The sequence below is a fragment of the Anoplophora glabripennis genome, unplaced genomic scaffold (assembly GCF_000390285.2).
Source record: "Anoplophora glabripennis isolate ALB-LARVAE unplaced genomic scaffold, Agla_2.0 scaffold6, whole genome shotgun sequence".
NCBI classification, from domain to species: Eukaryota; Metazoa; Arthropoda; class Insecta; order Coleoptera; family Cerambycidae; genus Anoplophora; species Anoplophora glabripennis.
The window spans coordinates 2235016-2307104 of record NW_019416749.1 but is presented as its reverse complement, the minus strand read 5'-3'; the positions used below and the strand labels follow the sequence as shown (position 1 = coordinate 2307104).

Below are 72089 nucleotides of genomic sequence, written 5' to 3'. Positions count from 1 at the left end.
ATACCTTAGTTTTTCGAGTAAATCTCACAATACTTGACAGAACTAAAGCAACAATATATAATGAGGCATAAAAGCCAGAGATGTAACAAAGTACTCTTATCGAGTACATATTCAAGGTCAGGCATATCCTAATATTTTTTGTAAAGTATCTATAAAGAATTTTATACAAAAATACACAATATTCTCATACGTAGGTATACCAATTTCTGCCATAAACATAAAAATTGAGAAAATCATAGAAGACGATATTATTACATTTGACTGTAGTAAAGGTAACACAAAAAATTTACACTTGCAATCTTTAAAAGTAAAGGTTCAGTGAACAAACGGAGCCCGATCCATCCACGGATTGCTCCTCGTAAAACTCCCCCGAACGAATAATTTGAATAACGCTGATTAACGAAATATGGAGTGCGCTTAATAAATGTGAAGTCCTTGGCCCGACCGACCTTCGCCTTTACGATCGGGACGGGCTCTTCACTAACCTAGACCTATATGATTCGCGGACAGTTGCGTTCATTAAATTCGACACAGTTTGTACTGCTGGAAATGTTCGCCTTTTGCAGTAAATTTGGATACTTAACAAGTTTTCTATTAATCATCTCACTGATTTCAATAAATTCTTTTTTTTTTCCAGAGTCGTATTAAATGAAGTCAAATAATGTTCTTGGATACCAAAAATCTATACCTAGATTATCAGTCTAGATCAGTCTAGTACAATGTCTATATCCACCGTTGTACCCTATACTACAAGCGGCTGATCGAGTTCAGTTATATTTCATCAGTTATTAGTTTTAGCAGTTAACTTCGATGCTCCCATTATAAATTTTATATTCCATATTTACAACAAGAACTATAGTTCTTTTCTATCGCTATTGTTATAAAATTATGAATATTTATTTATGTATATATTTTTTTCACTTTCCTTCGTGTGGCAAATATTTGAAAAATACGTTTTCGAGTCAGTGTCGACTCGATGTTGGCATAGGGTTACCTTTCCAATTAAAGTTTCAAAACCTGTGAACGTCACTCTTAAAAAATCTCATCATTAATGTTCAACTCTCTTTACAGGATATTCCATTTTGAAAAATGTTCTCAAAATTCTTTTTAAATTCAGAAATATGCAGCCCCCAAAAAATCACTGTTGCCACTTCACTTTGGAGTATTTTGGAATTATTTGAAATACTGAAACCGAATGAACAATATTTTCTGGTTTCCGATCTTATAAACTTTCATTCATTAATCTTTGTTCGTATTTATGGGTTAATGTTTTGTTTTTTATCGAACATTTGTTTAAAAACGTTTATATGTAAACATTGTTTGTACAATCCCTACAGTTTGTTTGTACAGTAGAAACACACCGTCATTACTGCAAAACACAGTATGTATTGGAAGCTGCTAAGGTGAACGCCACGCCGCCAATGTCTTTGACTAATCGATAAGTCATGTTTTTTTCAAAAGCTTAAGTACTTTTTTATGCATTTTATAACATCTATGAATATTTCTTTTTAATCCACTAATTTGCTAATAAAATGACACAACCGTGACATGTTATATATCGCTGTATTCATAACTAAAAATTTGCAATGCAATTATACGAGACTAATAAAAAATAAGTACGAATGAAATTAATTTTCGATCAAATCGAAGTTGAACAAATGAATTACCGTCATTTTGTGGAAAAAATTGTATTTTTTTCTTCGATTTTTCTCCCGTATTTCGTTAAATTATGTGTAATTGTTTTTTTCTGAGAGTGTATATACAGGATGTAACTTTTCGAGTTATAATTTGTATTTTAAACTGCACTTAAATCAACTGTCTGAAACTAAAGTGGCCGAGAGAAACTGTAATGGAAAATATTTTGTAAAAACAGATTGCATTTGTATGACTTTGCGACATGTTATTTTACCTAAAGTAACCATATTTTTTTAAGTCAATGCAGGCAAAACGTCGAACAATAAAAAAAAATCTTCTACTTAATGTTTTAAAAAATAATATTTCATACCTACATGATTTTATTAAATATTAACTAATAGTATGTGCATACGTTGTTTTAATATAATTATTTTTGCTGCTTAAAAATACATAATAAGAAATAAATTAAAATACTAATCTAAGAAATTTAAAATAATTTATAAATAGTTTTTAACAAAAATATTTATAAATTAAACCACAGTGTTTTGTTTGCAAATCTCAATGTCAATGACCCCTGACATCAACCTAGTTCGCATGAATTATACTACCGTCACTTTATACAGGGTGTGTCGTGTACAATTTATAAAAATTAAACTACAGCTTCCTGACGGTATTTATAATAGAAAAAAAACGCAAAGATGGAACTTTTTCGTATATGAAATGGAATATGTAAGTTGACTTTACACCCTATATGTATGACAATAAGGGGATTTGTAATGTGACTTTCTGCTTAAAGTATATTGAAATAGGTTTTGTTTAATGCAGTACTGTGTTTTGTTTTGTTTTGAGAACTATGTGAAATTAGTTCTTAATCGACGCAGAACAGTATTCTGAATTGATTCAGAAAAACGAAAACGCCAGTCAATTTCCATAACAGCTCCTTTTGCCAGAACAGATGATAAAAACGCATCTGGAATTATTAAGAATCCCGAACTCCGAACTGGTACCTCTTTTGATGCAAGAACTGTTTGGACAGCTGTTACAAATAGATTCTAAAAAAAGAAGGAAAACATAAGATTTGATGAAAACTGGTTCTGAGCAAATTGTTATAGAATTCCTTAGAGTGAACCAAAACAAAGCTAAGACATAATGCTAAGACGTGTCGAGACGTGTCGAGACATGTCGAGATGTGTCGAGACTTGTTGAGACGTGTTTGGTCTGCAATGGAGGAAATTCTGAGCATATGCTGTAAAAATCAAGCTAGTAAACAGACTGTTATTAATTTTTATTTCATTAATCTTTATTCATTAATTATTGTTTGAGTTAGCTGTTAGATGCATTGTTCCGTTTTATAGTTTGCTTTATTTAAAAGAATTAAATGAAAGCAGTGCTCCAAAGAGCAGTATCTCAAGGGTGAATTAATTAATTTTGGAAATACTGGGAGAAAAAATTGGAGGGATGCGATTATAATATTTAATATCTAACTTTATTTACATAGATACACCCTATCACAAAAACATACAATAAATTAAATTTTGAATTTCACAACTTCACCACCAAGGGCCAATTTATTGGGAAACATTACATATAAAATAATTTATCAGCACTACACCTCAGACCCCGACAAACCTTTTCCATTTAGTCCCTAAAGGGGTTATCCCACAAACGAAAGTATAAAAAAAAGGTAGAAACCAGCCGCAGATTCACAAAAACGTCACTTAGGCCGGGATCTGACAGGAGGAATCGGCGCAGTTCACCCACGGATTCCAAGTGTACCGGAACAGTTTGGGTTGGGCCACTTCTATGTCGATGTCCGCATCGGCCTGGGGCACCAGACCCTTCCGATAGTCGACTAAAGCTCGTTTCATCCTTCTCACCACGCTGGGGAAGAACTTCGCCAGATCGTTCTCCTCGCAGGGGTCGCTGGGGATGTCGTACAGGCACACCGCCCCACCTGCAATATGAAATGCGAGAGTTATTACGAAAATATTAGAGATTTTTTTTATTGATCCTGTCTAATTGTTTCTATATATGTCAGTTCACGATCTTAAAAAGTAAATATACAGTTTTCTAAGCAATGAATCTACTGAAAATTAAAAAAAATATATTGTAACTTTCTCTTTGAAACATATTTTACAGGAAAAGTTATGCCTGAATTCTTTTGAAATGAAACTATATTAAATTTGAAAAAATTGTTAAACTGGAAAAATGTTATGGCAACATTTTTTATTTGATAGGAACTTTGGTAAATTTAAAAACTACTTTAAAGTTATGTATCTTTCACAAAATTACTATTTTGAAGTTTATTTATTCACTATTATATGCAAAACAGGTATAATAAATGTATCCTTGAATTAAAATAATTGATTATTTATGTACAGGAACCCATATCCTTATTTCTATAAATACGGTTTGTCCACCATTTCCAAACACTATGTATAAATTGCATACACACTACCGAATACAGAACTTTTAATTTGGCGATCGACTCGACCATGTTTTAAGAATATATTTGTTGCTACAAAGAATATTTTTCAGATGCTTAGTTTATTGCTCTCCCTCGCAGTGAAAATTAAGTAGCTTTTCATTCCTTTCTGCTAATTATTTGTGAACAATTTTATAGTCAGCTTGAGAGTCTTGTATATTCTTTTTTAATGTCTTCAGGTTATATTTCCCATTGAAGTTTAACGTTTCGAAACATTTTATTACAGTTCTTCACAGATTTTATTAGGTAAATCTCAGTAGGATGCACTATATTAATTCAGGATTTATAGTCCTTGAGTTGGGTACATTCTTTCGAAATGAAATTTAGGATTCTCTTGAACATCATTGTAACGAGAATTACTACCCAGGAATACGTGGTTTTACAACGCAATTGGTTAATATAAACGAAATACAGGGTGTTTCTTAAATTTCTTCATAGGCGTAATAGAGGATGTGAAAATAAACAGTTTCATTATGTAACTTGTGGTCATGTATTTCAGTACATTAATCAAGAATTATTACGCGAAATGTAGACCGACCCTGCCTCTCCTAACTTAATCAACTGTTTACAAAGCAGTAACTGGGTCAAGTTCAGTGTGATAATTCGCATAGCGCAGGCGTAGACATGTAGATTTTATATTGAGTGATGTTGTTTTATTTCAATATGCCTTACTCAAATCGAATAATTTTCAGTCTCCATGGCGTTATAACGCTTTCCAATTGACCAACCGCAAGTTGCTTAATGAAAATTATTTATATTCACCTACTCTATTACTCCTTTAAGGGAACGCGCTGGTTTCAGAAACACCCTGTAGATTAGAGGAAATTGTAGTTAGACACTACTTTGAATCGTTTGATCTGATTTCACCTGATCAGCGGTAATCTTGCACGAGGAAAAACTAACTAAAATTGTGTCCAAATTGGACTTAAGCGAAACCGAAATCTCGACGTTTTCAAGGTCTGTTGTTCACAGAAATAACTACATAATTGTTTTATACACCTGAAGCAGCATTTAATGTTGATAAAAGATTAAGGCAGTTAATGTTTTGGAACGAACCGGGTTTCCTTTTGGAACTAAATCGTTTCTCATCGAGCCATTGTTTTCTCTGAAACATTCGAAATGGTATCATAAATTAAAATTTGCATTAAAACGTACCAAAAAACCACGCAACGTTAAGAGAAGTAGAAAAGTTTATTATGACAAGCTTCATTGGTGACTCGTGGTAATATATATTGAGTCGCAAGACCATCTAGCATCGATGCAATATTTTTTATTTATAATATTTTTAATAGTAATGTTTATAATATAATTAATTTATCTTAAAATTTATATGTGACCAATAATACAGTTGTACTGGTTTTCGCTTAGTAATGTCATACAAGTACTTAAAATGAAATTGCAAACTAATATAAGAAACAAATTTTGCTTAACTAATTCCTTTCTCAAAAATTTAAAAAATATATACAGGCTGTTACAAATTCGCTTCTCACTACAAGGATCTCGGAAATGGTAAGAGGTACGAACTAGCTTAAATGAGGGCAAAGTAGTGTAATCAGGGGACCAACATTATGCCTCTAAAAAATCAAGGCTAACATGATTAGTTTTCGAAATATTTGAAAAAACCGAAATTTTGGAAATACGTTTTTGTTTCATTTCAGCCTTGTGATATTGAAAAAAGAAGAACACTTTCTCGTGGCCACTTTTTGCCCTTTATCGAATGGCATAATCAATTTTTATATGTAACGTTTCGTCTCTCCAGGACCATCATCAACTTTATTTTTTTAAATACGACCCTAGAAATTTTATTACATTTTTTGCCAGCCTTCATGACCCCCAATGCTGTACTGCCTCAGCTCAAACCAGATTCAGAAATAACTAGATGAATTTCACAGGGTCTAATTACACTTACAGTGTACGATAATTCAATAAACAAAGAATTCTAAATAAAAAATTTGATACATTTGGAACGAATACACTGAAGATGAATTTTTCGAGACAAAACGTCTGAATCTGGTTCGGGCTGAGGCAGTACAGCATTGGGGGTCAAGAAGACTTGCAAAATATGTAATAAAATTTCTAGGGTCGTATATAAAAAAAGTAAGTTGATGATGGACCTGAAGAGACGAAACGTTACATATAAAAATTGATTATGCCATTCGATAGAAGGCAAGAAGTGGCCATGAGAAAGTGTTCTTCTTTTTTCAATATCACCTCAAACAAAGTTGAAATGAAACAAAAACGGATTTCCAAATTTTCGTTTTTCTTTCAATTATTTCGAAAACTAATCATGTTAGCCTTGATTTTTTAGAGGCATAATGTTGGTCCCCTGATTACACAACTTGGCCCCCATTTAAGCTATTTCGTATCTCTTACCCTTTCCGAGGTTCGTGTAGTGTGAAGCGAATTTGTAACAGCCTGCATACATAATCAATTTCTTTGCAGTATTTTTTTGTATTTCCCTTTTCTCAGTTTTTAAACTTTTTGAATTTATTTAAAAATCATTTTCAGGAATTTTAAATTGAACATTGCGAAACTAATACTTATTTCCGGACCTATGTTCATAGAAATTTCTATCTTATTTTGGTAAGTTCTATCATCAGATAATATTTGGCTTGTGTAATTCTGTATAGTGGTTTTGTCAGTGGTCGGTAATTATTGGAATGCCAGAATGCGTTGAATCTCAAAACAACCAACCAGTGGGTATGTTAACTATTCTACGATTTCACATTCCCACAAACCTGAAAAGTTGCAAATCATTCCGATTGTACTAAATCGATCAGAAGTAAAATATTATCCCTTGGCACTTTAATTCGTCCAAATATTATTTTATTTTTTTTATTTTATTTTTTCACGATAAACAGTAATAAACAGTATATACAGGGTGTATCTAAATAACACCGAAAAAATTCAAGGGGCGATTCTCCGATGAAAATTAATAGGGGTCTTTGGTATAAAATTTTTTGAAAAAACCCTCCCCTGAAAAGTTACGCCCCTCCTAAAATTACAAAAAAAAATTGTTTTTCTTTTTTATCTTCCACGTACATCAAGCTAAAGAAACCAAACTTGGTGAACATTATCTGTCAATAAAACTACACTTTTTGAATTTTTTTCAACCCTGAACTATTTTTGTAAGGGGTTGAAATAATCAACCCCTATGACATTTTTTCTTATAATTTTTTTTTCGATAAAATTTTTTCCTTTTAAAAAATATGTCTAAAAAACCCCATTCATTTACTAACTTTTTGATCTCTTCAAGTTTCTTCGAAAAGTTAAGGATTTATGACAAAAAAAAATAAATGTATTGTAATGTATTTTTAAAAAGATGAGCTGTTTAACGCGAGTGTATTTTGCCGAAAGATCTAGTGGCCTGTTCTTTACAATGGAATCCGTAGAAACAAATGTCAATGTCATTTATTGTCATATTAAATAACATTTTATTAAAAAACACTCAACCAAATAGTTGACCTATGATTCTACTAGGCTAAGAAGTTTGGAACTTAGACTAAAAGTGAACAAATGATGAATAATGTTATAACAGTAACAAAAAATAAAAATCTGTCGGATATTGACAATACAATCTACAAAAAATGTTGAAAATGATTGCCTTCAGCTTCAATACAAGCATCTACTCTTGTTCTCATAGAATTGCGTATGCGTTCAAATATTCCTGGTGAATTTTTTATCGTTTCACACCCTGCTACAATGCGGTTTCGCAAATCATTGATATCTTCAACTGGCCTTGAGTAGATCAAAGATTTCAGATATCCCCATATGCAAAAATCCAAAGGATTAAGGTCAGGGGAGCGGGCTGGCCAATTTACATATCCTCCTCGACCTATCCATCGATTGGCATACACCTCATCCAAGTGACGTCTTGCACGTATACTAAAGTGGGCTGGTGCACCGTCGTGCATAAACCATAAACGTTGCCTAATTTGAATGGGAACTTCTTCAAGAATAATAGGTAATTCTTCGAGAAGATGACAATATGAGTCACCATCTAATCGTCGTGGAAGAAAATAGGGACCAATTAAATGATCGTCGATAATTCCGAGCCACACATTTAATGAAAATTGATACTGATGATTTCCTTCAAAAAAGTCATGAGGATTTTCCTCAGCCCAAATATGATTGTTACGAAAATTTCTAATACAGTCTCTTGAGAAATTCGCCTCGTCAGTAAATAAAATATTTCTTAAGAACTGCGGCGCTTGGCCGATCATATTAATAAGCCATTGACAAAAAACCACACGTGGTAAAAAATCTCGAATCAGTAACGACTGCACCCGTTGGAGATGATAGGGATATAACTGTTGTTCTTTTAAAATTCTAAAAACTACCGAATGGCTTACATTTAGGACACGAGCTATTTTCCTGGTACTAGTTTCTGGGGATTCCTCAATTAAATTAAGTACGGCTTCATCGACAGCTTCAGTTCTAACTTCTCGGCTACGGCCACAGTCATGACTTCTCTTTTCAAATTTTCCAAGTTCCCGCAAGCGTTGGTGAATATTTGTGAACGTAGTATGGTGGGGTAATCTACGCTCTGGGTACTGTTCAGCATAAAGTCTTTGCGCTTCCAATGCATTACCGTTAGCATACCCATATGTAAAATGCATATCTGCCATTTCTAAATTCGAATAGTTAACCATATTTTCGGTTTATTAACTAATATTTTCTACACAAAATCATGAAACTTGTGAAATAGTAAGAAACAGTAACAATAAATGACATTGACATTTGTTTCTACGGATTCCATTGTAAAGAACAGGCCACTAGATCTTTCGGCAAAATACACTCGCGTTAAACAGCTCATCTTTTTAAAAATACATTACAATACATTTATTTTTTTTTGTCATAAATCCTTAACTTTTCGAAGAAACTTGAAGAGATCAAAAAGTTAGTAAATGAATGGGGTTTTTTAGACATATTTTTTAAAAGGAAAAAATTTTATCGAAAAAAAAATTATAAGAAAAAATGTCATAGGGGTTGATTATTTCAACCCCTTACAAAAATAGTTCAGGGTTGAAAAAAATTCAAAAAGTGTAGTTTTATTGACAGATAATGTTCACCAAGTTTGGTTTCTTTAGCTTGATGTACGTGGAAGATAAAAAAGAAAAACAATTTTTTTTTGTAATTTTAGGAGGGGCGTAACTTTTCAGGGAAGGGTTTTTTCAAAAAATTTTATACCAAAGACCCCTATTAATTTTAATCGGAGAATCGCCCCTTTTTCGGTGTTATTTAGATACACCCTGTATAGTAGAAGTCGAAAATAAAAGTTAAATGTTTTGAAAAACGTATCTATTATATTTCATTTTCTACCAGCACTAGAACGTCAAATTCAAGCTAATTCGAAAGGTTCACAAATAAAAAAATTGATCAGTAACGTGCCCGTTGAATGTTAAGGTTAATGCAATGATATTAATTTAAAAAATTATTAGTAATAGGCCAGATTAGACAGATAAACATTGGAAAAGCATATATTGAATATTCATTACGATTAATGAAGGCCTTCCTGATTTGAGAACTGATATAAATGAATTATGCTCGGGGTCATTCGTTGTAATCTGACCATGAGATTAACTGAGATATTTTATCTAAAACGTTAATTTTGATTTATTGAATTGTTTTGAAATGTTTGCTTTGGTCGTCGAACTAGAAAATCTTCCACACAAAATAAATGAGAATAAAGGTTAGTCGCACTTCTACAAAATTTCGAGTAGGTGCAGGCAATTTATTTCGTCTAAATTTTCTGGGGTTTTCCGTATGTATTACTGCTAAATTCTTCCCGTCATTTTGTATGCCCAACGGCGACTGTGAATTTTTATCTTGTGATGTATGAGATGTTTAATATTACTCTTCTACATTTATAAGTATGTAACGTAGTTGCACCACCAGGAGAACGAGCCGAGTTTTATTAAAATTCCTGCAGTATAAAGCTAATTTATTATAGTTTTAATTCAATTCACGCCCAACATTGAGTTCGTAGGGACTAATTTAAATATTTTATATTCTCAGAATGAACCCGACCAAATTTGGTTAGATTCCTTGTTCGATAAGTCGAAAAAAACAATTTTTTTGGGAAGTAGTAGAAAATAGGAAGCCGCAAGCTCAATCAAACTTTAATATTTGCAATATTTTATTGAAAAAAAAAAAATAAGGAATGGCTGTTGAAATAGTAATATGGACCTTACATTTTTTAATTACAATTCTGAAGTCTGAAGTTTTTTAGAACAAAAAAAAGTTAGTACCTACAGACACATCTACACCCAGTTTATCCCATTACAAATTCCTCAGGAACCAATTTCCCTGTAAAAATAATTAAGGATAATGTACTCACTAGCAGGATCGCAGGGATTCTTCTTGGCCTTGGGTTCGAGGCACGTCAGGGTGGCCGCCCTCCTCACCGCTTCGTACTCCACCTCCGTCAGGGGGGTGTAGCTGGCCTTCCGCACACTTCGGCCCGCAGGACTGTCGAACACCGAAGCGGTGTCGTAGCTCCGGGGCTCTATGTCGCCCATGACGAGGTGTCCGTAGTAGTCGTTGTAGGTGCCGTTCAGGCTGGTCCCTGGAAGAGGTAACGTTTTTATTCCCATGTCGACTCGGGTTAATAACGCTGTTGATTAAATTTGTTCGGGGAGATAATTGTCTCGACCGCTTTGTATCGTTGTTAAACCCCAGAGAGCGGATAAAAGAAAGAAAAAAAAAGGAGGGAACTTTATTTATTTTGTTTTTCTTCAGTTGGTAGAATATACAGGGTGATTCGGTCATAATGTCATTAATTTTAACCACGTATTCGGAAGGCCTAATAATGACAGAAAATCGAAAAAAAAATTTTTACTCGATTTGAATTGTTGAATTTTAATCAGAGTGCACCGGATTACATCTTTATTAAGTTGTATGCACGAATGGATTTTTTTCAGAAGTACCTACTAGCATTTTGAATTGAATGCGAGTTTTTAATATTATATATTCGTTTTGTAGTACATAGTCTCTTACCTGTCGCTTCAGGAAAGGGTATAATACCTCAACTGCTCTAATTACCATCACTGATGATTTAATAAAAGCACAAGACAGGGGACTAGTTAGTGCTTTAGTTTTATTGGACTTCTCTAAAGCTTTTGACACAATTAATCATAAACTTCTTTGTTCTAAACTTAAGTACTATGGGTTTGATGAACCGACTTTAGATCTTATTAATTCTTATTTACATGGAAGATCTCAACAGGTATGTGTTAATAACATTTTATCTAATAGTTTAGAAATACGTTCTAATGTACCCCAGGGGTTAATTTTGGGTCCCTTGCTTCTTATAATTTACACTGCTTCCATTTTAGAATCAATTCAACAATGTAAAGTACAAGCTTATGCTGATGATACTCAACTATATTACCATTTTGATATTAATGATCTGGATCAAGCATGCAATATTGTCAGCTCTAATTGTAAGTTACAAACTGTAAGGCAATTATCTGATGAACATAATTTAAAATTAAATTCTAGCAAATAAAATATAATTTTTTTTGGTACTAAGAAAAAGGTAATAATAATTATAATATTAAGCCTCAACTTTAATATTATAATGAATGTTATTCCAATTCCTGTTACTGACAGTGTAAAAAATCTGGGAGTGACTCTTGACAACGATTCAATCAGCATGTGAAAACATTACTTCAAAAATCTTTTTCTTCGCTTATATCAATTTATAGTAGTCGTCATATTCTGAAAAAGATTTAAAATTACGTTATGTGAGTCACTTGCTCTCTCCTATTTTAATTACTGTGATTATGTCTATGGTCCATGCCTTAGTATACAAGAAAAAAATAGAATTCAAAAAGTTCAAAATTCATGTTGTCGACTTGTACACGGATTAAGAAAATTTGTTCATATTTCTCACAAAGTTGTAGAAATCAAGTGGCTCAACATGGAAAATCGTCGAAGTCACTATCTTGACAATCTTGTGCATAAAATTTTAACCATTCCTTCTTATCATTCATTAAAAACTAAATTTGTTAAACGTTCTAATGTCCATTCGAGGAATATCCGATTTAAAAATACTTTTACAATGCTACATCATCGTAGTGCCTTATTTAAAAGATGTTTTACTTATAATTCTATCACTATAAAAGACTGTAACTTGATTCAAAACTCGCTGAACTTGAGATAACTTTACAAATAATTAATAGACTAAGGATATTTTGGATTTAGTTAACAGGCACTGAATATTGGAGACAAATTGTTTCAAATAAGGGACAGGTAAGTTGTTTTTTTTAATTTCTATCAATCCAGGTTAAAAAATATGAATAGTCCTACTTTCGATGATTTAATCAATACGTTATTACACGATATACGATCTAGCCAATATTTTATTAGGTATACGATATTGTTTGTTTATGTGACTTCTAATATATTTAAATCCCCTAAATATTTCCTCAAATTTTGAATGTACCGCACGGAAACATAAAAATATATACAGGATGTCCCAGAAAAGTTGAGACACTATTCTAACTTAATATCCAAAGCGATAATTTTTAAAATCTAAAATTATTTTAGCCGGAATCTTCTTCAATATGTAAGTAAATAACATAAGGTGTTATTATTTTGGGCAACCCCCCCCCTCCTTGACTAACTTTTTTATGAGTACGACAATGACTATGAGAATGATATGGGGTGTTTAACAATTTGGAGATCCCAGAAAAATAACACCCCACTTATTATATCTGTTGTGTTCAAGAAATATATGTATTTCAAAAATAAAAAGTCTCTTCATGACTAAACAAGTTTTAGAGCTATATTTAAAAAAAATGTTTAGTGGTACCTCTATTTTTCAGTTGGCGCTGACTTGTGGTTGAGAGGTGTCTCAATATTTCTGGGCTACCATGTACATACATACATACAACTGTACTATAAAGAACCATTTATTCAGTTCGTACAATCAAGCCTGCTAAACTTGCTGCTATATTTAAAGGCCTTTTGTATTAATTAAAATGTATATGACTGAGTGAATTTCAGGCTGAAACAAGTTGGTAATTGCTAATTAAATTTACGGTAGGAGAAAAAAACGAACCGCTTTGTATCAGTGTTTGTTTATTGGGAAAAGAGGAAAATTGATATTTACGCACTTCGCTTTTTGTCTGGTAAATATAGCACCTCTCGTTAGTATTATTTATAGAATTCTTTAAAAAGTGGAAATTCGAAAATGCCATTGGTTTTTGCGTGGAACGTAAATTTGTTTGGTTTTCGGAGCTCTATGATTCTTTCCGAATAAACAAAAATATCTTTCGATGTATAAAGAAAGGGACAATATAAAATATCGTGACAAGTTACTTAATAATATTTCGAAAACGAGTTGAGTTTTTAAATTTACTTGAATTTGCTTGAATTGATCTAGGAAATTTATTTCAGAATTTTCAGTGATCAAATTTCATGATTCAGCAACTTTTCCGATTTTTTGTGAATGAGTTCGCCTGCCCATCTATAAAAAAATCGAGTTGGAAATGGGATACTTGGAAATGATACCCTTAGGATATGTAGAAGAAATTTATTTGAAGAAACTGCACAGCTCTGAAAATCTTTCAAAAAATTCAATATGTTCATCTTGCGTGAAAAATTTCATCAGAATCATGTATGTAGGTATTCGTAATTTCCATCTATGTGTATTTTTAATCCACTTGATACCTTATACGCTTACCAACATAGTTTATCATTTATAGTGATATTTTTATACAATCTTAAAAATTATTTAAAAAAAAAATACAACAAATTAAAAACAAGTCATCTGCTTTAAGGCAAGCATAAAACCGGTGCAAAATGTAAAATAATCTATGTAATTTCAAAGCTTGACATTTTAAACAAACAACAGGTTATAAATAATTAAGCGTCTTTAGTGCATTAAAAATATACAGGAGTCAACGTACACTACCTAAAGATTGATTCTACAGTTGTGTGTCATTGTCCTTGCTCTAAATGCGTTTTACTACAATGAAGTTAGTAGTTCTCAACACGTTTTTATTAAATAATCATGTACATTTAAAAAAATTAAGTAGATGTTCTATAGAGACATTGGAAGACACTAATTAAAAAGTATTTAACACGAAAAAATACATTCACGAATAAAAATTTGTCCCAAACATGTAGTGTGCAATGATTGATGTCGTTCACCGATTCAACGCGAATTACATTAAGCCAAATCTCCCACGTAAAAAATATATGCGAGGCCGTCGCGTTTTCAGTTGAGACTACCCCTATTTCCGAATCGTCACATATTTGCTAACTCACTGCAGACAAAGAAGCAAATGAAGCGCCAAGATTGTGTAATATTTGCTCGAGGAAAGCAAACACAAAAAATGTCCGGATTTATCAAACAAATAGGGAATCCTGCTTATCGCCGAATATCGATTATGGGGGATCATTCAGGAGGAATAGGTGTATTTTGCCTAAGTATATATAAAAAAGTTAATTTAAATTTTCCCTCGGAAAAGGACTTTTATAATGGGATTTGTGATGAATAGAAGGCAGTTGCAAAATGTGAAGTGGAAAAAAGCAGTAAGTAGGAATGTCTGTCTTTCGAAGTAAATGGTACACTTGATTGGACTAAATCTAAAAAATAATTATATGAACAGATATTTTCAATGGCATTACAGTTTACTTTGTATAACATATAATTCATAGTTTTAACAGAAAACTTGTTGAGAGCAGCTGACTTTGCAGTGTTGCTAGTGTCACACAGAATCCTCAGGGTTTTTCTATTTGCTTTTTGAAATATTTAGCAAATACCCAAGTATCACGATAAGTTATTTATTTATGAGAAAGTTTTTTGCAATTCTGCCTAGCAGGGCATTCGTTGAAGAATCTCAACATCTTGTTATTGGTAGTGTATTCCTGACTCTGAAACATGTTTTAGACATTCTAAATGCTGTCAAATTTCTAACACACTGTATGTAAATTCTGCACTGTTCTGTAAATAAAACACAGCAGGCAAATCATTCCCGCAAATCGACAGCTGCTTAAAATAGGATTTACGGCTCTCCCACGAGTTCCAGCATAAATACAGAAGGGAATAAATCCGAATCCGTCTACGGAATCGACATCTCCTTAAAAACTTTATTTAGTTATTCGTAAAACGTGAAGAAATCAGCGAACGAGCTGACAGCCAAACGAGGGATATTATAAATAGTGTACGTTCGGTGCTGGCGAACTAGTTTTCATCACTTACCGACAATCAATTTCCAGTTGTAGAAACGAAGGCCTGCGTTTCTCGTCTTCTCGTCGATGTTGATCAGGATGTCGTTCCTGGGCGAAGGTAAGTCGTACACCTGAAATCAATTCAACATGATCCTCAGGTGTGAATTATATCATACACACAGGGAGCTTGGATGACATATTGTAACTTGGGGATTTATCTTTAATGGGAGATAAAAGAATCCGCTCGCAAAAAATTGTTTAAAAGTTACCTAAAAATATATTTTAATAATACAAGTCACTGTCCGAGTGTCGGTAAGATATTTGGCCCAATATCCTAACTAATTTCATTCGTACTGTTTGTTTTTTTCTTATTTTATATCCATAATTCCATAATCCACACATCTTTTCTCTTAAGATACATAAATTGCACAAAATGTAAACATAATATGCCTCCAAATTATGTAAAAGTCCTACGGAATTAGAAAATGCACCTAGGAAAACCCTTAAACGTCAGTTGAAGAGGATACTTCTGGTGTTCAACAAGGTTCGCACCTTGGATCACTTCTTTTTTAATTTACACTTGACTGTTTTTCCTACTCTAAATGCTCTATTTACACTGATGACTTAAAATTTTGGTAACTGCTCGAGTATAAATTAATTGTTTCTTAACTGTCATCCTCGCTTGTAGTTAGTTTCTGTTGGTTTAAATAAATTTGTTTCAAATAAACTTATATATCATTGTTTGTAACAGGTTCTGGTGTGTCTCGAACAATTTACTGTTACTTACCAAGCTGGACCACTGATCTATTCCGTCCAGATCCGGATCGAGTAGCCCGATGTCTCCTCCAGCAGCACTGTACAAGGTAGGCAACCAGTCGGTAATGTGCATAAGGTCGGTGGACACCCTGCCCGACTGCACCAGCAGCGGACTGTATATGAAAGCTGCCCCGCGAATGCCACCTTCGAAGAGGGTCTGCTTGACGCCGCGTAAGGGGTAGTTGCTGCCCCAGTTGGCGTAGGCGGGGGCCACTGTGGCTGCGCCGTTGTCCGACAGGAAGACTACGATGGAGTTGGATAGCATATTCTTGTTCGCCAGAGCTTCTACGATGGTTCCCACGCTGTCGTCAAGCTTTGAAACCATTGCTGGAAGTAAAATAAATAGAAAAAGGAAGTGCTTAAACTTTAAACTTTAAAGGAGGCAATCTTCCAAGTACGTATAAACAAAAATAAACCTTGTTCTTGAAAAAAATTACTCTTAAATTAAATTAAATTAAAAGTTACATTTTTGTATTTTATTAGATACAACTCTAATGGTTAGACGTGTTGGATCGATTTGTTATTTTCACGGCCGGTGTTTTTCTTTTGCCTTTGAGGTTAATTAACTTTTTTAGTGAACTGTGATGCATCCAACTGAAGTCTGGTGGTTTTCACGAACAATGAAATTGTAGATATGTTTGGTTCGGATAAATTGGTTTATTTTAAGTTTTTCTTATTTTTTTCTCAAAATAACTGTTAATTGTATGTTCTACATTTGTACAGTTGCAAAGTGTTTCCGGAAACTAACTCCCCATTGACTTAAATAAAAGAAAAGCAGACTCCACGGAGATTTTACAAAAATCCAGTTTGTTCCCCCTTTTTCGTCGCACTTACCGGCGTATGTCCTTCTATTGGAATCCTCTACGTGCTTGAATTTGTTGATGGTCTCCTGGGGCGCCTCGAGCAGCTTCCCCACGTTGCCCGCGTGGGTCGCGGTGTGAGCCACCATGAGGAACAGCGGCTTGGTGCCGTCGTTCTCCTCGATGGTCTTGACGGCGTGCTCGGTAAAGGCGTCAGTGACGTATTTTCCCACTTCTTCGAATGCGGGCACCCCGTCCTTGCGTAGATCGAAGCCCGTATACTCCTTGTCGTTGAACTACGGCGTTTCTTAGTTATTATGACATCAGGATTCAAAGTAATTTTAATTTTCATAAAGTATTAATATCAGCAGTGCTATTCTGTAAAAAGGTGTCACGGGTAGGAAGGACATAAGTTTAGTTTATTTCTTTAAAACCTTTCAATTGCAGGCTAGGGCTATTTTACAAATAATTGTTTAAAATCGTCTTTTATTCTGTGCTTGTAGCTTGTAAACTTTTTAAGTATTTGGAGATAACGTATTATTTACACATTGCACATACTTTTTGCAAAACAAATGGTCTTAATTTTAAAGAACTTTCTAGCTAACTGTAATTGCGTACCAAATTGAAAATTCTTTTGTCAGACTTATACATTCATATGAAGTTAGCTTACAAAGATATGGAAAACTATTTTTTTAACAAGAAGTTGTTAATAATTTCTGATCTGTAACAATTTGTACAATTCGGAACATGGCAAAAAAATGTTTGCTTTAGCGATATTGCTTGTAGTTTATTTTGTGTCTTCCATAGACATGTGTAATTTTAAAGCTATAGCAAATAATTTTATTTATTTTAGATTAATTAAGCAATTTGTATAGTTTTTTCAATATTTTGTATAACAGTCATTAAAAAAATCAAAATTTTACAATACCGTCCAAGTTGACAAGTAATCATAATAGCTGATGAAGCCATTATAATAGCCAAAATGATGGTCGAAGCCTCTGAAAGTGGGTGTTTCGTTCCAGCTGGAATATCCCAGATGCCATTTTCCAATAAGATGAGTGCTGTAGCCCAGATCCTGAAAAATACATTGAGTGCCTTATATTTATTTTCTACTTTATCAACTTTTCTTATAATAAAGATTTTTCCTATATACACTTTTCGTTTAATATTTCATTGAAAATAAGTATTGGGCGCCGCATAAAATAAATACATATTTAAATACAGGTTGGGCCATTAGTATGAGAAAGTAAAATAACTCCCTTGTTATTTATAATACAGAAAAAAAGTTTATATAAAAGTTGTACAGAATCAAAAAGCCTAAAGAACAAAATTAATTTGAAATACACAGGGCGATGGGTAAAAACGGGACACGCAAAACACCCTGTATATATTTAAACATATGGATTTTTGAGAAAATTCTATATACTGCAATATAAACAGTTTAACATTTTAGTGCGGGGTTGCCAAGTTATGTAGAAAATTCTTCGAATTTTTAAAAAAACATGATCTCGAAAAAGTATTAACTTTGAGCTACTAACACTTGGAACAAAATAATTAGACAGAGTTATAGGCAAATCTTAAGCAAAGACTCCTATATTAGTTAATATCGATATTTTTTACAGGGCATTTTTTATAATACGATCATTTTAAGAAAGTTAAACTTGACTTTCTAAAATTTTTCAAATGGAACAATAAAATACAGGGTGTTCCTCAGCCACATGTGCGCTGAGGAACGACTTTCCTAGGTAAGCCCTAGCCACAATTCAGTGCAGGAATGAGGGAATCCTGGAAAGCTTTATTAATTAGGGGGTGGCCAAACGCCGGCTGGTGTCAGTCTCTCACATTGATCCAAACCAACGATTTTCCACCCTAACGTACCCGTAGAGAGAGTACCTAATTCCTCTCGACGAATATAGCTGATCTACTGTCATCGATTCAAGTATTGACACCTCGAACCGCTCGACCACCGACCGACCCAATTATATCCACACATTAAATAATTGCATATAATTCTTTGTTATCAAATTGAAAATATTATTAAAAAAATAAAATGTGGTAGCAAAAAAATGTACGTACTATACCTGACTAATATTATAGTGATATTTTAATTGTATTGCTTCCCATGACAATTTGTCCATCGTTTAAAAGTTTAACCTGCGTTTACCTTTAACGTTCCTGGGACATATCATAACAATTACGGAAAGATTGGCCTTCATCGAGAACTTGTTCAAGTGGAAATTTGTCAAGAATTAACCAGACTTAGTTGTTTGAATTCCATAAATATAAAAGCGTCTTTTTTAAAGACTTTTATATACTTGTATTATATGTTAAATAACAACATGATTTTTAAATCACCAAGGAAAAAATACTCCTTTGTGTGCTTTATTACTAATTATGTTTTATATGAGCAATCTCAAGACAATATGTCAATTAAAAAAAACATTGAAAAAATTTCAAATTTGACTTAGTAAATAATTCAAAAAATGGTTGATTTGATTTTTATAGGTATTGATTTTTTTTATAAAATATTTAGTTCCGAGATCGTTAAAACATAAAATCTACATCCCTGTTACCATGTATTTATTATTTGTAATATTTTCCAGAAACAACACATCCTCCTCTGTCTAAGGCTAAACTCAACTCTCAAGCATCTTTAAATGGGTTATAGATTTACGCATTTCCTTATACCTTCCCTTGTCACAATTTTAACCACAAAACGTAAGTGGCAGAGTAGCATATTCAATTAAAGATAAATCTCACGTTTCTGGTTTCCCGGCCGTTCATTGAAATATATTTTTCAGTGATTTTGACTGGATTAAATCCAGTTACTCTCGCAAATCTGACGGGTGTATGAAATTTGCGCACGATAGTTGATCATCGTTGAAGACGTCCCATTCTACCTGAGGCAGTTTTAAAGTGTGTCAGTCGCTCATCTCTGGAGATGCACCGATGCGATAACAGCGTACTCTTCCATTTGTATTACGGTTTATCCAGTATTCCCGGTTATTTATGACTTTATGCACAGTTAACTCCGAACAATCGACCCCTCTAGACTTGATCGCGAAAACGATGCGCGCCGGTTATTTTTAATTGAAGCGGACCCGTGTCGCCGTTCCGTGATTTCCATGCGATGCGATTATCGAAAGTGAGGTAAAAAAACGCCACGACAAAATCCGCTATTCGTGAAATATCAGTCGGTCCTTTGATCGATTGTATTTTTGGAGGACATCCAGCCGAACTTTTACAGTTTGCCACGTACATAAATTTTATTGAAATAGTATATTCTTTGTCGTAGGTGTCATGAAAAGAGTATCGTTTTATCAAACATTATTTTTCCAGTTCATATTTTTTCTATTAAAATCTGGAGTAACCTTTATTTCTTTTTTCCTTCATTAAAACCTCGTTTGAGACGTTCGTTTTAGGGATTATTAGTATACGAGTGATTTTATTTTTTTGGAAAATCGTTTAAAAATAAATATCGTACAATTATTTTGTTATTGGTTACTTAATTTTTGTTTTCATTATTTTCATTTTCATTATTTTTGTTTTCTTTTATAAACGCATTTTGTTTTGGTAATTAAATGTCATTTCGTTAGCGACCTGTTCCTCAATTCATTATCATTATTTATTTTTGCTAACTAATTTGCGATAACTTGATACCAACCTATAAAAGCTTTTATTCTGCTATTTCACATGTTTAAGAAAATGTGAAACAACCTAAACTTTGATAAATGGCGCCAATAAATAAACAACGCTTTCGTTGCAAGTTTCAAACTTATACTATATTCATCAATTTTTTGCGCTGAATTCATTTATGTAAAAAGAATAATTAGATTAAGATAGAGATAGATTAAGATAAAATATTTGAACAAAATCTATTAAACGGCGTTCTGTTGAAATAACGCCATCTATAGGTTTTCATGTTGAGGTAAATGACATTACGCATTCACCACGAGATAAAGCACGAAAAGACCTTTCCAACGAGGTATAACACTATGAGCTTTTGATGAGCCAATTCTTAAAAAAAGCACATTTTTCTGATCAGACATTAGGAGCTTCCCCCACCCTTTCTGTCGAGAGATAGAACAACAACAGTTATGCGCAATGAATCCGGCTATCCATATTTGTATTATTTACTATACCTCAATAGGAAACGTTTCTGAGAAAAATTCAACTCTATGTTTTGATATGTAGATTGCTCCTCTAGCGGCCGAGCTACGAACTTTGAAAACTATTTCCAGCGACTTCTCTTGGTCGATTTATTAATCATATTTTTGTCCCCGAAGCTCTAGGGAGGGTCTATACTTTCTCTAATATCGTACCTCGCCGACATTAGTAGGACACCCTGTATATTTACCTTAAAGTATTCCGGAAGCAGTTTTCCCTCTGGAACGGCCCTTTTTTCAGCGGGCAGAAGTGGATAACCTTGCATTCCTGTTAGAGAAAAACTATTAACATAAAATGAACTACTACTATATTTGTGAACATGTTTTGGTTCTGTATAATGAATTTGTTGTTGGAGATAACTGTCTCTTATTCAAAATTTAATCGAGGGAAATTATTCTTACAGCTATATTTTTTTTCAGTTTCTCCTAAAATAGCAGTTACTTTTTATAGTTGTTTTTATAAAACAATATCGCATACATTTACAAGACTTTAAATGTAATAGTAACGACAGGATTAGATTTAGAACTGTCTAGTTCTGGTACAAATAAAATTTTCTCATTAGAATTTATAATCCAGAGATTATTGGTGGATTGTTCTGAAGAGAGCGTTCCGTTTTAACGCCAAAATCGATACGTGATTTATCATTAGAGCGAGTAAAATCTTATCATTAACTACCCCTCGAACGCTTCGTCGTTCGGTTCTTAGCACTTACCTAATCGCATGGGATATTTCCCGGTGAGCAAAGCCGTCCTCGATGGGGTGCACGTCGACTGAACGTAGTGGCTGTTGAGAATGATGCCGTTGTAAGCAAGGGCGTCGATGTTGGGCGTGGGGATCTGGTTGCTGCCGTGGAAGCCGACATCGTTCCACCCCTGCGATATAAAAAAATAAGTAAGGGTGGATGACTGGCAAACACGCGACAATGTTCGATTTTGTGCCTATTACATAAAGGATTTAATTTATATTGATATTAATCTCTGGATTACTTTTTAAATAGTTTTAATTAATTTTTCACTCCCGCTTAGGACATTTATTTATTTCTTCGTTTATTTATTTAAAAACATGTTACGATATGGCGAAGTCTAACAATCGGCAATGGCGTCTATTTCGAACAATAGTTTAAGATTATCTGCATACATTAAATGGTGTACTTGTAAATGAGCCATGACGTTTAAAACAGAACAAAGAGTAAGAGTCCAGAAGAGTGTAGAACCTTGAACTACGCCAGGTATTTGATGAAACTTGTGAAACAGGTAAAACTGCGACATTCAACAAACAACCTGATAACTATTTTGTAAATATGACTCAACAATTTACAATAGTGATTCAGGCACACCAAACCTATCTAATTTGTGCAAGTGGTTGTGGTCGAGTATGTCAAACGCCTTTAGTGAAGTCGGTGTAGATAACATCAACTTGTTTTATCTTGTCAAGTTTACCACTAATAAATTAAGTATTCTGGACAAGGTTAGTAAGAATAGATATGCCCTGAATGAAGCCGCGTTGCTTCCTCTACACTCTACAGCAACCCAGGGAAGGGGTCGTATAAGAAACCGTGTAATAAACGCTTAACTATTTTGGAGATGCAAATAATGGAAATTGGCCTACAATTAAACTAATTCAATCTTACTGCCCTTCTTGTGCACTGGACACATTCTAGACAATTTCCAAGATTCAGGATAATAGGGAGTTTTTATTATTAAATTAAAATTAGAACATTGGAACAGGTACAAGAAATTATAAAATAGAATTAGCACTGGATGGTACATTATACATATGCATTGAGATTATTAGTTCATAAAGATTACTAGTTATAAAATTATTTTGACCAGTTGATTTTACCTGAAAACTAATAAATTATAGATTTTATACAGAATTTCAAGTTACAAAAATATGAAAACTTTTATGAAATAGTTTCAACCAAGGTTTCAACCTTTTTTTGGTAAAAAAATCAAACATTTTTTTAAACTTTGACACCCTGTGTATAGAAAATGAATGTCTTTCGACACATGTTTATTATAACGTTTTTTGTTAATTAACAAGTATTTTTGCAAGAATCCTGTATTTTTAATTGATTTCTCTGTACGCATCTTTTGATGTACCTATGCTTGAGATAAACGTACATTTAAATAAGTTATCCCAAAATATTTAACCTTTTCCTTTGAAATAATGTTGATACTTTCATACAATGTTTACAAGTCAAATATTCATACTTTTAGAGACACACAAACTATTGTTTTAATATGTTTATGTATGCACTTATAATAAAATGGAAGAATAATAGCACAATAAGCCAACCAGAATTTTCCATGATGCACATTGTAGCAGGAATGATAAATATTAAATTTTTCCATGTGTCTACATCCGACTTTTTTATTTCAAGTACGTTGATAGAATTAATTATAAAATATTCTCGTATTTTCTATATTTGTATTATGCCTGTTTGTGAGTGATCTATGTATATAAAATTTCTGATTATTGTCTATTATAATTACTTCTTGAAATGTATTGTTCCGTTTATAGTTGTACAGCAGACAACCAAAGCGAGTCCTTAATAAGAACATGATGTTCCATTTTCCAAATAATAAAACCATTCTAAAAATCTGGGTTGAAGTTTGTGAAGGTAAATATATGTTTAACCCCAAAGATAAATAATGTATGTAATTTCGTTAATATTAACCCAAATGTTTATTATATGTAAAATAAACTATTAGCATAAACTTTATAATGAATCATTCTCCACGTGACAAAAACTGAGTGAGTTTTTTAAATCATAATAGGTCCTTTATTTGCTTAATAATATTAAATAGTTTTCAATCCAATATTTAAAAAAATGTTTATTATGCACAAATAAGAATAATTATATCTAATATGGCCGATTTATGATGACGTAGGTATCACCTATGAAGGAAAATTTCAGCTAACGAACTGGAATATTATCGGCATGCTGAAAAATTATTAAAAATTCCTAATTTTATTCGCCAATATTTAATACTAAACTAGACTACTAAAATGTAATGAAAATAAAAAGAGTTAAAGATTGTTTACTTTATATCTGTAAATTCATTTATTAATATTACACCAATTACGTAATAATTCATTTGTATCAATAAATTTTCAAAAAATAATAACTCAACCTTTTGCATTGTGTAAGCAACTAACTAAGATAGTTTTTTAATCATGTATAACGAAAACAGTATTATTTACAATTCATTATTCCTTTCCAGTGCATAAACTATTTTTTTCCTTAGAATAGCAAAATTGTTTTTAGTTTGATTAATCAACACTGACATATTCTTCAGTTTCTAGTAGTTATTAGTCTTCTCTGATGTAGAGATTTATGTAGAGATTTATTCAGCTTCTCTTTTTAGATAAGGTAAAATATCCAATTAAATAAAACCAATAGTTTAATTAGTTGGTTAATTTTGAGGGAACCCGTAGAGTAAACCTCGGCCAATTATTAAAAAAATAATAATTGCCTTCTGCATTCTTAATGAGACTGATTAACACGAAAATGGGAATCCCCATTTCACGGCTTGGCGAGCAAGGTGCACATTGAGTGGGTTTTAATGTTTGCATATTGTTTTCGTTTCATCTGGCTGCACGGGTTTGTTCGATTGAAATTAATGGTAATTTGTTAAATTGCCGCAATAAATATAAAACTGATAAAATGTTCTCGACGCGCGTCCTTTCCCATAAGAAAATAATAATTAGGAATAATTAACAATTTCTTACATTTACATTTTGTTCAAAATTGGTCATTATAATATACTCTATGCTGCTGTGGTTTATTTCTCCTCATCTTCCGATTTCATTTTGGAAGGATATTTGTTACTGTTAATATGGTTGACCGGAGTATAGGAAGTTTTATAATCAAGAAACACGTTAAACCACTGCGACTTTAATGTTGGATACTAATTATAACATATCAGATCACTTTGAACAAAAAAACTAGCTGCTTGGGAATCCACGACCTTCAGAGACCGTAAGGATAACATCTACAATATTATATTTAATATATAATCACAGTGATGCATCGAATGTTATATTGTAATTTTTATAATTATGCCCCTGAAGTATTAACAGAAATCTTAACACTGAGATTCTGTATTCTAATTAGTTATTTACGACCTTTCTGATCGTCAGGCAATGACTTTTACACTAATACTAAGAGTTTGTTTTTATTGCATTTTACATAAAAAGTTAACAAGTCGATTAAAGTGCCACAATTTAGTCACAAAGTTGTTAATTTATGACTTGTATGACTCTGTAGTATGAGTAGAATCAAAATTCAAAATTTTATAAAAATAAAAGGACATTTAGTTATAGGAAAGAATTATTTTATAGACAAATGTAAGTATAACAAAATACTAATTGTTTATTGGAATATCAGTTACTTGGGAACACTTCGTTTTGTGCAACTCACAAAGCAACTTGTACGTTTTTTTTTTCAATTTTGAAAGTCATACCTTGTTTATTTTGTGTATTAGATAGTTCCCTGAGAAGCAAGAAGCTACTAATTTTCAATTGATAAAAAATATCTGCTATATTCCCATTAACCCTTGCAATTATATTATTACCTCGAGAAAGTTCATTGGACATCTAAAACTGTCTCACTAACTTAAATAATACCCATTGTAAAAATACCTACATCTAATATTTGGCTAAGTTATCATAGTTTAAATTAAACATCAGTTGGAAAATACTTCTAAAAATCCAACAAATACAAATTATTTACTGATATAATAATAACAAAATAAATATTTATCAGTTACACCATTTATTGTAAAAAGGCATTTTAATGTCAATAAAATGTTCGAAGATAGATGTATTATTTGGGATCAATTTCTTATATCTTGAAGGTGGAAATTTTTCTCATGCAATTTAAAATTTCTCACCTTTTCAAAAAAGATTTCTAATATGTTCTTCATGTTCTTGAAATAAAAACGTAATCATTTCGGGTTTTGAAATTTGATGTATTTTTACTACTGAAACATCTTCATCACCAAAATCGAATAAATAATCACATAGATATAGTTTATTTAACTTTATTTCTAGGTATAATACAGTTAATCCTAGGATTCTAGATGGTACTCAGTGGAAAAATACTCACGAGATCATCAGCGACGATGAGCACGATGTTGGGTTGATCAGCTGCGAAAACAGAACCACTCACAAACACACAGATCAGAGCGAGAGACGCGAGACCACCACGACCATCTACCAAATCGTTTGCTCTTCTACCCATTTTCTTCATCGCGCCCGTGATCTCGGCAACTAAATCTCGTTTGGGGCCAGCTGTTGCTTTATAGCTTTATCAGATGATCAATTAATCCTCCGTAACAGTTCATCACGGCCACCGCTGTTAGCATATTTAATTAGGTATGAAGTTCGTTGATTTTAAACAATAACACATTAAGCAAGTTTGTTTGCCCGCCGGGAGGAACTGAATTGATGCCCGAGGATGCTGGCGGGCACGGAAGAATGAAGATATGCATCTTTATCTTTAGCTTAGTTTAATTTAGCTTCTATATTGATGCCAAAATATATAATGTCAGAGAAAATGGATAGTAGACGAAGTAAAACATAAATATTAAAAACAGTAAATTAAAAATGATAAAATAAACAAAAAATACATATTAAAATAGGATTTAAAATAATAAAATAGTAATAAAGTACTTATTAAGAAACTCCTTTATCCTAGTTAACATTTTTGCATTTTAAATCTTTAACTGTTAATCTTTAATAAACACCATTTGGCATTCGTTGAGTCTCAAGTAAGGGTTTTTTTTAAATATGTATGGTAAAGTGACAAGCAACTGAAGTAGAGTAGCCCCGTGTCAAAATTGCATGTTGCAATACCTACATAGTGCATAAGACTGTCATAAGTTGTTTTCAAAATTTATTGTGACACTTGATGATTCAAACTACAGAGGTATGAATTTTAGAAGAAGAAGAAGAAGAAGAAGAATAAAAAAGTCACACTTTAAACACTTAAAACATTAAATACATACATACACATATATAGTAAAAAGAAAAGTAATACGATATCACACAAAATAGATATGCAAGCGAAACAATTATATGAATGTAATTAGGTAGGTAGGTACTAGTTATTGAGAATTAAAGAGAAAGGCTTTATATATTTTTTTTTTAAACAACTGACAGACAGCGATTTGATAGGCAACGGTAGGGCGTTGTAAATTTTTGACATATTGTAACTAAACGATCAAATGTTGCAGTTTTATGTAAAGGAGGGGTTAAATTACCTTTAAATCTGGTGTTTAAATTATGAACGTCAGTTCGGAATCTGATTTTATTGTACAAATATTGGGGGGATTTATTTAAAATGATAGTCATAAAAAGAGTAGCACTGTGATGTAGACGAGTGTTTTTCATATCCAACCATTTTGTATTCATTAGCTTGTGTCTTACTCGATTTCTCTTTCTAATACTATATATAAATCTAAGGCAGTAATTTAGAATTTTCTGAATTCGTTGAGATGTCGCCTGAGCTAAACATGGACCATAAACAGTATCACCGTAATTAAACACAGATAAAACCAAAGACCGGCAAAGTAAAATTTTTAGTTTTTCACTTAAGATATGTCTGGATTTGTATAATATTTTTAAATTAATAATGGATTTTTTTGCACAGATATATGTTTATTGAATTTAAGATCGCTATCAATAGTAAGACCCAAAACTTTAACTTCATTTTTAACTTCTAACTGAACATTATCAACAGTTATATTAACCTCGGGTAATAATAGTTGGGCACATTTCACCCGACTAGCAAAAAGCATAGTAACACATTTTGTGGGGTTTAAACGCAAAGAGTGCTCCAGTGAAATTCGACGAAGTGTTTCGAGTTCACTATTAATTATAATACAGTTTTTTTGAGTATCATTAGGATGAAACGAATAGAATAGTTGAGTATCATCCGCATACATTTGAATTTTACAGTGCTTTAGAAAATTAGGGAACGAGGATGTATACAATGAGAACAACGTAGGTCCCAATACGGATCCTTGAGGCACTCCACAATTAGTATTAATATAATTCGAAATATCGTTTTTACTACCCTTTGTTGTCTACCTACTAAATAGTTAGAAATAAATTGTACTGCAGATATATCAAAACCAGCAAACATTAAAATATTTTCCAAAATATCATGACTAATTGTGTCAAATGCTTTCGAATAGTCGAGTAAAACTAAAATCGAACATAATCCAGAATCTGTAGCCATAAAAATATGGTTTGTGACATTTAATAAAGCAGTAGAACAACTATGTCCCTCTCGAACACCAGACTGTTCAATAGGCAGTATGTTATTGATAGTTAAATGATTCATAATTTGATCTTTTACAATGTACTCTAAAATTTTAGATAAAACAGGAAGAATAGAAATAGGTCTTAAATCTTTTAGTTCTCTAGGTGTGTTTTTTTTGAAAGAGGAATAACATTCGACATTTCCCAAGCATGGGGATAAACTGAACATTCCAAGCAATAATTTATTATGTGACAAATGTATTTTAAAAGAAAAGGGCAGCACAAAACAATGAAATCTATATGTATTCCGTCAGAACCAATTGCTTTAGATTTAATCTTGAGTAAATACTTAAATACTTCACATTCAGTAGTAACTCTGAATTTAAGTTTTGAGGATAAATCTGATTTAACAGAGTCATAATAGTGAAGATCATTTGTATTATTGTTAGCTACTGCCGAACTTACGAAATAATTGTTTATTAAATTCGCATTAGACAATTCAGGTGGTATTTCTATATTAGGTTTTTTATTATATGTACTCATTGTGACAATACAATAGATTGAGTCAGGATTTGGAATATATTTGGCATTCCTTAGGCTAAATATTGCAATTTCTGTCTTAATAGAATTTAAATTTAATTGATTATTTCTGCATCGTTAGTTCAATTTGACGGACCTTTTCTATTGCGGTTAATGTAGTATCATTGGCGAATTGAATAAAAACTGAATCATTCACACAACAGGGTAATGCGTTGACATCAATAAAGAAGAAAACCGGCCCAAGAACTGATTCTTGTGGTACTCCTGCATTAACGCCTAAATATGTTGTATTACTATGGATGAAATGTTGCCTGTTGGTGAGATATGAATATATAAAACCAACAGCATCTATAAGAATTGAACTGCACTGTATATATTATTTTTTCTCAAATCCTGGATTAATCTCTGATACCAGTTAGGAATGGTATTGCCTTCTTGATATTTGTTGGCAATATTCAGTTTTGGAAAAATCCAAGACAATTGCTAACATGTCAGTTAGCAATGAAACAGTCAGTTAATAGAGAAAATATTATAAAAACATCGAAATTATGTGAAAAATCAATATTATTATTAAACGAAGCCTGGTTTATCACATTCTCTACACTATCAGTAAAAGGTAGGTAGCGTGTTTCCTTAAGCTTAGTTAGGAATATTTGACCTTCCCTTGTTGTTCTCGGTATAGGCTCTGTGGGGGCGGACTCGCTGTTAGAACTTCTAATGTCGGGTTTTTTCACCTCCTGATAAATGTATCTTCCAGTTAAATCTATATATGTCTCATAAAACACATGTGCATAGGAAAGTAACAGACTTATACATATTTAACTGACAGTTAAATTTACTCGACAATGAAGAAACTGGCCCTAAGTCTGTCCTGATATTTATACCTTGTTGTTAGTTCTAAGGCAGCTACGAACGAAACCATTTCACAGATAATAGTACTCCTCTACAGTGGCCTCAGTAACTGGTCGCTTCCAAACGTTTCGCCGTTCTACAATGGCGACATCTCCAGTAGTGAATTTGTAAAAGCTTAGATTTTTTTCATTTATTATCTTTTGTAACCAGTTTCTGCTTGTTCGTAATATCGCAACGTGTTGGCTTTACTTCACATTTTCTTGGCGCACAGTGTATCGAAAGGTTAAGAATCGCAACCGATATAAATACCAATAAACAGGAAACTTATAAATAGGGTAGTAATACATTAAATTGTTAATTAAATACGGTGCTTTCAAATAGTTTTACTTGTTGGAGTGTGGATTTAATTTTTCTTGCTTAAAGTGGTTAAATATTGTATATTTCGGTAGTTGTGGGTTTTATAATTACATTGTTTCTTATCCATTTGTAACAGTGAGTATTTAGAACATTGGTTAATTTTATTAGTATTTTCTCCATTTTAAGACGGAAACTCAGTTCTAGTCCATCACAAGCTTACATTATTTTGACTCTATTATTTTATTTGTCTACGTTCATGCAATAAACACAACTTTATTGAACTATATTTACTAGAAAAAGTGGATCTTTATTGCACTAGTGCAATAAATATTTATTGCACTCATCTGTCATTATAGTACAGCGGTTTGTGATCAAGACAAACATAAACATTCAAATGAGCGAAATATTTAGTCCTTTTTCTGTGAGATTGTAATATATTTCAAAGAAATGCGGATTTTATTTTATTATCAATCATATTTATTATGTACTAAATTACGAAATTACTAGAAAATGCATTTTTTTATAAAATGCCATATGATTACAATTTATAAACACAAACGTAAATGCCTCAAACATACGCGATCACGACTACTATGATTTGGATAATGCAACTCTGCAGTTCTAGAAATGTCAGTCAAAAATTAATTTTGACATTTAAACAAAGTTTAAAAATGAGTGATATTGGAAAAATAGATAATAGCGATGAAGAAGAATTTGTTGGGACCCCACCAGAAGTTAGTGAAATAGCAAATACAGCGTCATTAAACTTATTACCTAGCAAATCAAGAAAACTATATGAAAAAAGTTATAATCGTTTTAAAGAGTGGTGCTTTTTTTATTTTTCTACACCTAAATAAAACATTTTTTTTTCATGAACGTAGAAGAAATATTTGTTCTACAAAACTGTTAAAAGTGGGCTTTTTAATTGTCATTTTTGATGTTAAAAATGTCATTTTTTGACGCGCGTGTTAAAAGTAAGTTACTTTTAACACTAGTGTTAAAAGTAAATCAAAGTTTATTTAATTTTTTTCCGTAACTAACAACAGCACTGGTTGCTACAAAAATTTTGGTTCATAAACACTGCGATCTGTGTGGTATTTTTTGATTTCTTATTTTTATTGAGTTTAAAGTTCTTCCGATTGTTTTGTAGAAAAAATAGTGTATGATATACGTGTTAAAAGTGATTTTATTTTGTTCGTGAAGTTAAAAAACTCGCTACGCTCGTTTTTTAATCATCTTCACTCACAAAATAAAATCTTACTTTTAACACTTATATCATAAATAGCTAGTATGCAACTCGTGCAAAAAGTGTTTATTGCACTCGACGTGTTGTCAAACTCGGCCTAATGGCCTCGTTGGACAAATTCACGTCGCGTGCAATAAACACTTACTTTTTGCACTTGTTGCATAAATAACTATTTTATCCCATTTAGACTAACGTTTAAAGTTAGGTGTCAAGAACGTTTGTACCTTAAAAATAACAAAACATGCATGAATAGCTATGAGAACCCGAATTTTATTACTATCGTCAGTATGTACTACTATTAGGCCAAGCAAATAAAATTTTTACTCGAAAAAATTTTTATCCGCGAGATTATTGTAAAATTGTCTAAAGGAATATAATACAAGACATCTCTCATCTCGTGAGTCAAAAAATTTTATTAGCTGACTTTTCTATTTAAACAAATAAGTGAGGAAAACAGCTTTTTCACTTTGCAGGGAAAACCATCAATTATAACAAAAAGTGAAAGTTGAAATAACATGTAGCTTATGCCCGATGGTGGACCACCCCATTTTAGCAGGGCAGTAACGGCTTATTTAAATACCACATTCCCGGATAGATTTTTTGAGATACCCTGTACACCGCTTCATTTTTGACATAACCTTTCCGGACACCCTGTATTGTAAAATGTATTGTAAAATTATATACAAGTCACTAAAAATAAATGGTCAGAATTTCAAGATTTTATATACCTACTATAAACAATAAAATATAAATCCAATTTGAAGATTTAGGTAATATTGAATTTAATACAACGCATTGTACATAATATTTCATCATTTTTGCACTTAATTTTCAAGTTTGATGAATATATTTGCAATCAAATTGATAGCAAACAATAGCCCAACTTATTATTAAAACATTTTAACTTCTGAATATTTAGCAAACGCAAACACGCTGCTTATAATTGATTCTCTTTTATTTAAATGGAATTAAAATAATATACAAAAAGTGTTTACACACTTAAAAAAGGAGAAGTATTAAAATAAACTTTTTGATTATTTTCTAATGAACATTGTTAAAATCTTGTGTCAGTTAATACGGTTTTTCTAGAAAACCAGTTTTTTTAAAATTTAACAAGAGTAAAAAAAATTTAAAATTAAATCTGCTTTGAATTAATATTACTAATTTTCAATTCGGTCAATGAAAAAAAAGTTATGAATAATTTGAGGGGCGAGTCATCCCCAATGAACACCTTGTAGTGCTTCAATTAACTTTAAATCGTAGTCAAAGAAGACCACTAATAAACCCAAATCATGTACCAAATTTTTACATGAAATCATTTTGTGTCTAGGAATAAAAATGGAGGAGGAAAACAACTTTACGAATAAAGAAGAAACTGGGACAAATTATGGCTTACTAGGGGGAAAGGCTATGACAAATATTGTGCCAGGAGAGGAAATCGTAATATCGGGTATGCGATTAATAAAAATTTTAAAAATGTCAAACAACTTCTTAGTTCTCAACTCCTTTCTTCAGTATAGCTTAAGAATTGTAGTTGCTCCAAAGTAATAACTGTTTGTCGGTTTAGGTATGTCCGGAACTTTTCCAAATTCAGATAACGTTCTTGAATTTAAAGAAAATTTGTTCAACAAAGTGAACATGGTGTTGCCAAACAGGAGGTGGGATATAATCCACCCGGAAATACCCACATGTTCGGGCACGATTCCAAATCTGGAGAAGTACGACCCTGGATTTTTTGGTGAGTGTGCTATGTTACCAACTCGAAATTATCAACGTCTTCGTGAAATAATTCATGAATTTCTTTGGTAATGAAGTTCATAATCAATTATTATTGTCGTCATGAGCGCCGTTCAGGAAGGAAGAGGCAAGGGGAGCAGAAGTCCCGTAATAGTTAACTAAAGGTACAACAGAAGATGCAGAGCTATCACTTAATACAACAGTTAATACCTATTTTCTAAATGTATTAAAGAAAAAAAAAGTTAAAAGTTACTCTAAAAATATCTATTTTTTTTTGTATACTTATTACGTCATTCACTCACTAACACACTCATCTACTGTTTAATGGGCACGCATATACAGGGTGTACGTAAATTTCACCGATAACGTTTGACTGCATTCACGACGATAAATAAATATGATCTACGAAAAAAAAACACCTGACAAAAAGTATGTTTTATTGGAAGGTCTCAGAATAAATAGTACGTTCCAGGTCCGTACTTTGATTTCACATGACGTGAAGAAAAAAAGAGACATATTTACAGAAATTTAATTTTGTACCCCACTACATGTAAGTAAAGAAACCGAGCATATCAAACGTAATTAAAAAAAATATAATAGTATATTATTCAACGAGCGTATAATGATGGGTATTATTCACGAGGTGAAGTTTACGGCCACGAGCCGCAGGCGAGTGGCCTAAATCACCGAGTGGATAATAGCCATTATACGGGAGTAGAATACTATACTTTATCCACGACTACTAAATATTTTTGTTGAAGTTTTTTTGAAATGTTTCGAAAAACATGGTATGTTAAGAAACAGATATACGACTCGCACAAATGAAGTCGCTGATGGCTCAGTGTAGATGCTCTTTCCCTTCCAACCGCGGGTCCCGGGTTCGAATCCGGTCTAGGAAAATTCACTTTTTTAATTTTTTTTTTATATGTACAGCACTGAATTGAAAATATTTAGTGGTTTACACGATAAAATTTTAAAAACGGATTGTTTGTAGCAGAACAATATAATATTATAGCTAAATTAAGGAAGCATCTGACAGTAGTGATTAATGACTCATTAATCACTGCCGTGATTAATGGGTATTATTAAGGTCGAGCAAACAGACGTATAATGGGTACATTATACAATAGTCGTGGATAAAAGAATTTACATTCTCTTGCAATTCTAAGGAATTCCTAAGGCAAGATTACCTCATATTTATATTTTAATTATTATTGAACTTTGGACTTGACAGAAGATTATATATTTTGATATTTTAAAATTGCCCCTCGTGATTCTGTGTTAATGGCGCCCATTTCTTTCTCTTTGTAGGGGTCCACGAAAGGCAGTCACAATCACTGGACCCGATGATCGCACAGCTTCATGAAAAAACGATAGAGGCGATCTTCGACGCCGGTCTCCATCCCTCCGACCTACAAAACACAAGGACGGGTGTATTCGTCGGCGTCTGCTTCAGCGAGAACGACAAGACGTGGTTTTTCGACAACAGGGGTCCAGAAACATACGCGATGACGGGGTAACAGAATAAAATATAATTATATTGTTGAGCGATTTTTAAACAGGGATTTTGGACGTCACTGCGTACCTAATTATTTAGGAGTAGGCCCGAAAGGGGTGTACAGTCCGTTTTCAAAAAAATAATGTCTTATAATAGTTTTGAGTTGATTTAAAGTGGTACAATGCTGTTTAAACAGAACTGAAAACATTTATGCAATTCTATTAGATCGTCCAAAATCAATGTGTCTGTCGATAACCGTAATTTGTTGTATATTCCTATGATCGATATGTGTATACAGATCAGAAAGATCCATGGCAGCGCATCGACTCAGTTACCTCCTAAAGATAAAAGGGCCATCCTATACATGCGACACCGCATGCAGTAGTTCGCTTTATGCGTTTGAACAAGCTTTTCGCGCCCTTCGGTTGGGAGAAATTGACAATGCAATCGTTGCCGGGACGAACATGTGCTGTCACCCCTTTGTATCCCTGCAGTTTGCAAGGTAAATATAATAATTGTGACAGGTGCAGTCGAGACGATCGTCTTTTTAACACTAATGATAATCTTATTTTTTTTTAGATTGGGAGTATTAAGTAAGAACGGCTCCTGCAAAGCCTTCGACGCACAAGGTGACGGCTATGCTAGGTCTGAAGCCGTGGGAGTATTGCTTTTGCAGAGGGCCAAGGACGCCAAACGAATATACTGCGAAGTGATTTACATCAAGACTAACTGCGACGGATATAAGGAGCAAGGCATAACTTTTCCCTCCAAAAACGCTCAGAGAGATCTCTTGAATGACTTCTATGATGAGTGCGGGGTGGATAGATACAGTCTCAGCTTCCTGGAGGCCCACGGGACAGGTAATAAAGGGTTGCAAGGTTGTACTAATCTCTTAGAAAGCCCTTAAACTTTCCTATAATTTTATTCATTTGCTCCTTTCTTTATGATGCAAATTACAGAAAAAATAGACGATAAAACTTATCTTATTTTTAGGTACGTTTGTTGGCGACCCAGAAGAATGTTCGGCTATCGACGACGTTTTTACCAAAAAAAGAACAAAACAGTTGTTGATCGGTTCCGTAAAGTCCAATATTGGTCATTCTGAACCGGCTTCGGGAGTTTGTTCTATAATAAAGGTTTGTAAAAATTTTATTTTTATATGTATTTCCAGAGTATGTTTTTACTATTTTAACATCCATAAAACCAATACAAAATAAAAAATCTCAAAGGAGATTAAATCAATAATATTTTATTAGATGTATGTAAGAGGGATTGCAGGATAAAGAGGGATGCAGGATATAGAGGGATAATCCCCCTTGATCCCAAATCATTGAGGCCAATTTCTAGCCATGGAATAATGGCGTTTGAGCATCTTTGCGCTTTCCCTATTGTGGAGAGTTTAGAATTCTTCCACAAGATGTCTTACAGTTTGTTTTAAAACTCGGGATTTTACTTCGAGACCACTTACCTCTACCGGTCAATGATTAGAACATAATAAAATTGTTCCACTAGATGTCGCCGATTTGTTTTGAAACTACAAAAAATTAAAATTTTATTTCAAAGAGGCTCTGACCTCTACAGGTTAGTAGTCGAACTATAAAACCACGGAGACTACACAAGGAGCACGAACTTCATGTAAATAAATATCTTACCAAACTAGAGGGCGCTAGTATCCCATTTGCACTGAAATAGTGGAGGAGAGATAAAGATAGCGACAGTTTGAATTAAAAATCAATCATGCCGTTTTTGTGATGTGTTAAAAATGTTAAAATAATTAATGTAGGCTACTTTGAATCAGATAAATAAATCAATAAATAATGAAAATATGTCGGTATACAAGGGACACTAGCGACCGTAGCGGTAAAAACAATAAGTAATTTCTACTATTACATTGACAAATTTTGTCAATTTTCCCGCATTAGTTCCTGCTCCTTGTCTAGTCTCCCTGTATAAAACAACCGACTTTCGGAACAGCTGACATCTACCGGTCAGTATTCTAAATAATACAATGCAACACGCTCTACACCAACTATAATGTCTATTGTATTATTTGGAATACTGACCGGTAGATGTCAGCTGTTCCGAAAAAGTCGGTTGTTTTGTTTTGTATTTGTACAGAGACTAGACACGGAGCAGGGCCTCATACGGGAAAACTGATAAAATTGGTCAATGTATTAGTAGAAATTACTTATAGTTTTTAGAAACACTTAGGCAACCAGTAAAAGATGAAGATGAAGATAGATATTTAATTTTTGTTAGTAATCGGGATATTTCCATAATCGAGATATTATAGAGACCTATAGAGACCTGTATCTCTTATTTCATCATTAAGTAAAATTGCGGAAAGACTTATTAAAACAAGAATTCTTTCATATTTAGAAAAACATAACTTTTTATCAAAGAAACAATTCGGCTTTAAAGAAAAAATGTCAACGGAAGATGCAATTGTCTATTTGACGAGTGGTATATACATATAAGGCGTTTGATATGAACAAAACTGTTTTAGCAGTATTTCTTGACCTAGCGAAGGCTTTCGACACTGTTAGTCATAAAAAACTGATAGAAACGGTCGAGGATCTTGGTTTTAGGAGTGTAGCTTTACGGCTTATTAAAAACTATTTGGTAAATAGAGAACCGTTTGTTAAAGTTGATACAGACATAGGCGCGCTTAAAATAGTAGAATGTGGAGTACCACAGGGCACGGTCCTGGGCCCAATACTTATAGTGATAGTCTACACAGGAAGCACGTGGCAAGAGATTCAAAATGTTGTTAAAAATGATCTGAAATAGATTAAAACATGGTTTGATGAAATGTATCTTACCATCAACCTCCCAACTTTGAAAAAACGAAGTACCTACCGTTCATCTGCAAAAATAGTAGCAAATATGTCTTGGAAGATGACATAAAAATTGAAATGGGAGAAAAAGAATTTACAATAAGTAAAGCAGATAACATAACTTACCTAGGTATAGAAATTGACAAGCATCTTATGGAATGTTCATGTAAATAAAGTAGTAAAAAGATTATAAGGTCCATACTTTTTATTTTTAAACGACTAAAAAGTTTATTGCATTTGAACGAGTTAAAAACAATATATCATTCCTTAGTTGAATCGCATATTCAGTATGGAATAGCAGGGTGAGGTGGAATTTATAACTGTTACATAAAACAACTAGAAATAGTACAAAAACATTTCATCAAAATTATCTACAACAAACCTAGAGTATACTCTACTGAGGAGTTATACAAAGAATCTAACATATTTGACATTAAACAGTTATACTCTGCTTATAGGGTTTTGTGTCTCCAGCATAAAAATAAATATAATTTAACTTTCATAGGACATTTACATGATACGCGACATAGAGAAGCGAAGGAGATAAAAGTAGCTAAAGCAAAAAAAAACAATTACTGGGATCTTTTCTAATTAATCACTTTAAGCAACGACGTATTTTAAATTTTTCATTTCATTAAATTCCTATGCAAAAAAGTACACAGAACCTATAATACAAAATTTCATTCGTAAAATAAAATATTCTCATATTTCCTCAGTGTATTATTGGCATGGAATCTGGCTTCATCCCTCCTAATATCCATTACAACAAACCAAGATCTGAAATAAAAGGCCTAGTGGAAGGACGGATGGAAGTGGTTACGGAAAAGACACCCTTCAAAGATGACCTGGGATTAATAGGTATTATTAACTAATACATTGCATTTGTTACGGCATAATTCAAATTTACTGTATATAGGTATTAACAGCTTTGGGTTTGGTGGTGGTAACTGTCACCTTCTGCTGCGGTGGCATCCCAAAACCAAAGTAAAGTTTAGTACTCCTAAAGATGAGCTGCCTAGGTTGGTATGCGTAAGTGGAAGAACAGAACAAGCCGTCATTACTTTACTTGATTCTGTATTGTGTAATAATGTGCTAGATGCTGGATATGTGAAATTATTGCATACTGGTTTCAGGTGAGTCTGTTGAAGCTGAAGCTAAGGACATATTTGTACAATGTGTTTATAAATTTGGTAATTGTTTTTTTAAGGATAACCCGATCTTGTTAAATTACGTATGAAGCAAAAAAATTAAATAAATACTATTATTTAACAAAAAAAGTTAAGTTGAGAGGGAATATCACATCATATGACTTATCACAGTAAAGATTGGTTAGAAATATTTCAGTAAATTTTTAGAAATTCGGCTTCGTTTATCTAAATCAACTTCCCATTACAAATAAATCTCCAAATTTTCTAACACCTTGTACCTACTCTATTTAAAATATAACAATCTAATTCCAAAAATTATATTTTGCAGAAAAAATGTTGAAAATCATATGTACAGAGGTTACACCTTGACATCGAATCTGGGTGAAACTGCAAGGTCGATAAAATTTGTTAAGGAATTTCCTAAGAGTCCACGACCATTTTATTTTGCTTTTGAAGAATTAAATAATTGGTACAATGTCGGTTGTGACTTAATGTCTCTTCCCATGTTTTCTACATCTATTCAAAGGTAAAGAAAAAAATATATATACATACATACGTCAACCAATATTAGTCAATATAGAAATATATGAAAAAATATAGTGGCAGCATTACAACAGAAATTCACTTTGTAGGATACAAAAAGTCCTTGTGAGCAAGCAGGTGAATATTTTTGATATCCTGCTCAAAAAATCTCCAAATAAAGACGTAGGTGATTTGTTAGGAAGTGTTGTTGTTCAAATTGGTGTAATAGATGTATTAAATTTGCTAGAAATTAAGGCAACTGATAAACTGGAATGTTCGTTTGGGGAACTGCTCTCTGCTTATTACGAAGAATTGCTATCACTGGAAGAGACGATTGATTATGCTTTCTCCATAAATAAAGCCTTAAATAACATAAATGAAATAGTGGAAAATAATAATAATAATAAACAGGTAGATATCTACACCGTTTACATAAAATTCAATTGGCAGCGTTGTCACTACAGAATTTAATATTATAATATCTCTGTCTATTTAAAATATAATAAGACAACCAGTCAAACTTAGGAATGATGTCTTCTCTTATATAATTCCCGTCATCCTTATTTAGATTATGACCAGGCGTTGACTGAAATATATTTCAATCAACCGAACAGGGATTTAGTATTTTTATTCCTAAGGTTAACTGCTTGTCTATATTTTGTGTTAACAAGGACAACGCCTGTAACATTTTATTGGAAATTAATTAATTTATATATTATTACTTTCACTTCATATATCACTTTCCACAATTTAATATATTATACAAATTATATTGTTTATAAATATAAATCATGTTCTTAAAAGGAAATCAAGGCAATAAACGGCGACTATATCCCAAATGGTAACACAACAAATGACAACCAAGTTTCCAATGTTATCCAAATTGGAAGTGAAACAACTTTAAAACACCTTAGAACCTTTTTAAAGAACAAAAATTTAACCACAATAAGTAAGTTATCTCAAACGATTATTAAAAAGCTCACTAAATCTATATCTTGCAGAAGATGATTTATTAGTTAGAGTTTTGAAAGACTTGAAGTCGTCTAAAGGCAGCAAAGATAAAAAATGGTTAAAACATGTTATAAGTGCCATATTTAATGTGTTTCAAAATATTGATACACTAAGCCCAGACTCAATTATCTTAAAAATGGGTGATGGTCCATCTTATGAATTAGAAGAAGATCAGATCATCTCTCCATTCTGCCAAGGAGCTAAAAATTATTTAGTGGAATTCTTTAAAGGAATTGGAAGGTAGAAAATTCAATTATCATTCCTTACAATTGAAAACTATATGTTATATGTGTTGCAGCTTGTATGAACTTGGTTATAATCCTCAAGTAAGTAAACTGTATCCCTCTGTACAGTTTCCCGTGAGCAGAGGAACTCAGATGGTCTCTCCCTTTATAAAGTGGAATCACCGCAAAACAAAATGTATTCCTGAGTATAATATCGAGGTGGCCAGTCAGGCTACGCATGGAGGCAGGTCAATTAAAATTCAAATGGACGATCACAAATGGAGGTACATTAAGGGTCATGTTATTGATGGTAAGTATAACTATGCAAAATTATTTAAGCTGGAAAATGCTACATAAGAATTTTCATAGAACTTTTTTGGAAATAGGCATTGCAAAAACATACAGGAGTACCAATTTCAGCACTTTTAAAGGGTTTTTCGTATTTTCTGAGAGGATAGACAAATTATTTTCTAAACCAAAGTTGTAGGAAACTTTCATCAAATTTCAAAACAGTAATTATTAAAACAATTGAATGTTGCATTTCGGATATATTTATTAAAGCTGTTTTCTTTAAATTTTTACATGTTTGGATAAAACGCTTTCTCAGAATCTCAATGATATAAGGTTTGATACATCTACCAGTGGCCGCTCATTAGGTGAAGCAAGTGATGCACCGCTTCACCTAAAATTTCCGTTTGGTTGTGCAATTTAAAATTATTTTTAATTTTATATAAATTTTATAATTTAGGTATAATTCTATATTGAAAAATGTATTGTGTTTGTTTGTTTAATATGCAGAAATAAACAGAATAGTGTTGTTTACGGTGGTTGTCATGGCAACAAGGCGGACAATACGTGATTAAACTACGGCATGGGGAAACGAGTCACGCAGAAATTGAAGGGGCATAGCCCATCGCCTGCCTTTAACAGTTTATACGATATGTGTCGCCCAGTGCACGATTATAACGGTTCTTTTTTAATATTTGTATTGGATAATAATTGTAGAAATGTTTCCTATGTATGATCCAGTATGTATTTTATTGGAAACACCATTTTCCAGATGGAAAATTGAGGACAAAAAGGATATTTTAAATTGCGAGAGACCTATGCCTTATTCTCTCGATATGGAAAAAGGGGGCAGTCAAAAGACAACGTGTACGTTCGAAAGTTTCGGAATGAAAGGTATTCGGAGTATAAGTGGTTGTGTGAAAGTGTTCATTTAAAAAAACTTTTCTGTATGCCGTGTTTATTTGTGGGTGTAAAGTTGGGCGTGTGGAATAAGAAGAGATTTAACAATTTTGGAAACGTCACTCGAGGTTCTCGTAACCACAAAGCTTCTTTGGAACATACATGTACGGTGTGCGTTAATGTTCGCAGAAGTCCACAAGTTTTTTTTTAGTCAGTCAATAAATATGTTTCACCTATTCTCAATGTCACAAGCCGCCACTGACATCTACCTGTAGTAATAAGAAGTAAATGGCCAAAAGAGTATGCTAACACTAAACCCTTTAGACTCTTTTAACCATTTTTTTCTTATTAAAGATATACCTCTCAAACCTTATATCACTACAATATGTATTAAGGAAGTGCTGTATCCAATGATACTGTCATCCAGTGCCTCACTGAACGACTTTGAATGATCCGACCATTCGCTGTACACAGCCGTTGTCAAATAATTACTTTTGATTATTTTTGTTATGAATGAATCTTATGATTCTGTATGTTCCAGGCAGAAATTTATTTCCCGCGATGGGGTATTTGTATGTAGTATGGGAAACATTTTCAATTATGAACAATGTACCAATTAGTGTGATGCAAGTGTGTTTTGAAAACTGCAAATTCATAAGAGCGACGACATTGCCTAAGAAAGGTCACATCACACTGTATGTTAATATCAACAAAGGGAGCGGCAACTTTGAAGTTGTTGAAGGAGATGCTCCAGTGGTGACTGGAAAAATTTCATTGTTGGGAACTAAGGCGGATACTGAAGATTTACGTCAGTACCATTATTCCTTCGTCACGCAATCCTCAAACCTCAAACTCAAAACAAAGGATGTTTACAAGGAGCTGAGACTACGAGGATATTCATATAAGTATGTCAATAAAGTAATAAGTATTAAACTCTTATCATATTCTCAAATAATTATTCAAGGAATCCTTTTTACGGAAATTGTTTTAAATAATAGATCTCTTTCCACTTCTTGTATAGTTTAAGATTTTTAATGTGAGTTAGCCGATTTGATTTTTTTAACTTTTTAGGGGAGATTTTCGAGCAATTGAGGATTATGATATCTCAACGTCGAACGCTCACATAAAATGGAACGATAACTGGGTGACATTCATGGACAACATGCTGCAATTGAAGATCCTGAAATATGACAGTAGGTTATTGTACGTGCCAACGTACATTTCTAAGTTAACTATACTGGCTAAAGTCCATTTGGAGATGGTAAACACCGAATTGATGAAGGGACAGAAATCTCCCATTTTACCTGTCTTGAACGATATGGAAACTGGAACAATAAGGTAAAATAATAAATAAAGTGATATAACTATAGAACCATTATGTCAGTATGCATAGTCGATCGTCTAGTGATTTGCTGAACTTAACGAAGCTACTTAGGATTGTTGGTGACAAAATGGCATGTATAGTTTGTGTTACATAGTTGTTCTTTAAGTGTTCTCTATTTTGGCGCACCTCTCTAATTTCTAATCAATCCATTTTTGAGTTAACTAACAAATGGAAAATGGCTATATATGTAAAACATTTGGCTTACTTTTAGATGCGGTGGAATAAATATTTGGGGCTTAATAGCGACCTCAATTCCAAAAAGAAAAATACTAGGCATTCCAGTACTGGAGACCTACAAATTTGTACCTAACTTCACAGTGCTGGATTTACACCAGTCTATAAGAGTGAACACCCAAATAATCTTAGAAAACGCCCTCTTGTATAAAGTCAAGGCTGTGGAACTTATCGACGAGTTTACCAGAAAAGACATTGTTCCTTTATCACCTATCATCAAGTCGGCCCTTGAGGACCAGCCCTTGATCCAACCATTCCTCAAGATACTGAGCAAAACTCCAATGGAGGATATAGATATTGAAGTAGAGGACAAGAAACTGACAAGCGAAACGGACTGTTTGCTCGTGATAGCTTCGAATATACTGAACAGGCCTGACGTATGTATATTTATTTAATTATTCGAAATTTATTCATTTACTCAATTGTATATTAAATAAAGCAGAATCTCAGTCATTTATAATTTTTAATGTTACATCAAAAAGGAACTTTGAATAAATATAAACATAGTTTGTCTATTACAAGAAGTGTCTCACGCTAACAAAAGTAAATAAGCACAAAGCAGGTCAAGATTTTTGCTCCCTGCAATGGTCATTAGAACAAGTAAAAACTAATAAAAAGGATTAAAGATGTCTGTCAAATAAGTATAAATGCAATAAGATCAACATTTTTAATAATTACTTAGCAATAAATTATCTCATCAGTGTAAACCACCTGTATTCTGTATTCTTCTGATAAAAGTTTGTTATTTTACCTTATTTAAAATCTCTTAATATTATCAGAAAGAAGGATATTATCTTGTAATAAATGTTGCGAAAATCAGATTTGATAATTTTAAAACGTTTACATTGTCGATAAATATTGACAAAACCTCACATTATCCTTAAAGATAATAAATAAAATAGCAGAACCCTAGGGGAACCCCTGACAGTTTCTCAAATAAATTAAAACCTACGTTTATTCCTTGTGTACGCCCTATCAGAAAACGTTGAAATCGGTTTATAAAAATTTTACCAAAACCACTTTTTATTTAAGTTTGTCAATGAAAAAACAATGAACGACTTTTTTTATTTTAGGTTTTAAAAGAGGCTTGTGCTGTGCTAACAGAGAGTGGATTCATTCTAACCAGGGAATCCCACAAATTTGACACCTCCAAAGATGTGGGTCCAGATATTTCTGTTTTCACAGTACACCGAACGGTGGACGAGACCCTCTTTCTTCTCCGGAAGCTGTCCAAAACAAAAAAATCTAAACACGTCAATGTGAACTCCCTGGGGAACTTCTCTTGGTTACCGGAAGTGCAAAACTCTGTCATCAAGGAGAAAAATGAAGATATAGTCCTATACGTGGAAAACGAACCCACCAGTGGAATTTTGGGCCTGACCAATTGTTTGAGAAGAGAGCCTCCCAGTAAGAACGTCAGGTGTGTGTTCATGGTAGATGAAGGGGAACCATTTAGTCTGCAATCCTCGTTCCATTTAAGTCAGTTAAAGAAACAAATGGCCATAAATGTCTACAAGGAAGGACAATGGGGCACCTACAGACATCTCCTGTTGGACAACCAGAGTATAGTGGAGAGCGAGCACTGTTTTGTAAATATCATGACAAGAGGGGACTTAACGAGTCTGAAGTGGATAGAGGGGCCCCTCCGACACGACATGAAGGACAAACCAGAGCAAAAACTGGTACACGTAAGTGGAGTTTATGAGGAACAAGATTCATAAATAATAATAAGAATAATATGAATAAGTATCATGGAAAGTTTATTGCAGGTGTATTACTGTGCGCTGAATTTTAGAGATGTCATGACTACCACTGGGAAAATCACCGTGGATGTGGTGACGCAGAATCGTTTGGCTCAAGAATGCATTCAAGGATTCGAATTTTCGGGCAGGGACAAAAAGTAAATAAAATCCTTTTGTTTTTTACGGCACTTACTTATCTGGAAGTATTGTGATTAATTTATTAAAATTTATTTTTCAATTGGAATGTTCGGTAAAGAATTAACGAAGAATACTGGCTTATCCGAGTTAAGTTAATGAATTTGAATATAATTGCATTAGGGTAAATGGTATATAGATTGATATTGGATTATGTAAATGGTAAGAAATGTAGAAGTATAAGGTCGTTCATTGATTCTAAGTTATAAATACTTACTTATTCAAAACATCTCCAACAAACATAAATAGTAGTATGTAAAATCCACGATTTCTGGTGGATAACAATGTTGAACTTTAATAAAATGCGTGAATGGTAAAATGTGCACAAATTCGTGTAATATTGATATATACCTTTTTTATAAGTGAATGCAAATGTAAATTTAGAAAATAAATATTTATATATTTTGATAGCTATAATGGATGCAGGATTTTTGGAGGCACCACTTACCACGTCATTGTGCACGCTGAAGACCTTGAAAACTACCATTATTGTGGGCAAATCGCAGGCGTTTTAATGCAATAATAAATTAATTTTTTTAATACGACTATAACTACAACTATGAATTTCTGAAAGTAGAGACATTCATAATTTGTGGCCTCGAAAACCACCCGAGTAAACATTTATAGTCAAATCTGTCAACGTACCTAATTTTTCGCCGCCATATTGAATTCGCCATTTTGAATTTTGTAATTTTGACCATAAATTCGTAATCAGCGACCTCGAAAGCCCCCAAGTAAGACTTTAAAGACCAATCGTTGGATATTTCGAATTTTGGCCAAGATTTCAAATCGCTTGGCCCATAGTGCCATGATTGGTTGAAAAAAAATTATCACAGGCCTAAAATAAAATTTCCTTTAAAACCTTATGTGGTGAATTTGCATTCGTAAGCTATCAAAATGTTGACGACTGGAAAGTTAAGTTGCACTCAATATTAAAGAACTATATTCCAAAAGATGTTTTTATTTAATTTAGTGTTTAATGATCGTACGGTGTGTTTGTGTGTTTCCATTGTTAAACTTTTGTGTGATATTAAGAAATACCATCTACACGAATTGAGAAAGATGAGATTTGACTACAGTGCATACGTAGCTCTCAAAAGAATATGCGCTCTAGGCTATGTGGAGTAACAGTAACCTATTCAGCGGCAGGGTTTGAAAATCACAAAAATAAGATTAAAAAAAACAGTTTTGACCCCCATTTAAAGTTACTCCCTGTATATAAAATATTTGAAAAATATTTACTTTGTAAGATACTGTGTGTTAAAGTTTCTTTTCTTAAAATAATACTTTTTCTCAAATATGTTTTAGTTGATATTTTACAGAATGGTTTATTGGTAAAGACATCATTATGTTTTTGATCATTTACCCATTCTTAAAGTTTAACTCAAAAAAAAATAAATCACTGTACACATGATGTTTGACGTTAGATGGTTAGATGTGGAAACTATTCAAAAATGATTTCTGTTTTATGTCTACAGAGGAAATCGTATTATGGGTATGATACCTTATGGAGCACTATCCTCTCTAATATTAGATGATCTTTATATGATGTTTCCGATTCCTGACTCTTGGAGTTTCGAAGAAGCAGCCACAGTTCCAGTAGTCTACGGCACTGTGATTTATGCCTTAATCATAGTAAGGTTTTATGCGAAAAAAAATCAAAATTTTAACTTAAATAAATTTTCAGCGCGGACAAATTATGAAAGGTGACAGCATCCTAATTCATTCCGGTACAGGAGGAATTGGACAGGCTGCGATAAGAATTGCCCTGTATTATGGATGCAAAGTGTTTACCACCGTTGGTACTAAAGAAAAACGTGACTTCCTTAAAAAAACTTTCCCACAACTCAAAGGTACTACTACCGATACTTATACAATTTTTAAACATAATTAATCATGTACAGGGTTTTACATTTGAAACCCCCAGCCCTATATTTTGAAAGCGTAAAGAGATGTATAAGTTTGTCTTATAAATATATTAGTTTGCATAGTAATGTAAATGGTGCCGCAAATCAAAGAATATTTACTACTATTGGAGAGCGATTTTCCTTTTTCTAAGTTATAAAAAATATTTCAAATAATGTAGATTAGTAACGGTAATTATGGAAGTTGATATAGCAAAAGTTCCAAAGCACCTGTGATGTAATAACTTTTGTTTTTTACTTACAAATTCACATACCTCGAAAAGCATTAGTTTTTTAATAATCGTATATAGGTATTACAATAAAATAGTTGCTAAGAAGTTAACCTTCTTGCATGTGAATGAATATGTATATTTTGTTTGGTGCGCCATTTATACCGCTATGAATAGTAATATCATTTATTAATCAAAAACATTTATGTATACTCTTCATCTCTTTTTACAGAACTTAGATATCTCTTTCGTTTCTATATCTAACTTAGAAGTTCTAAATGGAACACTTGGTAGTTACATTAAATATTTTAAAGATCACCACATCGGCAATTCTCACGATGAATCATTTGAACAGTGGATCTCCGTTGAAACAAACGGCCGTGGCGTGGACTTAGTATTGAATTCTTTAGCAGAGGAAAAACTGGTCGCATCTATTAGATGTCTCACCAAAGGTGGCAGGTTTATAGAAATCGGCAAATTTGACATGGCTAACAACCACCATCTTAACATGTTGCTCTTCGAGAAAGAACTCAGTTTCCAGGGAGTGATGTTGGATCTACTGTTCAACAGTCCTCCGTATGTACAGCAAAAAGCCTTGGAAACATTCAGGGAGTGCCTCAGGTATGGTGCCATCAAACCACTCAACAGAACAGTATTTAAATGTGATGAAGTAGAACAGGCCTTTAGGTTTATGGCCACTGGCAAGCACATGGGAAAAGTACTGATTCAGCTTCGCAAGCCCGAGAATGAATTAGTCAAGCGACCTTCCGTTACGAAGTTCTCCGGACTTGCAAGGTTAGCGAATGAAATAAGGAAAATTTTTGTTTTTTTTTTTGGTCCTGATGTGTGCCCTAAAATTTTAAATTTCAAATTAGCAACTACTGGTTTATGTATAAATTAGTTTTATGATGAATTTATTATATACAATAGAAGGTAATTAACTATTTTTACAAATATTTCCATTCAAATTTGATATTTTATGTAATATTTTACATTTTTTACTTCATTAATAAGGAACTAGCAGCACAAATATATTGGAAAAATAGTTTCGTCCTGGAACATTGTTTTGCGAACGTAAGAATTTTCTCACAGTTTTGTTAATATGTAAGTGATATTTTTCATCTCAAACCAAAACTGTTATTGATGTCACTTATAGGGATTGCTGTTCCTAAGATCTTCAAAGGGGTCGACGTTTTTTTTTTTGAAAATTCACATTTTTGTAAGGTATTTGTGCTCATTAAAATAGCACTAATGAGCTGAATTAAAGAAATACTTTTATTTATTACTAACTCATCTAAGCATTTCGACTTGTGCTGCTGTTCTGTCATTTTATTATTTTATAAACATATATTAATGTCATTCATCTCTGGCAATGTTTCAGTGCAATGGTGCACTGTCTCGGTAAGAAGGCTGAATTGCTTAGCTCTGCAAAGAGACAAATCTCTTTCTTTATCAACTTTGCATGCATTTACAGTCCACTCATAATAATAATTATTGCATTACAATTGTGTACCTAAGTTACTTAGTGTTACAATAATTCAAATAAAAACAGTTATCAGTAGATCATTACAAAATTATCATTAAACAAGAAGAGAAAAAAATTTTAAAAAGTATCTTGAAAAGCTAACAGGTTTTTGAAAAAAATCATAAACATAAGTTGTTTCTTTTGATGAGTTAAATGCGTGCACTTATTTCTGGGACACCCTATCTAGGATTTCATATTTTTATTAGGTATATACACTTATTGCAACCAACATTTATCAACTGATTTAATGTTTTTGTTTTCATTTCAGATATTTCTGTGATCCTGATAAAGTTTACATAGTTGCCGGTGGTTTGGGCGGTTTCGGTTTAGAACTAACCGACTGGTTGATTCTTAGAGGAGCAAAAAGGGTGGTGTTAACCTCTAGGAAGGGAGTATCCACTGGATATCAAAACTATAGAATAAAGTAAGGATACAATTTCCAAATCAAATTATTATTTAAATAATCAGGTTATTTTGCTTCATTCCCAAAATTTTGAATCTAATTCAAATTGTTTTATTTTTTACATAGCATATGGAAGTCGTACGGGGTCCTCATAAAAATATCGACCGCTCCCATAACAACAAGGAAAGGATGCCGAGAGCTCCTAGAAGAATCTTTCGAGTTAGGTCGTATCGATGCCATCTTCAATTTAGCTGTAGTCCTAGCTGACGGACTTTTTGAAAATCAAACAGTGGAAAATTTTGACACATCTTTTGGGCCTAAAGCTAACGCCACCAATTATTTGGATGAACTGACAAGAAAATTATGTCCCGACTTAAGGTTTGAATAACAAATTTATAATGTGAATATCAAATCTGTTTATTTGTTTATTTTGTAGCGAATTTGTTGTATTTTCTTCGGTATCATGTGGAAGAGGTAATGCCGGACAAACTAACTACGGTATGTCAAATTCGGTTATGGAAAGAATTTGTGAAGCCAGAAGGGCAGCAGGTTATCCTGCATTAGCCATCGAATGGGGAGCAGTCGGAGAGGTATGTAGTGCAAATGTATCGGGAACTGTAAAAAAATTCCTAACAATATGATGTAACAGACAAATTTAAACATTTCTATCCAATGTAAGTATTTTGTGGAACACGTACTATTACATATAATAACCTGACCCCCACTTACAGTTACATCCTGTATATATCTTTAGGTTGGACTGGTTGCTGAAATGCTTGAAGACGACACGGAAATTGAGATAAGTGGCACATTGCAACAGCGAATTTCAAACTGTCTCCAAGTGTTGGATGTCTTACTTAGACAAAAAGATGCTGCAATCGTATCCAGCATAGTAGTAGCAGAAAAACGAGGAATTAATTCTGCGGATAACATAGTAGATGCTGTTATCAACATTCTAGGTAACTGGTTAAATCCAATTTGTTTAATTATCAACCTTCGAATTTTTGTGCAAGCAAGTAACATTTTTGTGTACACTAGATACAAATAATGTTATAGTCTTTCCGAGGTCAGTGGAACATGTACAAAAACGCTTGGCAATAAAATGTAATGACTTTCATAGGCGTCCCTAAAAAAGTTTTCTGCTATAGGTAAAAAATTATAATAATTTGTATATAATGTGTAGAAAATTTCTATTATATGTTCATTTGGCCAACAACATATTTCAATTATTTATGTCCTCAAACAATTTTATTATACTGATGGTAAATTTCGTTTTGTTCCGTTTCAAAAGGTCTCCAAAATGCCATGCTGTAATAATATTATTTCTCCCTGTCGCAATTGTAATATCAGTGATTAATAGAAGGTGCCTATAATTAATTAAAATTACCTGATTCACTCCAAATTCCGCATTGCTGCATTGCACTGCTGGGCAATTTGTCGACCACTTGTCAGCGGCTGAGATTTATTGCCCAGTAGCCCAGTGCAACTGTATTTATATTTCGTTTCCCCGCGCTCGCATTCTTCAACTGGGCATATATTCGTACATTTCTACCACATTCACGTTTAGTTCGACCAGACCTGTATATGGGTATGACTAAATAAATATGGGAACAAGTTTTTCAAATATTTCAATGCCGAGTTGCTGCGTCAGCGACCAAACCTGGTACATACTGTCATCTTCTTGGTTCTTCAATTGATAACGGAAAGACAATAACTGAAAATTTAATTTTTACGTTTATTCTCAATAGTCGTAAAATGGAGTGCATGATGATACATAGTGTTTTGCAAAAAGAAATTACAGTTCGATATTTGGGTCTAGAAATTGTCCCCTAAACAATAGAATTGGACCAAGCTTCCTTATCAAAATATGATCACCTTAATTTCTGCAGGCCAGTACCGCTAATATCTTTATCTGTTTGTCACCAGCCTTTAAACTGTGCATTCTATAACTTGCTCGTTAGTATGGCTTTATATATATTTTGCCACAGCTTTATGATTTTTTTTACAATCCATGTCCATTTACACCGAACGTGACGTAAGGGATATCCATCTGTTGCCTTAGCACAAAGTTAATTAGTTGGTAGTTCTGCTTCATTTATTACATACTAAATATTATTACACTGAACTCATCGTTTGTTGTTGTTTTTTCTCTTTGCCTGCCTAAAAATACGATACTTATTTATTGCTTTTAGTAGTTACTTCTAACAAATATAAATGGTATAGGTCTAAATGATTCCAAATCAGTGAGTTTACACTCGACCCTGGCCGAACTCGGTATGGATTCGATAACAGCCGTCGAAATCAAACAAGTTTTAGAAAGGGATTTCGAAGTGTTCCTGACCGCCAAAGATATCAGGACGATGACTTTGGCTAAGTAAAATGTTAACAAATGTCATATTTCCTCTGCCACTGCTTTTTTCTGTTATTTTTCAGGTTGCGTGAGATGCAAAATGAGAAGTTAGGAGAACAAGATGGTAATGAAAATGTAGCACATTTTGGAATTGAGATGGTAATCCGTACGATAGGCAATGAGATGCAGAGTTCACTGCCTTATGTGGAAATGATTTCCAAGATTTCTCGAGATTCTGAGGCTCCCACAGTGTTCCTATTTCCAGGGATAGACGGCGTCATCGACGTCTACCAAGATCTCACCAAGGAGTTGAATGCTCATGCGATTGGTGTGCAACTAAACCTGGACGATAATCAGAGTACTATTAAAGAAATGGCTGAATCCGTAATGACGGTATGTTATTTAATTTTTGTGTTTCTTCTCAGAAAGTATAACTTTTTTTTCAGACATTGGATAAGTGTTTGTGCAGCAATGAATTTATTTTAGTTGCTTATTCATTTGGAGCAATAGTAGCATTGGAAGTTGTCAGTATTTTAGAGTCTCGTGGCTACCATGCTACCATAATAATTATTGACGGATCACCCTTACTTCAGAAACAGATGTTGTTAAACTTAGAAATAGAAACCGATAGGATCTTCGAAACAGCCGTCCTGTGTCATCTTCTGTCTTTCTATATGACCATCGAAGAAGTTGGAAAACATAAGGTGACATAATTTCTTAAATTCTGAATTTTCGTATTGATATTGATTATTGAAAAGCTTTTCTGCAAAAGTTCACATATAGTAAAATATTAGTTTTGTATTAAAATTCTATTAAAGGTCCTGAACAAAACTAAGTCCTTAACACCTTTATATCAAAATTTCTACGGTCGTTTACAAATTTAATGGAATAAACTTATATGCGTTCAAACTAAATATTTTATCAAAATAGGACAATAAGAAGTTCAGTGAAATCTTAAAACACTGAAGATACCAGATTTGTTGCAAAATTAAATCCTTATGACATATCGTCCTTTTTAATTTCGGTTTCTCTTCCGCAATCTATTCATTGCTAGTGTCAAACGTGCTTTTATTTGGGACGAGGTTTACTACATGGTAAAACTACAAATTTTCTAAGGCACATTCGGTAGTGGCTTTTGTAGCTGGTCATACCTAATACTTACAAACATTTTGTCGCACAGTACAGTGGTGGGAGTAGAGTGGTAGGTCACGCATGCGTTGTCGATGATGTCATTATCACTGCACGTGCCTCTAGTGCTGTGGAGTGCGGTAGAGAGCGTGACTTTTAGCTACTTGATTTAGTAACTTGCTTTAACTATCTTACATGTATAACTTGCACTTTACTCCTAAAATACTGGTCACATAATTTGACTATATCTGTCCGTATAAATTTGTCGACTAAGTTCTAAAATTTTCTAGGAAAAAATCTTTAAATGTGATACGTGGGACGATAGGGTAGACTTGGGGATTGAAATAATAAAACATAATACCACCCATGAAGCAAACTATCAAAGACTAGTCGCCAACAGAATCTACACCAGGGCCAAAGCACTGATGACTTACACTCCCTCGTATACGAAGCTGAAATCTAGGGTGAAACTACTCAAACCCAGCCAAGCCATTGTGACCGGCCTTCCCGAGGATTATGGGTTATCAGAGTATTTTGAGACACCCATAGAAGTGTTAACTGTGAATGGCAATCATGTTACTATTTTAGAAAATGAAATAGTAGCGGCAACGATAAATGAATGTCTGCCTCCAATTACCGATGCTGCTTAAGTAATTTGTTTAGTTTAGCATTTAAATTTATTAAGTGTATGTACAAATTCGTTAAATATAGTACTTACGTTTGAATAATTTTTTAAAATATTTGTCATTGTATTATACGTAAAAATAAATGGAAAGAGTCCAGTCATTTTTGTATTATTAACAATATACAGCAGGGGCCGGCAAACTTTTTTACCATTAATGCTCGGTCAAATAAGAGGTGGATTGGGTAGTCAGACAGAATGCGGACAAATCGAGGCGAACAAATATGAAAGCAGTCACTGTCAAGCGAGTGTGTATTGTTTTCTCCAATATATTCTTTCTTGAATTCGTATTTTCTTTTGTTGTTCTCAATTCAACATGTCCACATACCTATAATGATTATATTGTTCAGTTCTGTAAATAAAGACAAAAAATAAAGACCTGCGGTGCATAGTTAGTTGCATACACCCTAGACAAAATTTGTCTTTTAGAGCATAACATTTTCTAGAAAGTATCGATTTAAATTATATATAATAACTTCCCTTATAACTTCAAAACATACTTACACCAAAGTAAAAAAACGGTACGGTCGTTCAACGGTGGTTACAAATAACATTTTTTTAACTCGTCACTAATTTACTTCTTTAGAACATGGCGGTATTGATTTACCCATATACTTACTATCTAAGGTATATGGATTTACCTACCTAAATTTCACAATTTTCTAAGATGCCATTAATTTTTAAATAAATAAATGTAACTTACCTATCTTGTAAAATAATGTCCTAGCTTTAAAATGAGATATCGTGCGTCTCAATCCGTCCAATAGAACTAGAGATATGGTAAAATTGGTGCGCGCGGAGACGGAAAATGTAAGATATTTGCAATAACTTTGGTTAAAGTTAATCTTTTTTTAATTTTCAAAAATATATATGTAGGTTATGAGAAAAAGTAACTATTAACGTATAAAAAATTGTACTAGCTATAAAAATAAACTTCTTACAGCCATTTAATCATTTGATTTGTTAATAACAATTAAACTGACCACTTTCAGGCTTTATTGCGACCAAGTGTTTTGGATTCAAGAGATCAAAATACTTACAAATAAGTTTGCAGCCGTGGCACTCTGATTGGCCACGGAACCCTATCTGGCTCTTAGACTATTTATTTTGGTAAACAAATAAGAAACCATGACTCTTAAAATATATCTATTTTCAGTTTTATTATTTCAATATAGGTATTACACATAATTTTATGTTGTGTATTTATAACATATGTACATCTAATTCTCCTGATAGCTGCAACGAAAATACATACCTACGACGGTGAATAACAAATACGTAAAATCAAAATCATATCAAAATTCCAAAATCTCCAAAAATTAAAATTCTCCAAAAGTGCACAAAAAGAAAAATAATCTTAAATAAGTATCTACATTTCCCTAAATGCCTAATAATGTTTATATTATTTTTAGCATATTTTATCAAAATTACGATTTTCTTAACTGATTTGTATTAACAATGACTTGACTGTCTATTGTGTGTACTGCTACTTATATTTAAAATATTTCTCCCCGTGGAGAGCATAAAACCGCAAAAAAATATGAACAAGGAATATTTCCACCACGGTTAGTAAAAAATTTGTTCACAGCTAATATTAATTACACTTTGAGAACACCTGTCCACAAATCTTTGCGGAGAACAGGCATAAAATGTGGAATCAGGAGACTCAATAGACAAATGATATAAATATTCCTTTACGCCCCCGTAGTTAGACACAAAAATTATAAACGTTGAATTTTTCCACCGTGGTTATAAATAAAATTCTTTACAGTTAATTAGGTACACTTTGGCGACCCTCCGTTTTAACAAGGTGCGAGGAGTTTTAAAATCTCGTTTTTTACAAATATGTTATTCATCGAGAAAAAATACAGAATGGTTAAAAAGACATATTGTTTCATTGGGCCCCAGTCAGAAAAGATACGGTCAAATTGACCTCCGTCCAAGTGGCTGAGGCGATAACAGTGTCCACACAGGAAGCACTTATCTTATAAAGCACCGTACTTCTGTTCTGATTTTATGCTCGACACATCAACACCACATTTGCATATAGAGGTCAGTAAGGAATATGGCCCATGTCAGGCTGCCCTTTGTGGTGTTTTTGTTCGGTGTTTGTGCTCCTATAGCCAGTGCTGGGTTTACTACCACAAGTAAGATTTTGTCGATCTTTATTTTCTTTCGAGCGAATGGCATTTTGTTTGTAACAGCTTAGTGGAAATATCGAGCAGCCGAAGGAACCAGTAACGGCCATAGAGCGTCGTTTCAATTAGATTAGATTTCTTTAGTTTTTAGAGGTCGTTAAGAACAACAACTTCATCTAATTTTATTTTTTTATACAGATGTTTCATAATGATGTGCAAATATTTTAAAGAGGTGTTTATAAAGTAATTTTAGGGGGATACTTCCTATATATTTTTTTGATTTGAGCCTCCCTGAGAAAATATTCAAATCTCAAAATGGCCGAAAAAATTTGCTTTTATTTTTTTTTCACGAAAACGGTTAAACTTAGAAATTTGAATTTTGGTACACGTTAACAACTAGTTGAATGGTATTTTTTGGTAGTCTTTTTCTTCTGGTTTATGTCTTTGAATGAAAGAAATTAGCACCCGTTGATTTTATTTCTGTCACAATTTTTTTCTACGTTAGCCAATTCCAACAAAAAATAGCTTTTAATACTACATTCCATTTAGAAACTTTTTTACTCTTCCCATTTTTTCGCATACTTAATGGTTTACGAGCAAAAAAATAAATTATTTTTCCTTGCCGATTAGGTATACATATTACTCATATTAGTATAACAGTTACCATAAACGATCGTCATTTTGGACATGATTTTTGCAAAAATTCTTTTTTTATCAATAGGAAAAGCTATGCAAATATGAACTAAAAATTTAATAAAAAAAAATTAAAGCTAATTTTTTCGGCCATTTTGAGATTTGAATATTTTCTCAGGGGGGGCTCAAATCGAAAAAAATGTATTGGAAGTACTCCCCTAAAATTATTTTTTAAACACCTTAAAATATTTGCACATCATTATGAAACATCCTGTATATTGTCTTATTTTTTGTGGCATAATTTTCATTTTTTTAAAATCTATTTATTGAATATTTTGCCTCCTGCTAAAAAAGTTTTCCTTCACGTTTCGTTTATTTTGTATTTAATATGGACTGATGCAAATTTTTCTTTTTTATTAGTTTTTATATTCTAAAATTTTAACCAATATTTAAATAATTTATTAAAATAAATGGATTTAAGTATTTTGAATACAACAATAGGATATGTCTCAATATCTTATAATTGCTTTGATACGTCAGTAGGAATTACTTTACATTTATTTTCTACTTATTTTACAGGGTGTCCCAGAAATAAGAGCAGTAAAATTTTAACCACGTATGTATTTCATCAAAATCAATAAATTTCGTTTAAACACATTTTTGCGGAAACTCACATTTTTGTCCGGTATTTTTACTCATTAAAAAACGTTAATAAGCTGCTTACATAAAAATTTTTTCTGCAATTACGTTTATGCTGCAATAGCAGGTAAGAAAAATTGTAAATTTCTACAGGGTGATTCAGAACTTATCCAAAAAAAAAAAAATTATGGATGTATAGGGGACCCTTACAAATACAATTTTGTAAAGAAAAAATCAAAAAGGGCAGTTCGAAAATGATTTAAAAATACACTTCTGTACCGCACTGGAAACTGGTCCACTGTAAAACCTGACCTCGCACAATGCGACGGGCATGGGGGTGTGATAAAAACGGACAAAAACTTTCGCAAGGAAAGAAATATGTAAATAGAATTTTATCGCACCTATTTTATATCGGCAAATTCAACTGCTTTTGCCTTTATTAATTAATACAATTAATTTGTGTTTTTAAATAATAAAATCATTACCCGATGTTACAACAATTGTTCAAAATTTTGTCCACTAACGTCTAAACACATTTGGGTCCGTCTTACTCAGTTTCTACGAACTAACACAAATGTTGTCTTGCTTCACCATATCACAAATGCTTCACCATAAATTAAAACGATATCCATGAACTCCGAGTTGCTATACACGCAAACCATTTTTGACACTAACTACCAATTTTTGACACTAACTACTAAAAAAACTATGGAACAGATAACAGGTAAATACTATTGCAACGACGATTGCAAAATCCGATTTCAGTATTCGGAGTCGCTGAGGCCACGTGGCTCTCCACGCGCATTGCGAATGACACTAGAGACTACAATTGTCCAGCTATGTAGTCGTTGAATGTACTATAACTTCAATAATTTTTTTCTCGGAAACTATAAGGATTTTACAAAAATTTTTTCTACGATATTGACTCCATTTCTCATGCCGCATCTATTCCCAATTTTTTTTGGATAAGTTCTGAATCACGCTGTATATTATCTTAAAAACCAAGAGGTCTTTGAATTAGATTATTATTATTAGATAAGTTGTTGCATTTTTTACTTATTTCTGAGACACTACGTATTGACCTAATAGGCCTGCTTCTTTTTTGGGTACTAGATTTATTTATTATTAGCTTAACGGATTGTTGTAAAGTCAGTTGGTAAATAGGTACCTATAAGAAGTTTCACTAATATAAGGCAACTAATGGGTAATTGATAAATTGATTGGTATATTTCCATACTTTGTGTGGGTGGTTTCATGAAACTTATATGATCCTTGACCCTCGACCTTGATTTTTATTTTATCGTTCAGTAAGGAATTGCAACAATATTCGCTTATCAAATGTCAACAGATTTTACAGTAATATACTGGAATTAGTCCACCCACATTTAATATCCTTACATTGATAAATCGAATAAAAAATTCCAACAGATAAATTGATGATATGTACTTGCAGGATCTACACTACTGAAAAAAATTAAAGGAACAAAACATTTTCATGATTTTTTTTTAGTGATTTTCGAAAGGCTGTATCTCAATGAAAAAGGGTCGTATCAAGATAAAAGAACAAGTATCTTGAAGCTTAAACTATCCAGTTTCAATATGTTTAGACAAAATTTTGTTCGAGTTACGGTTATCGAGCTATCAAAAGAAATATTATGAGAAAAAATGTTTACAAGCAATAAACGAGTCCCTTTAATTATTTCCGAAACTTGAAAAATGGTTTGATGCATCAATTTGTCAATTTACAGGGTTATTGTTGAGCTGTAAAAATTTCTGTCAACATTAGTCTTTTCATAAATATTTGTAAATTAGCGGTAGATTTTCTAAAAAACTGTAAAATATATATTTTCAAGTTGATGTAAGGAGGAAAAAAAACTTTTTCTTCGAAAACCATGACAAGTCCTTGTAAAGAGTATCTTCAAGTTTTCAAAACTTCCCTTGGATTTACTGTGCAATAATTTATTGCAGATATAGTCATGATTAAAGACAAAAGTGTTATTTTTCATTCAACTATCGGCGATATCTCGACAACTATTGGTCACACGGGGACTTTTCAGAAATCAAATTGAAGCTGAATAAATAGACTAACTGACTTAACTGTATTAATAGATTTTGAAAAAATCCTGAGTCCTGAGTCCATAGACAGTCAAAAGAAAAATTTTTGGAAAATTTTTTTTCCGATGGAGGTATTTCTTTTGATTGCTCGATAACCGTAGCTCAAAAAAATTGTCTAAAGGTCTTGAAACTAGAGACTTAAAGTTTCAAAATGCTTTTTTATGTCTATAAAATGCTATCTATCTATATATGCCTTTCGAAAACCACTAAAATAATTCACGAAAATTTTGTGTTCCTTGTGTTCCTCCAGTAGTGTATTTGATATTCTTGCAACTTTATATTAATTAATATTAATTAATTGTTAAATAATAACACGCAGATTTATATTTTTGTAAAAAAGTGGTATTTTGTAAATATGGAACCCAACTAATAAGAACAATATTAAGCAGAATTATTGTTTTAAACATATGTCAAACTTTATATAAAATTGGCAGCAAATCAACATTTGGAAAGAGTGTTTAATTTTTTAAATGTTATAGTGGTATGAAAGTAAATTTATTGTTGTTGTTTAATAATAAATACTTTGAATAAATAAAGAGAATTTAGTGTTTCAGTTGTATTAGTTTTAAATTAAGGTGTAGAATCGATCTTATTTTTTTGAACTGATACCGAAAAAATACCGAATAACTTTAGTATATTAACAAAAATATACCACACTAACGATTTAGCAATTTGGAAAAAAAAGGAAAAACTAGGAAAACCAATGGAAAAACTGAAAAAACTCAAAATAACAATACCTGAAAAAAACTCTTATTGAAATATTTTTCCGGGTATATTTTAGTGGAATAAATTTCAATAAAAATCTGACAATGATATAATTTAACACAATTTATCAATCATTCGAGATTGGCATGCCCGCAAATCTCAAATTAATAAGTAAGATAATTGTAACTTTCTTTTATTTAAAACAAAAAAAAAAGTAAATATTGAAAAGAATAAAAAATAATTTCTATATAACTTTTTTAACGTAAAAGCTAATTGAAAACAGAGGTCGGAAAAAATCACTATCTTCACCTTTCAGATTCTATCTCTCATCCGTCTGATTATAGAGAAATATTATGTTCTTGGTCATGTTGAACATATTTAGAATTTTGTCAGATTCTTTTAAATGCGGAAATGGTCTGATGATTTTTTTATCTCCAAAGGATATTTTTTAATAATAACATATTTTTTGTATTGGCTAGAAATCTTTATATGTGTCTTAGATTTTAATAAAAACTAGATATAATTTTTCGTGCTTTTTCGTTCTTTTTCAATTTTCGACGTCCAATTGAATCGTGCATACGATAAAATTGGTAGTATATTCACGTGAATTCTATAAAAAAAATTTAAATTTTAAAGAGGATGCCATCTAATGATTGACATCGTCTTGCCCTCTGAACGAAAAATATTTGTTTCATTGCAATATTACCAACTTATTGTAGAAATAGGACCGAAGCCCATTTGGAATTCCACACACACCGATAAGCTTAGACAAGACCTTCTGCTGAATTATGATAAGTTCGCAAGACCAGCACAGCACTACAACAAGACCACTGTCCGGTTTGGAATGAACATCATACATATTGAGGTGAATGAGTTCAAATCCACCTTAACCGTCCATTGTTGGCTGCGTTTGGTGAGTATCCGAGATCTAGATGATCACCACCATTGTCTGTAAGTATTCTCTATTGTTAGACAGAAAACAGTTCTCATCAAAATTAACACACCACTAAAATTGAACCACAATTTTAAAAACTTTCTCGTTCACTAAATTGTTTTTCATTTTTATTACTCTTGTGTCCAAGTTCTCAAATTTTTACTGTAATAACAGAGATCGTAACGTGAAACAAAAAAAAATAATTGTTCAGAGAAGATGCGACTACGGTATGATTGTAATTTTTTTTTAGGTATGGACAGATGAAAAATTGCAATGGAACTCCACAGACTACGGAGGATTAGAAGTTTTGCACCTAGCTGAACATGAAGTTTGGCAGCCTGATATATATCTGTATAATAGGTAAAAGACATAATTTAACTATCATCTCTAAACAATTAGTAGTATTGTCCAAATCAAATTGCATTGCAATAATAAAAATGACTTAATGTTTATCATTATCCAAGAAAACGTTCAAAAGATGTTTAATCATTTGACAAAATTTGCTGCCTAGCAAGTTATTTACAATAATAATTTGTACTGGAGTATTTGTAGGAAGAATAGCTGACTGCTCTATAGTAATTCAAAACGTTATGGCAAACAAATTGTCGCTAAAAGGCTATATAAATGAAATAAACGTTCCGACTTGTCAATTGGTGCCACCAATTTATAATACCTATGGTTAGATACACTGCTAAATTTGACTTGCATGAAGATAAACAATTTTGACCAAGGACACATTAAAATGCTACTGCCACTTGAGTATTTATCATATTTGGTGCTATATTGATAATAATCGTAATGTGGATCGAAACTGTATTATGAATTATAACAAAATATTTATCAATGTATTTTATTGATCATTGAAGTTATATTGGCGAATAGACAATTTTTGAATATCCATTTTGCACCATATTTATTATATAGGGTGATTTCACATTAAATTTTGAAATTACAGGAACGGATTCTTTATTAAAAAGTAAATGTACTATAAATGTATGTAAATATATCTATAAACGTTTATCTTAGTCTGTATTATAAATATTTGTTGCGTTAAAGTTTAAAAAAACTGTACACTTTATTGCCTCAAGAATTTATGAATGAATTTGAACCAAAGGTACAACTTATAAATGAAGGAAGATCTTTCAATTGCAGAATATGAAACAAAAGTCCACTAAGTTGAAAAATTAAATCACTTTAATAATTATAACAATGGTCAGTAGCATCAATATGTCCAAGCCTTTGCAGTATTGTCAAATTAAATTTTCAGTGCTACAAGTACCTCGATTAACCAATACGCTAATACTCACTGCCTCGTTTATTCCAATGGAGAAGTGCTGTGGGTACCTCCTGCCCAGTTCACGGTACTGTGCAGTTTGAATCTAAAATATTGGCCCTTCGATACACAGGAATGCTACATGAAATTCGGATCCTGGACTTACAACGGCGACCAAATCGACATGAAGTCGTACAACAACGCAACAGCAGCAGAAGTAAGTAAAAACATTTGTATCTCTCTCCAAACTGCTTAACCCTATCAATATACTGCATTAAATAGAGTCCAGAAAGGTTACGTTGGTATCATAACTAGTGGTTATAAGTTTTTTGTTAACTTTTTATTTATTGCGAATTTCTTTTTTTCTTATTGCTGCAGCTGGTACAATTTTTTACCCCAGGGAAATTTTTTTAACAAAGCTTTGTTGATGGTCGATTTCCGTCAATGTAGATGTTGCCCTCACAGTCTTGGGACATTTATCAAATACCTATATTATTTCCTAGGTGGATCTTATAATTGACAACAATGAGTGGGCAATCGTCAAAACCTCCCAGAAACAATCCGTTATATATTATGCTTGTTGCAAAGAGCCCTATCCAGATATTACTGTCAACCTAACCTTATCGAGGATATCTCCTTCTTATAAGGCTGTTATCGTGACTCCAGCATTTGGTAAGACCTTATTCTTTATTGAAGACATAAATGATTTTATTGCAATATATTTTTTTTTTTCAGTTGTCATAGTAATGACACTGTTGAACTTTTGGTTACCACCCCAAGCTGGAGAAAAAATTTTGCTCAACGCGTGCACAGCTGTCATAATATGTTTGTACATGTTATATTTCACCCAGAAATTACCAGCAATGGGCACCCACACGCCTCTGATAGGTAAGCTGTACCTTCTTTCGTTTGTTGTGTAGTCAAGTTCAGAAGGAAATTGAAAACTTTGAGTGATTTTATAATTGGCAAAATTAAGGCCAATATATTTATTATTATTTCAATAATGTTTTCTTTTCAGTGTTATTTTACAGTAGCTGCTTGTATATCGTCTCATTTTCTATGATCGGCTCAGTGATAGTTATTTCTTTGTCGAGGACCAGACACTCGAACTCTATACCGTGGATCATCAAGCAGCCACTGACAGGCACGATTGGTAAAATATTGGGCCTTAATACCTACATTCAACAGGTAAATCCATTTTAATATTGGTAATATTTCTAATGTAGATAGTAGGTACTTAAATTTGAATTAATTTAATTATAAATTTTCTTAGAAAAGCATTTTTTGTGAAAGTCATGGGAGACTTGAATTTAAACGTTTAAAAAATTATTCTTCGTAATTAATGTTTTTATTCAGAATTTGATATAGTGTTCTTTTTAAAATACAGGGTATCTCTGTACAACGCTTCACCAGATATAGTAGGTACGGCTCAAAATAACTCGATTTAACCAAACTTGCCTCAGTCCAAAAATTGATAATAACAGAGCTGTCAAACTTGAAAAAATATTTAACATTTTTTTTAATATCTTTCGACAAATTCGAGCTAATTTCGTGAAATTCCGTATTCGGGGGCTTTTTGGGATAAGAAAATCGAATTTATCGACAATTTCTTCTAGAGGGCGCCACAAGCTACCATTAGGACGCATTTAAACTGCCAAAACCTTTATCTTTTTACCTAACTTTTCTGCTTGAAAAAAGTATAGCTTGCAAATATCTCTAAAGCCAACCGTTTTCAACAAAAAGACATTTAAATTTGTAAATGCATGTTTAAAAGTTATTTCCAACTCCATTGAAAAACATATCTTTTCAGACAGGTCAATAATAATTAGTTATTTTTTAGATTTTCAGATCGTTTAGATTAATTACATTGTTTAGATTGTGTTCGATTGATAGATTGTTTTTAGAAAGTATGTTTTTTTTCTCTGTCAATTCTGTTTGCAGTAAAATTGTTAAATAAACGAAATGTAAAATTGTAATTGGTATTTGGGCGCATCTTTGACTCTGTAAAGTATCAGTTGTCTGAAAAGCTGTTCTAATGTTGAATTAGTAACCTATTTTCCTTCATTTTTCCAATGGTACAGGTATATATAGAATTTTTACTGTGGATGTAATTTATCTTCGTTGTCTAACAGAATTTGTCTTATTTTCGATATTCCTAAAGACTGTTTCAACAAAATTCTCAGGGTATTGATGTTATTTATTAGTATCTACATTCTTTGTCAATTTTAACTCATTAAAAATGTCTTCTTTTGAGGAAATCAATTTGGCTCTATCATATAAACATTTAACTACAACTTTGTATCAGTATGATGCATGATTTGAATTAAAATTTATATATCTCTTAGTGTGAGTTGGTTTTCTATAAACATTTGTTTCTAAATAATTGCCATTCTTTTTAATCAAAATATCTGTAATGAATTATGGCTCTCTATTTCCAAAATACCTAAATTTAATTGTTGGTTCCTTGTTATTAATATTATCTAGATATATATTTAATTCCTCAATCGTAAAAGGCCAAGTTGCAAAAATATCGTTTACATATCTCCACCAAACAGAAGAGGGCTTTTTATTTAAATTGTTAACAGATTTCTTCAAAAAAATCCATAAAAATATAACTTAAAATTGGTGTTAATTAAGACCTCATTGCCATTCCGAAGTCTTGTTGATAAAATTCATTATTTAATTGAAAATCTGTAGTTACATACATTGTACATAAACTTAATAATTCTATTATACAGGGTGATCCATTAACGGTACCCAACGGCTGTATACATACAGTGTAGGAAAGTACCGATGGTAAGAAGTGGATCTTATTTGTGGAAGGGCGAAATGGGCGTTGACTATTAGACGCCTTCATTATAGCCATCCTTGTTTATCACATGGATTTCTATGGCTTACTTTATCGCTCTCACGTAACTTCTGATAGACGATCGGTACTTTCCTACACTGTATAGAAAACTAGACGTGCTACGATGTTGGGGTAAAAAATCTATTAACAAATAATGCCAAAAGAAATTGATTTAAAATATTTTCAAGTTTGTAACTTCACCCCTAGGGGGCGCAACTGTTATAGTGTTACAGAAAATTGTCGTTTTTTCCGAAATTTCGCTTATATAAATACGATTTTTAGATACACTGTTAAATCCTTTATAAGTTTTGTTTGAACTTTTTTTTTGTCATTACCATAGTCTCTAACTAATTCAATAACACTTATTTGGGGATTTAGATGGGCGCATGCTAACACATTAATAATATTATCTTCCGTTCTTGCACGGCGATATTTTCTTTCAGAATGTGGTGGCGTCTGGCTAAACGCTGAAATACTTCTCTGGAGTAGCTTATTCTACGAGGGTATCGCAAAGCATATTCTCTTGAAACTATAACGACATTCGTAAAAGGCATTTTCCTTGTACATCCTATACTTAAGTTAGTTTTACTTACCAAATTGCTATCATTTTTTATTGATTGTTTAATGTTTTATTTTATAAGATCTGGCTTATTTTTCATTTTTGTCAAAATACCTAATTATCCATTATTACAAAGAGTGTATTGAAATGAAAACAAAACATCTAAGCATTAATACAAACGAATTTTTTTGACAGTTTTTTTAAATTTTTGACAGTCAATGAAACTTGTTGCTCAAATTTTGAAGTTCCGCCGTTCCGCCACTGCGCTTACAAGTTGATTGTCACTTACTACTTGATTTATTGCAGTCAGTTGTGATTGCCAGTTGTAACAAACTATGCGAAAAATATAAAACCATTTATTTAGGTATTACTGATAAGTGATAACTTAGGTTAGTCTTCACTCATGCTACTTTCCTTAATCCGTCTGTTACTGTACATTTAGGTATTTTAAATTTCCACTTTTATACTATTTTTATTGCCTATTTTTCTACGACAACTTTTTTTTCAGTCCACCATGAGCTCCCACCGCGTGACAGCGGAGGAAATGCGAGATCACCAAGTGACAGATTTCGACGACATCAACAGCGGAGACGAACATCACATCATTCGCTCGCCCTTAAATTCCAACAAACCGTCACTGCAGAAAGATTGGATCCTCCTGGCGGCGGCCATAGACAGGATTTCATTCGTTTTTTATTGTTTACTGTTCCTTATCCTTGCCGTGGTTTATTCTCTCTGAGACCGGTTAAGGTATTCGTTAAGCAGTTGTTTTTGTAAATTGTATAAGTCTGTAAGTACGTATTTTTCTTGTAGCTACTGGTTATTTACCAATTTTATTTCTTACTTTTAAACTTTAGAAGCACTAGTAGGTATAAGCTAGTTCGGGTTAATACAATAAACTGAATAATTAAATTAATGACGTTTTTTTTTAACTTTCGTTTGAGGACAATCATGGTTAGGTCAAGCGCACTGCAAATATTCAAAATATAAGAAACTCTCAACAGAAACAAACTTTTTTTGGTCATAAAATAAAAATATCCAGGACTGTAGCTGTAAGAATCATTTTTTTTCATGAGATTCACGTTCCATATGTCTGTTATACCGAAAGTACCACAAAATCGTTTCGCAAAGGTTTCTCCTGCAGATTACTTTGATTGAATGGATAGAATTCATGATTTTAACAAAACTTTATTAACACGACAATATTAGATTACAAAAACAATCAAAAACTTAAAACCTACGACAAGACAAGCGATCAAATATTCCAAATAAACGAAAAAGAGAGGTATAAGACTTACTTTGATCGCCGTATACTTACAATATATTACAAGGAACAGGCTAGTCCAGAATCACATCATTTCAAATAATGACGGTTCTGAATTATCTACAGTTTTAATAAGTTTTTCTTAGAAAACAGACGAATAATATCTTTAACAATCTTTGAAGAATTTGTAATTTGCTTTTAACATTTTTACTTTTTCAAATTGTAGAAAAAATATTATATATATACTTGATTTGACAACGAAGGTATTTCTAAAAATATTAAGTATGATTTAGCTACCAAAAAATATGAGTAAACATAAAATGAGAAGAATCAGATATAAGATGCATTACAGATATAGCAATAAGGACTATAATATTGAATACCCGCTGAAATTAGAAACAATCTTAGGCAGGTAGGTACTCTAATTTTATTGATGTTACAACGAAGTAAAGGATCTCCTTAATCGACTTCAACGTTTAGGTAACCGCAATCCGTAATTTATTTTAGTATTTTTCCGAAATTACAGAGAATATAAAATTACGAATAACAAACATAGTGGTTCTAGACCACCCTAGACTGAATTTGGATGATCCAGTAATATCTTTAAACTTATTTAAAAGGTCGACTTCATAATGGGTTTAAATCTAAGCTATTTGCAGCTGAATCAGGAGTTCCTCAAAGATCTAATCTTGGACTTCAATTATTTTTTATATGATGACCTTACAAAAACTATTAATCGTAATAAGCTGCTCTTTACCGATGATTTAATAGTTTAATGTAAGATCGAAAATATTAGCAATTGCGAGTTATTACAATCTCTAATACTTAGTTTAGTTTATGAGCGGTATGAAACATTTAAACCTAAATTAAACATGATCGTTATTTGTAAAAAAATGAACTGATCATATTTATTTTTTATAGCAATGTTGTATTCCAAACGAGGGAAACTCTTCTATAAACTTTCTATAAGCTGTTGGGTTTTATTATAACAAATTGTAGTCATTTTTTAATATTAACCCAATAAAAATGCTTTACTTTTCACTCGTCCATTCTAAGCTACAGTAAATTGGTAACCCATTTATGAGAACTGAGATTCATGTTTTAACTCTAGAACAGGTATAAACTTTTTCAGAAACGGTGACAATACGAGGCATATCCACAAAGTAAGGGTACTGAGACTGATGCTCTGTGGTTTCTGTTTTCGACAAAGTTGGCAACACTGCATTCAAGGCCATGGTGCCGAAAGCAGAACGCGCGCTCATTTATCTGAGTCAATTGAGAGCTGTTGTTGTAGTGGCGTATTGTTTCTTCTTAGAAAAGAAAAGGCGCCGTTTCAGATTTTTAAAGAAATTAAAACTGTTTATGGGGGTGATGTGATGAATCATACTAATGTGTACAAGTGGTGTGGAGAGAATGACAGAATGAGTGCCCATGATGAACAAAGGAGTGCGTCCTTCATTCGTAACTAATGAGATGGTAAACAAGATCGAATGAATGCTTCATGGCTACCATCGATTAACTTTGGATGAGATGTTGTTTTTTGTTTCCACAAATCCAGATCTTTTTTGCATGACATAATTACTGAAACACTTGGTTATGGAAAATTGTGTGAGATCGCGTCCAAAACAGCTTACGGATCAATACAAAGCCAACAGAATCGCATTTTCTCGAGCGCTTCGAACTGAAAGGTGAATAATTCCTTGACTGTATTGTGACTAGCGGCGAAATGTGGGTGATCACCTGCACCCTTGACACCAAAAAACAATCGATGCAGTGGCGACATCCTTCTTCACCTTAAAAGAAAAAATTCAAAATTCTCGTCCAAATCATGGCAACTATGTTTTGGGACCGTAAACGGGTTCTCCTCATTGACTTTTTGCCCCAGGGGACTGCGCGGTACTGTGAAACCCTGAAAACACGGAGGGCGATACAGAACAAAATAAGGGGAATGTTAATGAAGGGAATGTGCTTGTTGCATGACAATTCACATCCCCACACAGTCAACGCCACAAAGCAACCTTTGATTAATTCGATTGGAACATCATCAACCACCCCGCTCACAGTCCTGACCTAGCACCCTCTGATTTTGATCATTCCTCCTCTCTAAAGGTGTTTATGGGTGAAAAAGGTTTTTTACCGACGATGAGGTCCATAGTGCCGTGAAACAATGGGCCCGAGAGGCGGCGGAGTGTTTGATGTACCTTTCTATACCTACAGTATCATTTTTTTAAAACCTGACATTGGCCAACTTTTTTATTTGAAGTGATAGACTATTATTTCCAAATTCAAAGTTGTAGGAAATAACTGGACTAAGAAAAATATGCAAATAATGGTTTCCGGTGTTGCCAGATTTCTTTAATAGCTACTAAAACAATATTTGGCAACACCGTATTTTTTTAACATAACTTGATAAATCTTTCAAATTCTAAATAAAAAATGTTATGTCACATTTCTTTATTGGAGTAGCCGTTTTAGAACAATCAGCAATCACCGCCAGGAACTAAAAGAAGCTAATCTAGCGCCTTGGGAATTAAACAAAAATTGTGTTGTTTAAGCCATCATTATTGTGCTGTCATTGTGTTATTTGACAGCTGTTGTATTTGAATGTGTATAAAAATAACGTTTTCATTCAGTCGCTAAGATGATTCTGAGCCTTTTGCGGTTCCCTGGGCACACACTACCAATTGTTTTTGTTTTACTAAGTTATTTCTTAAAAACTCCGGATTTGGAAAAGGTTTATCCCTATGTCTTGCGCAGAATTCAACGCACGCATTGCTTAGACTTAAGCCACCAACACGAAGTAAAATTAATTCAACTTTCTCTTTTAGATTAAATAACTGATTCATCTTAGCAACTGAATTAAAACGTTATTTTTATAAGTATACATTGAAATACAACAGCTGTCAAATAACACGATGACAGCACAATAATGATGGCTCCTTTCAAACAACACAATTGATGTTTAATTTCCAAGTCCTACTATTGCTGTAAATTTGGATATCTATCATTTCAAATAAAAAAGTTGGCCTGTCAGGTTTTAAAAAATTACACTGAATATAATACCTATGTAACTCTTTCAGCTTCGATTTTAAAAAAATTAAGTACTCTTTGTGGATGTGGATTAATTTAATTAACTTTAAAATCTATTTTTATTTATCGTTCATAATCNGAGTGGAAAGGTGACATTTTTGAAATTTATTTGCTTCTTTGATTCATTGGTAGAACTGATTCATACGTCAAAAAATTTGACAAAGTCTGTAGCAGTGTAAAACCACACTGTTTACCAATAAATTCGTGAATTAATTCATGAAGAACTTCGTCAATTTATTCATCAATAAATTGTCAATGTAAAACAGCTATTAGTCAAATTATTTCCTACAACTTTGAATTTGGAAATAATAGTCTATCATTTCAAATTAAAAAGTTGGCCTATGTCAGGTTTTAAAAAAATTACACTGAACATAATATGTAACTCTTTCAGTTTCGATTTAAAAAAAAATTAAGTACTCTTTGTGGATATGCCTCGTATATTTATTTACCAACTGGTGGTAAATAATCTCAAAATACACAATATACACAATACTAGATATTTCCTAACAAAATATTTATTTTCCTTTGTTTTTTTTTATTTTTAACGGCAAATTAAAATTTAAAGTCTATTTTTATTTATCGTTCATAATCATATATTATTCTGGTTATTTGTGTTTTATTTTCTTCGTTTTACTTATTATATTTTTTGTTTATAATTTTTGTCCTGTAAATGATTTTTTTGTTGGGTAAATAAATCGGATTTAGTTTGATTTAATGAGCAAACGTGTATTCAGCAAAGACACGGGCATTCTTAAGTAATCGTTAATTAAACATTATATGAAAGAAGATACGTTTTTATGTATTTTACGAATTTAAATATATTTCTTTATATCTACTCATAATTTTATGTATCTGTAACTTCAGAACAATTAAGGATCAATCAACTACTTCTGTTGTTTTTGTTTTGTTTTAGGATTAAGTAGGTACTTTATAAAAATAAGAATACTTACTAAAATACTACCTGCAGTCAAATAAACTCCAAGGACTTTCTGGCATTTCAACTTTTAATCACGTTGAAGTCGACCGGTCTCACAAAGGCCCTAGACTTAATTCCTACTTTCGTATTTGGAGATTGATACTTAGGGACACATATTCGTACTAGCTTAGTTTATATTCTCTGGTATACAGGACCTGAATTCAGTTTCGCTACACTTTAAAATGTGTAAAACCTCTATTACATCTGCCGCAAACCAAACCATGTACATTTTTACATATAAATCAGTTGAAAGGGGGCCCCCGAGGATCGAAGCTTCCCGGGGAGTACGGCCAGTAACTTGGCGGTGCAAACAACCCAGGTTGCGAATGTTGCGTGGTGGCTGGTAGGATGCTGGGTATCCTAGGGTTAGCCGTGTGAGTTGTGGGATATAACGCTGCCCCTAGCTCGCTCTGGTGCGGTTGGTACTTGTGGTAAGGGGGCATAACGTCACCCTGACCCTGGGCTTGGGCCTGACACGCGGCCATCAGCCCGTGGAAGTCGAACTTGTAGGCGTACCTCTTGCCGTGCACCTTGGACATTATGTTTTTGTCGTAGTAGTACCTGAAATTTAATGAACTGGATATTAGCAAAAAAAAATCCAAATCCAAGTTACTGCTATCGATTGAGCGACTTTTGACTCTATTTTGAGTATAAAAAACCAATTTAGAACCAATTTTCTCTAATATGATTTAAATTTAACTATTATTGAGTCATTTTGTACTCAGACTTGGTTTTTAATTAACTAAATATTGAGTGCAAAAATAAATCACTCATAAATGATTAACGGGCCCCTATCAACTATGATCGAGACTACAGAAGCAATATGTAAGTGGTGCCATCTTCACGGCGTCATTCACACTACTCGAAAAAATACATTTAAACTCACTCAGATTTACTCTGATTTAGGTACAAGTGCAGCAAATACGAGTTTACGTGAATTTATTTAAGGAGTACCTATATTTGAGTGAACGTATTCAGTTTTAGTTTAAATATGATTAGGTATATACAAATGAGTAAAATGATAAAAATGACCAATATTGAGTGAAATTCAATAATTATTTCACTCAGTGGATTCACTCCGAACCTTTATTGCCTTCACCCATACCGATTTTTTTGCAGTGTACAGAAAATAAAAAAACAAATTGAAACTGAGGAATCAGGTTAAATGACACGGGCATTGATTAAGCTAGAAAAAAATTTTCTGAGTTTATGAGCAGTTTTGAAAAAAAAACACCTTTTTTTGTCTACCTACAAAACGTAGTCTTTTACATCCAGGATGTGAGTGAAATTAAGTGGATTTTTTTTACAGTGTAAGGTGTACTGGGTAATTATTGAAGAAGCACCAGATTTTGGAGCGGATATTGACGCCCCAAAGAATATTTTGTATTAAAAAATATGCAGTATATTATGGGGGACGTAAATGTCAAGTAGATTAATCGTAAATGTCCAAATTTTCTATTCACAATTTTAGTAATTTTTGAATTATAGGCTACAGTTTTCGAAAAAATGTTGTTTCATACTCGATTGCGAAATTCTTTTGTATTCTCGAATACAAAAATAGCATTTCGCAATCTACGAGTAGCATCAAAAAATAGTTTTGCCATTTCTGTGTATCGTTT

General features: G+C 32.6%; 4 protein-coding genes across 4 annotated transcripts; 2 read left to right on the top strand and 2 right to left on the bottom strand.

Annotated features, from left to right (window-relative positions):
* Positions 1–3102: 3102 nt before the first annotated feature.
* Positions 3103–26634, bottom strand: LOC108911436 (arylsulfatase B-like). The gene is made up of 9 exons (XM_018716378.1): positions 26201–26634; positions 21800–21959; positions 21278–21354; positions 17849–17995; positions 16955–17216; positions 16092–16447; positions 15336–15435; positions 10461–10688; positions 3103–3589 (listed from the first exon to the last, which is right to left on the bottom strand). The coding sequence occupies exons 1-9, from the start codon at positions 26342–26344 to the stop codon at positions 3354–3356; spliced, it is 1710 nt and encodes a 569-aa protein (XP_018571894.1). The 5' UTR covers positions 26345–26634; the 3' UTR covers positions 3103–3353.
* Positions 26635–30096: 3462 nt separating this feature from the next.
* On the top strand, positions 30097–53400 carry LOC108911983 (fatty acid synthase-like). The gene is made up of 30 exons (XM_018717082.1): positions 30097–30243; positions 32685–32804; positions 32922–33092; positions 34403–34607; positions 34888–35091; positions 35169–35449; positions 35583–35725; positions 38143–38284; positions 38343–38559; positions 38903–39100; positions 39207–39507; positions 39901–40045; positions 40098–40347; positions 40406–40641; positions 42061–42424; positions 42591–42857; positions 43115–43514; positions 44211–44825; positions 44907–45037; positions 46553–46709; positions 46762–46927; positions 47523–48003; positions 49002–49157; positions 49263–49514; positions 49573–49726; positions 49891–50095; positions 51360–51510; positions 51570–51879; positions 51933–52190; positions 52905–53400. The coding sequence occupies exons 2-30, from the start codon at positions 32693–32695 to the stop codon at positions 53262–53264; spliced, it is 7032 nt and encodes a 2343-aa protein (XP_018572598.1). The 5' UTR covers positions 30097–30243; positions 32685–32692; the 3' UTR covers positions 53265–53400.
* Positions 53401–55313: 1913 nt separating this feature from the next.
* LOC108911540 (acetylcholine receptor subunit alpha-type acr-16-like) lies at positions 55314–66052 on the top strand. The gene is made up of 8 exons (XM_018716513.1): positions 55314–55443; positions 60246–60439; positions 60711–60820; positions 61728–61950; positions 62237–62405; positions 62469–62621; positions 62752–62921; positions 65649–66052. Exons 1-8 carry the CDS (start codon positions 55362–55364, stop codon positions 65877–65879), a joined length of 1332 nt encoding a protein of 443 aa, XP_018572029.1. The 5' UTR covers positions 55314–55361; the 3' UTR covers positions 65880–66052.
* Positions 66053–70712: 4660 nt separating this feature from the next.
* LOC111691899 (DNA-binding protein D-ETS-6-like) lies at positions 70713–71009 on the bottom strand. Its single transcript, XM_023455399.1, has one exon. It carries the CDS (start codon positions 71007–71009, stop codon positions 70713–70715), a length of 297 nt encoding a protein of 98 aa, XP_023311167.1.
* Positions 71010–72089: the final 1080 nt, after the last annotated feature.

Bases quoted from the DNA above. Each gene is read 5' to 3' on its own strand.
- LOC108911436 (XM_018716378.1), bottom strand. From the start codon at position 26,344: ATGAAGAAAATGGGTAGAAGAGCAAACGATTTGGTAGATGGTCGTGGT. The intron at 17,996-21,277 runs GTAAATATACAG...TGTATTTTTCAG, and splicing joins TGCTTCCGGAATACTTTAAG to GATCTGGGCTACAGCACTCA. The intron at 10,689-15,335 runs GTAAGTGATGAA...TACCTCTTCCAG, and splicing joins CAACTGGAAATTGATTGTCG to GGACCAGCCTGAACGGCACC.
- LOC108911983 (XM_018717082.1), top strand. From the start codon at position 32,693: ATGGAGGAGGAAAACAACTTTACGAATAAAGAAGAAACTGGGACAAAT. The intron at 38,285-38,342 runs GTATTATTAACT...TACTGTATATAG, and splicing joins AGATGACCTGGGATTAATAG to GTATTAACAGCTTTGGGTTT. The intron at 40,046-40,097 runs GTAAGTTATCTC...TATATCTTGCAG, and splicing joins CAAAAATTTAACCACAATAA to AAGATGATTTATTAGTTAGA.
- LOC108911540 (XM_018716513.1), top strand. From the start codon at position 55,362: ATGGCCCATGTCAGGCTGCCCTTTGTGGTGTTTTTGTTCGGTGTTTGT. The intron at 60,821-61,727 runs GTAAAAGACATA...TTAAATTTTCAG, and splicing joins GATATATATCTGTATAATAG to TGCTACAAGTACCTCGATTA. The intron at 62,922-65,648 runs GTAAATCCATTT...CTTTTTTTTCAG, and splicing joins TTAATACCTACATTCAACAG to TCCACCATGAGCTCCCACCG.
- LOC111691899 (XM_023455399.1), bottom strand. From the start codon at position 71,009: ATGTCCAAGGTGCACGGCAAGAGGTACGCCTACAAGTTCGACTTCCAC.